Genomic DNA, 72,089 nt, shown 5'->3' on the forward strand with positions numbered 1-72,089 from the left:
ACATATCAGATAAAGGGCTAGTATCCAAAATCTATAAAGAATTTACCAAACTCAACACCCAAAGAACAAATAATCCAATCAAGAAATGGGCAGAAGACATGAACAGACATCTCTGCAAAGAAGACATCCAAATGGCCATGAAAAAGTGCTCAACATCACTCGCCATCAGTGAAATACAAATCAAAACCACAGTGAGATACCATCTCACACCAGTCAGAATGGCTAAAATTAGCCAGTCAGGAAATGACAGATGTTGGTGAAGATGTGGAGAAAGGGAAACTCTCTTACACTGCTAGTGGGAATGCAAGTTGGTGCAGCCACTCTGCAAAACAGTATGGATGTTCCTTAAAAAGTTGAAAATAGAGCTACCCTATGACCCAGCAATTGCACTACTGGGTATTTACCCTAAAGATAAAAATGTAGTAATCTGAAGGGGCACGTGCACCCGAATGTTTATAGCAGCAATGTCCACAATAGCCAAACTATGGAAAGAGACTAGATGTCCACCAACAGATGGATGGATAAAGGAGATGTGGGGTCTATAAATATAATGGAATACAATGTAGCCATCAAGAAAGATGAAATCTTGCCATTTGCAATGACGTGGATAGAACCAGAGGGTATTATGCTAAGCAAAATAAGTCAATCAGAGAAAGACAATTACCCTATGATCTCTCTGATATGAAGAATTTGAGAGGCGGGTGGGGGGTCATGGGGGGGCAGAGAGGGAAATAATGATACCAGGAGGGAGAAAAACCATAAGAGACTCTTAATCTCAGGAAACAAACTGAGGGTTGCTGGGAGGTGGGCAGGGGAGGGATAGGGTGGCTGGGTTATAGACATTGTGGAGAGTATGTTCTATGGTGAGTGCTGTGAATTGTGTAAGACTGATGATTCACAGATCTATACCCCTGAGGCAAATAATACAATATATATTAATAAACACAATACATGTTAATAAAAAAATTTTACTTCTGACACTAGGTACTCTTACAGGATTTCTTTATCCATTGGTGCCTGTGGTTCTTGGTCATGCCACTTTGAAGAATGAAGAGGTAGACCAAGCAGACTGGCGGGCAGCAAAGCACAGTTCACTGAGTGACAACAAAGTGATGGTACAAAGCTCCCCAGGAGGGAGGGGACCCTGGAGGGTTGCCGGTGGAGTTTCTAAGTCTAAGGGCTTTTATGGGCTTGTTGACAGGCTGTTTTCATCTGATGAACCCTCCTGGCACTGGTCATCCAATCAGGTTTTTGTCACCTATCTATCACAGGTGGAGGGCTCCTTCCAGGGTGGTGTAAAATCCTTTTAAGGGTGGTTTCCTCTTAGGGCGAGGGTTGAGGGGAGCCCTTGTCCCCACCTGCCTGCCTTCCAGTTATCCTTCATCGGTACCAGAAGTTAGCACCAGTGTCTACAGCTGAAGGGTTCAATTCTCCAACACCCATTCCCCCGGCCCCTTAGATGCAACTTGCAAGTCCACATTGTTACTTGTACTTCTGACAAAGTGACTCTAAGCCAGAGTTATCCCAACCCCCTCCTTGGGTTTGAGTAATATGCTAGACTGGCTTACAGAACTCAGAGAAACACTTTACTTACTATATCACCAGATTATTATAAGAGGGTATAACTCAGGAACAGCTTGATGGAAGAGATGGATAGGACAAGGTAGGGGGAAAGAGTGGAAAGCTTCCAGGTCCTCTCTGGGTGTGCCATGATCCACAAATCTCCACATTTTCACCAACCCAGAAGGTCTCCAAACCCCACCCTTTTGGGTTTCTAGGGAGGCCACATCACTCTGACGCAATCAATTAAATGTTTGGCTGTTGGTTGATTCAACCTCCAGCCCAACTCCCCTCACCTGAGGTCTGGGAGTAGGACTGAAAATTCTAACCCTTGATTCTGGGTTGGTTCCCTTGGCAACCAGCACCCATTTGAGGTGTTTTCCTACAGCCCACTAATTAACATAAACCCAGTTGTGGTGGAAAAGAGTTTGTTATGAATAACAAGACACATATTTCTCGCCTTTAAGGCTCTGCAGTGGTTTCTGGAACTGAGAACAGGAGACCAAATATAATGACAAAAGATACTCCCATTGCTCTGACCAGTCAGGAAATTCCAGGGTTTTGAGAGCTGTGAGCCAGGAATCAAAGTGAGGACAAAGACCAAATATATATTTCTTATAAGTTACAGTATGGCAATTGCAAAGTAGAGAATACAAAAATTTCCATTACTTGGGAAGTAAAATTTAATTTTATTAAATTATAAGTTTTACACAAGCCCCTAATTAGTCATCAAACTTTGTTATAAATATTCTGGGAATCTGGATAAAATATATTTATTCTTATAAATATATTTATTCCATCTTACCTCTTTAAGAGGTTTAGGAAACTAGGTATGATCTATCCAAAAAAGTTACATCCATTTTTAGGACCTGTATCTACATAACCAAGGACGGCAATATCTCAGGTATGCAGAACTTTCAAGATACTAGTAAATCTGAAATCAGGAACTTTGCAAAAGCTTTACTAAAGCACAACCGTCCAAAGCTTCACTAAAAGTAACCTAGTGTCATACATTAATTTGGATGATTTTACAGAATTATAGCCATAAAACTGATAAGGGAGCGGAAGGCTAGCTGAGAACAAAACACAAACGGACACCAGGCAAACCGCTCCCCCTCCCCCACTCTCAGGTGGGATCTGTGTGGTATTCCTCAGGCACTCCTGGAGGACTTACAGTCCCACAGGATCAGAGTCTTCCTCAGTTTACAAGTGTGTTAGTGATTTACAAGAAAAAAAGCATTCTTATGAATAACCTAACTTCCAGAAGGAAACTCCCAACTGTCTTTATGTTAATGCTTTACCTGAGAGAGAAAAAGAACCTTAACTTGAAAATGGGAAAGGCCTCTAGTATCTTGTTAGGTTCTCTTTAGCATAAGAAAAAGTTCTTTTGAAAAATCTCCCTTTCTCCTTACCGCAAACTCCCAAGTATATAATCAGCCACTCCTCACAACCCGAGGGTAGCAGCTCTTTCTGCCCAAGGTCCTATCCCTGTGACTTAATAAAACCACCATTTTAGACCAAAGACATCTCAAGAATTCTTTCTTGGCCATTGACTCTGGTTCCCACCAACCTCATCTATGTTGGGGTCCATTATCAAAGGAATGAGACTGAGACAAAGTGAAAGTTATGCAAAGCCTTATTCTATGCCAAGCATTAGAAGTCAGACTGACCGGCCAGGGCTGCCTCCGAAGAGAGCGACCCCCTCCCAATCTCACAGGCTGGTTTTATAGGGCATAACCGCAGACCCGAGGTACGTGGCTTCTATTGTTAAGGCGTTTACTCCTGGAAACGATAACCCGGAACCATACCAGGAACTACTGGGGTATATTCCCGGAATGAAGTCCGGGGATGTAAACAACAATATGGCTACCAAGGCAATATGGAGTTGCTCTGGCTAAGCAGGCCCTAATAGTTAAACAGGTTTTAACATTAAATTGGCCCTAACAATCTACATTCCAAAAACTACATCAAAACCATAGTAATAAATATACTGGTGGTGTAGTTGTGAATTAGTTATATGGATCTGGAGAACAACAACAAAAATAGAATAAATATTTATTATAGAAGCCTGAAAGTAAAAAAAGCAGAAAGCTAGATGGCCAGTTTCCAAAATGTCTCATGAAATGTCTTCAGCTTGGTGAATCAACCAAAATATGATCTATGCCTCTTGTTTTTACAGCATATAAATGTTTAGATTCATTATAGAAATACTTTAAATCATGAAGATTTTTTAAAAAGGAACAGGCCCAAAATAGTCACTAGCCTCCACAACAGCAAACTAAGACTTAATTGCGCTGCAGCCACTTCCAGGAATAGGACCTTTAACCAGCTGATCAGGACTAGCTTGATCAGCACTAGGGAGGTAAACTGCCAGATAGATCCCCGCCCCTCCCCCAAGGAAGGTTACCTTGCCTGAAATAATCCTTGCTTTGGTTTATGACTTTCTTGTCCTACCCCTTCTTTTTTTTTTTTTAAAGGAAGTTTTATTTTTTATTTAAGATTTCATTTGGGAGAGAGACGGAGAGAATGAGAGAGAGGACACAAGCTGGGTGAAGCACAGAGGGAGAAGCAGACTCCCTGCTGAACAAAGAGCCCAATTCGGGGCTCAATCTCAGGACTCCAGGATCGTGACCTGAGCAGAGGGCAGATGCTTAACCAACTGAGCCACCCAGGTGCCCCTCCTTTCTGTCTCTAAAAACCTGCCTTTTTTTTTTTAAGATTTTATTTGTTTATTTGACACAGAGATCACAAGTAGGCAGAGAGGTAGGCAGAGAGAAAGGGGGAAGCAGGCTCCCCGCTGAGCAGAGAGCCCGACGGGGGACTTGATTCCAGGACCCTGAGATCATGACCTGAGCTGAAGGCAGAGGCTCAACCCACTGAGCCACCCAGGTGACCCAAAACCTGCCGTTTTATGCAGCTCCTCAGGTCCTCCTCATATTTATTACATGGGCTGCTGCCCAATTCATGAATCATTGCAGTCAGATCTTTATGTTTACTCAGTTGAATTTTGTTTTTTAATGAAACTAAATTTGCTGAGAATACTCACAAGAGAGTAACATTATGAGAGAGAAAAAGTTATCTACTATAACAGACTTGCACGAAACGATCAAATCAGCACATCCCCTCTCTTTAGATGGAAGGCAGTTGTGATCAGGAAAGGGTCAAGTGCAAGAGAGGCCAGTGGCTTGACACAGATGTTTAATGACATCAGACTCCTAGACTAACACACACATCTTCAGTCGGACCACTGGATCCACTCGCTGGCGAGGGCACCATCTCCCTGTGCTTTGCTGAATGCTTAAACTAGGACCATCTGACTCTTGTCAGAGTTCTCGGCCTTTTGAAAGACATAGTCTTTTCTGTATGCACGTGAGCACTTTCTCTTACCTTGGTTTTCACCAGGAACACCTTTCCTTTTGCAGAACTTTTTCTATTGTTACGAAACCTGGACTGGATCCTCACGGAAGAACCAAGCGGCCCTCGGAGATTTTGAAGGATTAGAGGTTTATTTACCACCAGTGCACTCAGAGGAGGTTGTTCTCCAAAGGTCTGAGCCCAAGCACAAGCAGAGAGGGGAACTTATATCCTTCTACTTCCACATACTTGGTACTTTTGGCGCATGGAGTAGGAAAGAAGAACCCGGAATGGCTTCGAGACAGGGACTGGAATTCTCTTGCTGGTTTGTGTAAAGTTTTTCTGGCGAGATAAACACAACACCAGGCAAGGTGGGCGCAAGGCAAGATTTATTAAAGGCATCTCCGGCGAAGTTTCAGGGCTCAAGAGGAGGGGAGCCAGGAAAGTTGCGTCGGGAAGAGGTGGGCACCCTCGGGCGAGGTTCCGCGACTCTGGAAAGCAGAGTGGCGGAAGTCACACCTAAGGCAGGGAGGAGGGGGCTTTTAAGGGGTCTCGAGGGGAGCTCAGGGGTCTTTTGGCAAGTTTCCCTTATTCGGATATTTCGCCTGCTCGTCGGGGTCCCATTGGTCCCTAGGAGCCCGGGGCGGGGGTCTCAGATTCCTGGTTGGGCCTTTGTTCTCCTGTCCAAGCTCAGGTCTTGTGGCGGGAACTTTCACCATCTTGGGCCCTTGTTCTCCGGTCCGAGTTCAGGTCTTGTGGCGGGAACTTTTGCCATCTTAAGTAGCCCTTTCTGCCAGCCCAACAGTTTGGTCAGCCATCTTAGAGTACAGTTTTTCCCTATCACTATCTCTGATTTGCTTTCATTATAATTTGACTTGATGCTACTTCTCAGATAAACAAATGTGTAAGACCCCACTTGTGCTCTGCATACACATAAATCCAAATTCTACAAAGAAAATTATAATTAAAAAAATAAATGCTGCTCATAAGAGAGTTGTATTTATAGAATCAATATCAAATTATAAAATAGACACTTTCAAAAAATTTCCCTGAAATCTGGTATTTAAACTAAAACGAACAACCAGTATTTTTTTTTTCAACCAGTATTTTCTTAAGTTAAATATAAAACTACATTACTGATGCTTACTCCATCACCACTGATGAGGGAGCAGAAGGCTAGCTGAGGACAAAGCACAAGCTGATACCACCCCCACCCCCCCCACCCCCGTAACACCCCCCCCATCCTGGGTGGGATCTGTGTGACATTCCTCCAGGAAGCTCCCAACTGTCTTAATGCGACTGCCTTACTAGAGGGAAAAAACCTTAAGCTAACAATAGCAAGGTATTCAGTACCTTTTAGGTCCTCTTTAGCACATGAAAGTTCTTTTGAAAACCTTTCTTTTCCTTACCTCCCCCTACTCCCAAGTATATAATCAGCCACCTCTCACAACCAGGGGGCAGCAGCTCTTTCTGCCCGTGGGTCATATCCCCGTGCTTTAATAAACCACCATTTTGCACAAAAGACGTCTCAAGATTTCTTTCTTGGCAGTCAGCTCTGGACCTCACCCCACCAAACTTCACCTATATTCCAAACTACATCATCATCATGATTAACATTTGTGAATATTTTATTTAAGCATATATTTTTAAAACATAGTATTTCCTTTAACCAAGGAGCTTATGTTGGCAGAGAAACATGTCAAAATCAAGGAGAGAAGATGTTTATTGGACAGGGTACTGGATTGGAAGCAAGGAAAAACAGTAACTTAAGCTCTCAGGGTTTCTGTTTCATTAGATGTAAAGTGAGAAAGTTGGGCTTTATTATTTTTGTCACAGCTTCCAACACTATCATGTTATCCCCCTAATAAGAAAATGAGGCAACCACAAAACACAGGGTTAGAAAATCAAATCAAAGTCAAATCAATAAAATAAGTGTTACTGCACCATTAAATAATGGTGGAAAAAAATCTTGGGGATTTTAGTCTTTGTAGTATCTCCGAAATAAATCCCAATAAATAAATAATACTTCTCCCATACAAGCTAAGTGTTCTGTTTGGTATGTTAATCTTTGTTCAGAACTCTAGAGAATCATTTATTAAGGAAAATAATGTTCTAGGAGGATAAATGGTATTCTAGTGGCCTTAATTTGTACAAACAAATTTCTTTAATCTAGCCTAAATGTGGAGAAGTGTCATTGAGGCTTAGGAAAACAATTAGAGAAAGAATTTCTAAGGCGGAAAGCAATTTTTTTATTCTTAAAAGAATATATAGAAAAGCTGTTGACAGAACAATAAAATAGCTGGGTAGTTTATTTTAGAAAATCTAAATGCTTTGATTAGAATTTTGTGCAAATAAGAACACTGACATGTGAAGGGGAGCAGAATCCACCACCCCATAAAGTGTTACTTTTTGGCATACGGATTGTTTTGAGCTGAAGGCAGTTAAGACCCAGCACACTCGGGGAAAAGCTTTTTACCTCTCCCTAAGTGCCTGACAGAATTTAGATGGGGAGCCTGACCAGCAACAGAGCTACTACCAGAGAAAACTTTTTCTATCAGAAAGATTTGGCAGACCTGTCGTGGCATCGCAAACACTGGTTTACCAAACACCCGCTCTTCTCATCTTCCTGTAAATTGTCTTCCTCCCCTTTGAAACTCAGACCCCTACATAGGCCCCTTCTCTTTACCTCAGGATGGTATGTAAGCCTCAACTGCCTGACTGCCTGGGAGTCTTTTCAAGGCTCCTTATGTTCGGACTTAACATTTGATTTCTCTTCTGATAATCTGTCTTATGTCAATTTAATGATTAGCCAGCCAAAGAAACTTGAAGCATCGAAGGGAAATATTTTCCTCCTCAACATACGTTATAAAATCCTCAAATCATCTGGGGGCGAGGAAAGTTAATATGGAAAATAATTCCTTCTCACAGTTTGACCATTAGGCTGGCTCAGCACTAGAAACTAGAAAAATTCTTCCCTGACTGGCTGTACCAAATCCTAAGTCTGGTGGAGAATTTCACTAAACTATGAACTGGCCTAATATTTACACATTCTTTGGATGGACATTTTTGTTGTATCTCTCTGATTGGATGGAGCCCCCAAATGTGGAGCACCACTGGGTGGAAGCCGGCTGGGTGGGTAGTAAAAGAATTCATCTGAGACAGAACAAAGGAGATCAAAGTTTATTGAGTACACCAGAAATGTGCAGCAGGCAGGATGGCCTAGGAGAGGCTGTCTGCCAGGAAGCAGTGAGAGGGGGTTGTTCTTTTTTTTTTTAATATTTTATTTATTTATTCATTCAAAAAAGAGAAATCACAAGTAGGCAGAGAGGCAGGCAGAGAGAGAGAGAGAGAGAGGAGGAAGCAGGCTTCCTGCCAAGCAGAGAGCCTGATGCGGGACTTGATCCCAGGACCCTGCGATCATGACCTGAGCCGAAGGCAGAGGCTTAACCCACTGAGCCACCCAGGTGCCCAAGAGGGGGCTGTTCCTAAAGGGGGAAGGTGAGGAGGTAGTATGGGGAAGGATGGCATTTTTCCCTTTTTTGGTAACTGTGCCTGGTTGTAAGTAGCCCATTGGTTACTTGGGACCTATGGCTATTTCAGGGTGGGATGGACCTGTCTGTATTCAGCTAGGGTGTGGCTCTGTGCCCTTTCCACATTCCATTGCTCAAGCTGGCTGCCTAAAAGCCACCTCTGCAGTTATTATCTGCTGGCTTTCCTTTTCTTTGTGATTCAACTTTCCAATGAAGAGCAGTACTCCAAAACCTCTTAGCTCTCATTGGTTCTCTTTGTTGTTTACAAAAGCCCTTCTTGGTCACACTGTCTCCTCATTGAAAGGACTGTGACATGGACTTAAAAAGACTTAAAAGGTGCATGAATGCATCCAGAGGCAACTGGGACCTAAACACTTAAATAGTCATATAGAAACAGGGATGAAGAATAACCCTAAAAAGCATATTTTACAACCCTCATCTTCAGATTTATTCATTTTCTTAAAAAATATTTTATTTATTTGAGAGAGAGAGACAGAGAAGCAAACGCCCTGCTGAGCAGGGAGCCTGACGTGGGATTCAAACCCAGGGCCCTGAGATCATGACCTGAGCCAAAGGCAAATGTTTAACCAACTGAGCTACCCAGGCACCGGTTTAACCTTTATTTCTAATGACTTTCTTGATATATGGGTTGTATGGCTGAATGAGATTGGATTTGAAGGTTTTCAAGGCACTGTTAGTAGATAAGAAAGCTGACTTCTGACATCAGAGCCCAGTTTCCTAAGTTTGAATCCAGGCTTAGCCATTTCCCAGCTATGTGACACTGATCAAGTCACTCATCTCCCTGTACGTAGTTTTCTCATCTGTAAAATGAGGATAACAGTGTTACCTCAGAGGATTATTGTGAGAATTAAATGAAATACTCTTGGTGAAACATTTAGAATAGAGTTTGGCATACAGTTAACACTGTATACATGCATATTCAATAAAAATTTAAAAATGGAAAAAATACACGAACATTTCCTTCTTTGAATATAACTTGAAATGGGGTAGAGCTTGATTTCATGATGCCAAAAGGCATTGTGAGAACAATAAAGCATCCTAAAATTGAGCGTGCCTAATATTGATTGCCTTTTATTGGATACCATAGGCCATTAAAGGATGATGGCGGTAGAAAACCCAAGGTGGGTATTGAGGAAATGATTTGGTCTTATTAAAAATGTGTATTTTAGATTAGATAATATTTTTACAGAGAAAATAAATTTCACTCCAACATTTACAAGTTATCACAAAGCTCAAATTGAGTCCAAATTAATGAGGTTTAGTTGAAAGGTTTAAGCCAGCAAGATCTGCCACATTAAATTGAAATTATACATGGAATTAAAGCACACAGAACTCATTTGGGAAATGATTCATTCTTTTTTTATGTGTTGCCGAGGTTCTATTTAGCACATCAAAGAAGATTTTGCCACTTATTAGCTGTGTGACTTTGGGAGAATCACTCAGATTATCTAAAGACTCTTCCTCGTTAGTAAAATGGAGTTGACAACAACTCCAGAACCTGTCCCCCACCCGCCACCGCATCCCACTGCCCTCTGGGGCAACTGGAAGATGAAACGGTTTTGTATTCAGTAGAGCTATATGGATAACACTGAGTGTGTATCTTAGTTTGGGTTTCCCTGACAGCGGAACGCATGGCAAGTGTTTGGAAATGGGGTATTTATTTGACAGGTTATCCATGGAAGGATAAAGGAGCAACGGGGAGTGTCCGACTGCAAAACCAGTAAGAAGCCGGTTTCCCCTCTGGACAAATAGGCTCAGTCTCTAGGAACCCTATGAGGAACTGCACAGAATTCCCTGTGGAATTGGCTCCCCGCGTCCCCAAAGGGGAGGAGGCTGGAGCATGTCTCTAGACTGCCATTCTCCGTTGGTTGATGTTCTCTGAGTACATGAAAACCTTGATTAGACCTATCCGCAGACAGGAGAAAGCCTTGAGATGGAAAACTATAGTGCCCTTAGATTGGCACCACGGGAACGTGCAAGGTACTGTTCATGTTAGCTGTACTTGAGGTCGGAGGTGAACGGAGGAGGTGTGGCATAGACAGGAATGCTCTCTCCTGCAGTAAGGCATAGGGAGTAATAATTCACTCTGGTCCATCGGTGCCCTTTTCTTCGCTGGGCTGCGCTACAACAGAGTGCTTGCTTACTCTATTCTTCAGAGCAAGGCCTGACTTCTCTCATCAGCTCTCTGTAATCCTTTAATTCCCCTATCTTCCCAGCACAGGTTCTTCCAGCTTCACGGTGGGAGGCGGAATTTAACAAGTCTGCATCCGCCACCATCTGCCTTGCTCTGACCACCATTCTTAAAATTGGCATTCTGTATTACGTATGACCCTAGCTTTTCTCTGTTTTCATATTTATCATATTCTGTTGTAAAGGTATTTGAATTTCTACCTTTTCTCTCCTACCATGATTTATATCACACTGTGAACTACAAGTATGTAATATCAATTAATTTTCAATGCAAATGATTTAATTTTCTCCAACCTTCAGAATATTTTAAAAGTTTATATGGTGGTTAATTTTAACTATCAACTGGCAAGTGCCCAGATACTGAGTTAAACATTATTTCTGTGTGTGTGTGTGTAGATGGGTGGGGGGTTGTTCTGTATGGGATTAACATTTAAATCAGTAAGTCAAGCGGGGCGCCTGGGTGGCTCATTGGGTTAAGCCTCTGCCTTCAGCTCAGGTCATGATCTCAGGGTCCTGGCATCGAGCTCCGAGCTCCGCATTGGGCTCTCTGCTCAGCAGGGAGCCTGCTTCCCCCCCACCCCCGCCCGCTCTCTGCCTGTCTCTCTTCCTACTTATGATCTCTATGTGCCAAATAAATAAATAAAATCTTTAAAAAATAAAATAAAATAAAAAATAAATCAGTAGACCAAGCAAAGCGGAGTGCCTTCCCCAATGTGGATGAGCCGTATCCAATCAATTGAAGGCCTGAGTAGAAAAAAAAGTGGAGGAAAAAAGAATTCTCTCTCTGCCTGACTGTTCTTGAGCTGGGACATGGATCTTTTCCTGCACTGGGACTCATACTTGGACTCAGACTGAACTTACACTGTTAGCTCTCCAGGGGCTGGACTTCTGAGCCTCCATAATCAAGTTAGCCAATTCCTCAAAAAAGAAAAAAATACACACACACACACACACACACACACACACACACGGTTCTGTTTCTCTGGAGAACGTGACAAATACAGTCTATTTTAATTTCCAGTGAAATTTAATAAATTCCTCACTGGCTTATAATCTTTTATAGTTCTGCTTTCATTTCGTGGGGAAAACAACAACAACAACAACAACCCGAGGGGATTTTAAGTAACTCTGCTTGTATCAAAAGAAAAAAAGAGACTCCTTTGATTTTGTATTCTCTTTCCCCCTCAAAATAGCCCATCCAAAATAAATAGAGTGTTAGGGTTGCTCTTATACACTGCCTTAAACTCCCAGCTCACAGCTTTATTTCTTTAAATAAATAAATACCTGGGGGACCTCTAGCAGGAAGATGTAGGATGTGTTCCTTCTTTTAATATTTTCATAGCACAAAAATTTTTTTAAAGATTTTATTTATGTGAGAGAGAGGAGGAAAGAGAGACAGAGAGCTAGAGCATGAATGAGGGGTAGGGGAAGAGGGTAGGAGAGAAGCAGACAGCCCACTAAGCAGGGAGCCTGATCCCAGGACACTGGGATCATGACCTGAGCTGAAGGCAGAGGCTTAACTGACTGAGTGACCCAGGTGCCCCGCACAACAGTCTATTTAAAAGGCATGATAAAAAAAATTTTTTTTCAAACAAATAGTCTAAATTTTTAAAACTCATACTGTAAGTATGGATAGAATTAAAAGTTGGAAAATTACTCAATAAAATACAGTTATTGGTTGAAATTATTAACACACATCTAAATAAAAGTAGGGGTACTAATTCATGTATTCATAAAAATGAGATTCCTAGATGGCTATTAAAGTGAGCTGAAGGAGAATTATGGATCATCAATGTCTTTTTTGTCTAATTTCAATATTTGTATTATATATTTCAAAGTATTACAGAGAAGTAACATATGTTAGGACCAAAATTATAAATATATTCCTGGAAATGAAATATCCGTTTCTCTTAAACAACAAATGTCATATTTTAAAAGGATCTTCAAGACACATGTTAATGGTGAAGATCACAATATTAGCTGTACCCAGTCAATAATTTTTCCTTTGAAAAATTATCAGATATTTTAGAAAGTTTCATCATCAGAATAGTAAAAGAAATTCATCATCAAAATATAGCTAAAAGTAGAGCATGTTTTTAAGCTATCTTATCCTCCAACAGTTATGCAAAGTTTATAAACACTTTTATAAAGTCTAGATTATTTTTATCTTACTATAAACTATGATAATTTTAATAATTTTAAGCATATAAACATGAGTGAAAAGATGGATTAAAAACCACTAAAATACTATTATCATGGATGGTGAGGCAAGATGTAGAATAACATCTCCACAAAGATGTCTATGGCCTAATTCCCCAAACCTGTGAATATGCTCTTTTACACGGCAAATAGACTTTTCAGATATGATTAAGCAAAGGATCTTGAGATGGGAAAACTATTCTGATTATCTGACTGGCCCCAATGTGATCACAAGGGTCCTGAAAAGACAGAAGCAGAGGGTGCCTGGCTGGCTCAGTCAGTAGAATATGCCACTCTTTTGATGATCTCAGAATTGTGAGTTCAAGCCCCTTGTTGCACACGGAGCCTACTTAAAAAGAGAGAGAGAGAGAGAGAGAGAGAAGCAGAAGAGGAGTTGAAGAGGAGGGTGTGATGATGGGAGGAGAGACTGAAATGATATTGCCAAGACCTGGGAATAGAGGCAGGCTGGGAGAGGCAAGGGAGAGAGTCTCCCCTAGTATCTTTATAAGCAATAAATCCTGCTGCCACCCTAATCTTAGCCCCATGAGACCCATTTTGACTTCTGACCTCCTGAGTAAAAGAATCAATTTCTTTTTTTTTTTAATTAACATATATTATTTGTTTCAGAGGTACTAGTCTGTGATTCATCAGTCTCACACAATTCAGTGTTCACCATAGCACATACCCTCCCCAATGTCCATCCCCTAGCCACCCCATCCCTCCCACCCACTTCCACAAGTTCTATTGTTTTAAGTAACAAAATATGTGATCCTTTGTTACAGCAGCAACATGAAACTAACACAGATGGATAAATTAGACCTCCTCTGTTATAGTAGTACTTTTGCATACTTCTACAGATAACTTGCTTAGCTTGATTCAGATGCTGTGCAGATATGAAATATATAATTGGTATAATTCTAAGTAGCAATCACATGGTTATAAGAAACAGAAACTCACTCAAACTAGTTCAAGTAAGTAGAGAATTTATTTTACTCTCTAGTAGGAGGAGAATCTGACAGGGCCCAGTATTCAGAAGTGTAGCTGAATCTTACAGAAACTAGAAAACCATCAGGCATACGGTCTCTTGATTTCAATCTTTCACTCTCTGGCTCTTGTTCTTGCTCTTATGCTCTCCTCACCTTCCCTCTCTCATTCACAGGGTGCCCTACATTTGTTTTTATTCTGCCCTACATTTGTTTTTATTCAGCCTCCTTTCTGAATTTAATGTTCTCTGAAGATACTTAGGAGTTACTAACCCATAACTTTGATTTGTATAGAGCTTTAAACTTCTAGAGTGCCAAGTATAGCATTGATACATTAGGTATCAGGTCAGCTATCTGCAAATACAGCCTAACATGACCTTACTCCAAATTCTCAAGAGAGGTGTTCTGATTGTCGAGTATCCACTCTTGATCCAGTCAGCCATAGCACAGGGAATAAAATCATCTGCCCCCAGTATGGCCACCAGGCCCAAAGCAGAATCTCTTATAAAAGAGAATGAAAGTGGAGCAATGGCAGAAATTTGACCTATAGACATTTTATAAATATATTTACACAGCAACTATATTTTTATATGTCAATGTGTTCTGTGTTTTACTCAGTTACAGCTAATTCATTGAATCTTAATTATGTGAATTGATACTAAGTTCTTATGAAGAGCACCATGCACTGGACTGCCAAAAATAAAACAGCAGGGCTATAAATCTTTTACTACAGAAGCTAAACATGAAAACAATGGAGCAATTTTAATTGCTTATCACAGTACAAGCCATTCTAATTAGATGATCTTGTCAAAATGTCTTCAGTGGTAGTATGACATAAAGCTATTTTCTGGGACAGAGTTAAAAGAATTATTTGATAGCTTACAGAAAGCAAATCTTTGTTTCTACCTGGAAGTAGAGACATCCCAGCTCTACAGATAAAGAGAGTAATTATAAAATGACTCAGTAGTTTTCCTCAACGGAAAGGATCTCTGGTAATAATAACACCCAGAATTCACTACTTCACTGCCCATCAGGAGCCAAATATTGGAATCATCTATAAAATCTTTTAAGATTCTCAACTATTCATCAAGATAGCTATTTTTAATCCTCATTTTATAGAGAAGGAAACAAAGGCTCAGAGATAGAACAATTTGCTCGGAGTCAAATAAGGAAGAGGAAGCACCAGAGTTTGAACCAGATCTGTCTGATCCAATGCTAATATTCTATCCTCTATATTAAACTACACCACGTTTGTCACTGTAGTGATGACAGCACAATAGATTCTCTTTGTCAGTTATAAGCAATATACACAGCTTAAAATGTATACAGTGTCACCCAATGCTACTATAAACATATTATAAAATGGGTAAAAGAAAAGAGCAAGGTCAATATTTTTACAAGCTTTATTACAGTATATTTACATTCTTCACAAGTCACTTACTTGAATTGGAGACTTAACGACACCATCCCTCATTGCTTTCAGCCTAGGTCCATCTGTGTACCAGCAGTGTTGACAAAATAGCTATCTGATGAAAAAGCACAGTATGTATTGGATACATTGTCAGCTCTGTTTAAGAGGCTTCAGTATGCAGCAGATGTTACACCAAAGGCAAGACGGTTCTTCTACTTGTGATATGAAGCACTTGTTCTGGAGTATGGGGGTCTTGAAGGTTACCTGATTTATACAGCCTCATTAAGAGAAGAGAATATTAAATTCAAATTTAAAAATTAAAGGCGTGCCTGGGTGGCTCAACCAGTTGAGCATCTGACTCTTGATTTCAGCTCAGGTCATAATCTCAGGGTGTCCTGTGATCGAGCCCTGCTTCAGGATCCCTGCTGATGGGGGAGTCTGCTTGTCTTCCCTCTGCCCCTCCCTTTGCTTGTGAGCACACTCTCTCTCTCTCTCTCTCTCTCTCTCAAATAAATAAATAAATAAATAAATAAATCTTTAAAAATAAATAAATAATAAAATTTAAAAATTACGTTTGAAAAGGACTATTTATTGGGGGTTTTGGCTGGCTCAATCAGTGGGACATGTGACTTTTGATCTCAGCCTCACACTGGGCATAGAGCCTATTTTTAAGAAAAGATTAAATGAAAGAAAAGGACTACGTATCGAAAATGGGAAAAGAAATAACAACAAATTATAAATTTTGAAAGCTGATATATACTGTAAGCACCAAAAGCTGGCATATTGAAAGGTATTTTGAAAGCTGGTATATACTGAAAGATATATACTGTAAACTCAAAAAAATCCAGGAAAAATATATAACTTAATTAATTGCTTGAGACATCTGTGAAACATTTTTATCCCTGATATTTCTTGTCTGTATACTTTTCTATTCCCTTTACATATTGCAAGAATTTTATAGTACCATTTTCTATACATAATTCACTTTATGATGGTTAATTTTATGATGGACTAAGGGATGCCCAGATAGCTGGTAAAATATTATTTCTGGATGTGTCTGTAAAGGTATTTCCAGAAGATTAAAATTTGAATCGGTAGAATGAATGAAAGAAATGTCTTTCACCAGTCTGGGTGGGCATGATCCAATCCACTGAGGGCCTGCAGAAAACTAAAAAGTGGGAGAAAGAAATGGGCTCAGAAAGAAATGGGAGAAAGAAATGGTGGCTCCGTCGGTTAAGCATCTGACTTTTGATTTCAGCTCAGGTCATGATCTCAGGGTCATGATCTCAGGATTGTGAGCTGGAGCATGGTGTCAGGCTCTGTTCTGAGCATGAAGCCTGCTTAAGAATCACTCCCCCCCGCCCCGCCGAAAGATTCTCTCTCCCTCTCCTTCTGTGCCACCTTCCCCCATTCTGCTCTCTTTATTCTTTCTCTTTCTCTAAAAAAAAAAAAAAAAAGAAAAGAAAGAAAGAAAAAAAGAAAAGCAGAGGAAGAACGGATTTGCTCTGTGCTTGAGCTTGAGTTTTTCTTTCCTGTTCTGCAGTATCAGTGTGCCTGGTTCTCTGGCCTTCCTCCAACTAGGGCTTACACATTGGCTCCTCTGGTTCTCAGGCATTTGGGTTTGGACTGAAACTCATCACCAGCTTTCCTGGGTCTCCATCCTGCAAATGGCAGGCCGTAGGATTTCTCAGCCTCCATAACTGCATAAGCTAATTCTTCATAATAAATTTCTTTCTACGGGCACCTGGGTGGCTCAGTTAGTAAAGTGTCTGCCTTCGGCTCAGATCATAATCCCAGAGTCCTGGGACTGAGCTCCACATTGGATTCCCTGCTCAGCAGGGAGCCTGCTTTTCCCTCTCCTTCTGCTGCTCCCCCTGCTTGTGCTCCCTGTGTCTCTCTCTGTCAAATAAATAAATAAAATCTTTTTAAAAAATAAAAATACATAAATTTCTTTCTATAAATCTACATATATTCTATTGATTCTGTTTCTCTAGAGAACTGTGACTAACACATCAAGTATGTTTCACAAGTGTCAAATGCAATTGTACTCATCTATTTGGATCCACTGCACTGTGATAGTGGATTTCTAAGCTTCCATATAAAGCCTCTAGTTTCAAAGTTTCAGAATTGCTCAAGAATCTTCTCATCCTACTAATTCCAATAGGTTAGTTTAATTACTCACATATTAGGAAAGCAGTTGTGAAGGGTGCTTTGAACTTGAAATCGAGTTTCTAAAAAAATGCATGATATATAAATAGCTTATGATAAACTCCTATATCTGAGATTCTTACATAAATGCCTTATATGAGAAAAGCTTGTCAAATCACCTTTTCATTTGAATATAAATAACCACTGACAACATGCACAAATTCTTTCTGATTGGCCAAATAGGACACACAGACACACAGACACACAAACACACATGCACATGCACACATGCATGCACACACACAATGAATTTTATCTTCTCAATATAAATGCAAAATATATTCCAGTTGTTCAAAATTCAGATATAAAGACTTTAAACAAAATGTCAAGAGTGGTTTCATCAGCCACTAGAGCCTTCTTCCTAAAGCAACCTGAATTTATATTCAATAGAGCATCTACAGCCTGTCTTGCACTGCCAGGAAGAACTATGTCTCTAACACATAATCAAGAATGCAAATTAATGTTGTGCCAATTAAATGTGGACTTAATGATAAACGGTGGAGTTGCAAGAGCATCTTTTCCTCGGCCTGACAAGGTAGATACAGTTGTCAAATTTATGCTTTCCTTCAGTTGGTAGATCTTCCTTGATAGTGTTCATATTTAATTGCACTCCTATTATTATATCACTGAATACATCTTTTAATATTTAGAAACAATTTTGTTTTTGAAAGTTATTTCTTCCTCCACTCACTACTGACAGGATTCCTGCTGTTGTATGCCAGGTATTGGTCTGGAGGCCAATGCTGCCTGGGTAGGTAAAGGACAGATCATCTTATGCAAAAACAGAAAATACAGAATACATCATCACTCACTGATTCACTAACATGAATGAATTTATCTAGCCAATCATTTGGGGCTACAATTAGAACATATCTTGGTGTATTTGGGTGGCTCAGATGGTTAAACATTTACCTTCAGCTCAGGTCATGATGTCAGAGTCCTGGGCTCGAGCCCCACTTTGTGCTCCCTGCTCAGTGGATAATCTGCTTCTCCCTTTCCCTCTTCCTCTCCCCCTTCTTGTGCTCTCTCTGTCCCTCTCTCTCAAATGAATAAATAAAATCTTTAAAAAAAAATGAACTTCTCTTGATTTGAACGATGGGCGTAGGAAGAAAAGGTCAAGCAGTCACCAACCCTGGAGGGTAACACCATGAAGGTGGCTGGAGTTATCATGAAACATCAGAGCCACCTGGGGAAGTGGAGACGGAAGAAGCAAAAGCAAAGAGGAGAGTACAAAGGACCATGACAAGACCCAAGCAAAACTATTCTCCTTTCTCTAAGTATCTCAAAGCCCTGATTTTGTAATTAATTCCTCTCCTCTAAAAGAGCAATGAAATGGTTTGTAGCAACCATTTGAGAAACTGAAAAACCTGGGGCCAGGGCACATGGGTGGCTCAGTAAGTTAAGTGTCTGACTTTGGGTCAGGTGATCATGGCAGGGTCCAGTGTTCAAGCCCCATGTTGGGCCCTCTGCTTAGCGGGGACCTTGCTTCTGACTCTCCCTCTGCTGCTTTTTTGTGCTCTCTCACTCCCTCTCTCTCTGTCAAATAAATAAATAAAATCTTGAAAAAAAAGAGAAAGAAAAACCAGGGACACCTGATTGGTTTTTATGCTTCTACATCTATGCAGCAGACCACACTGGTCATTGGAACAGGACAACAAAATACAAATGCTATCTCAGACAAACTTTTACATTGTGCTTCCGGGCTTTCTCAGTGAGACAAACTAGGAGAAGGTGGAAGACAGACTCCAAAATCCATCATATACACATATCATGTTAGAGAGTTTTCAAAAAAGGGATGTATAACCATCTGGCTATAACTTTTAGGCATTTGCCTGCCAAACTAAGAAGAGAATAGTGAGAAGAAAGAGAAGACAGAAAAAGCAAAAGCTTACATTAGATAATACCTTAGCATTTTATGTGATGCTATGGTCACAAAGAAACCTAGTTTTATTTCTTTCTCTCTTCCTCCCTCCCTCCCTTCCTCTTTCTTTCTTTCTTTTTTTCTAATGGTAGCACTAGGATTTTTTTTTAAGATTTTATTTATTCATTTGAAAGAGAGACAGAGAGAGCACAAGCAGGGGGAGAGGCAGAGGGAGAGGGAGAAGCAGACTCCCCGCTGAGCGGGGAGCTCCACATGGTGCTGGATCCTAGGACCTGGAGATCATGACCTTGGTCAAAGGCAGATGCCCAGTCATCTGAGCCACCCAGGCACCTCAGCACTACGATTTATTAAGCTGTGTCTTAGTACAGGCACTGGGCCTTGCCCCTGGTGCTCTTAATGTATAAAGCCCAGCCATTTTTCCAATTCTTCTTGAGAAATGACACCAGAAAATTGATAGCTAAGTGGATGTACACAAGCTTATCACCTATCATCTTTATGTGGCCAATGGCCACTGCCAGACACAGCACTTTCTTCATCTGGAATTTGATCATGGACTTTACTTCATCCACTTTGGCCACTATGTTCTCATTGTGGGTCAGCAAGGAAGGGAAATTGCCAGCCTTATTCAGGCCTGGGCCCACGATTCATGGGATCTGCTTGATCGGAGATTCTGAAGCCAAAAAAGGCATCACAGCTTCTTGACTAATTTTTTATTCTTGGTGAGTTTCTTCAGTCTTTGATGTCCATGTGGGGACTATCCACAGCCTTGCCCTCATCACAGTGCTGCTGGTCCCCCAAAACACATATAGACAACTTGGGGCCAGGACTTAAGCCTGACAGTGCTTGAGAGGAGTTGGTCCTTCTGAGGGACCAACCTGCAGCTCCACTGTCTCCAAAAACTTCCGGCACTTGCACTGGTTCCAGTGTAGGACTCCCCAAACAGTCTAACACAGGGTGTCAGGGAAGACTCAGCTGTTCTGGTTGCCACGCCACAATACCCACAAAAGAGCATCACTGGGTTTCTTTCAACATTGAAGAGAGACAGTATGGCACAGAAATACAAAGTTTTTTCCAAAATGTGAGGGTCAGAGATAGGGTGGAGATGGAAGTTAGCATATTAAATAAGAGTGACAAATATTAATTGAGCCCCCTATAAATGATAAGCACATTTCATTTATTCTTATTTACTGCCCATACCTATCCCAAAAAGTTAAATATTATCTATCTTGCAAATAAGAAACCTGATATTTAGTGAGGTTAACTAAATAACTCAAGGTCACACAACTGGACAATACTATAATTGGGAACTGAGGTAACATTTATCCAATTGCATAGCATAATGGGGAGACCTAATATTTATTCAGTACCTCTGCATGTTCTATGTTAGGAGCTTCATGCACTATCAACCACTGATGGCCCAACAGCCAATTATGTAGGGACTATTTATATTATCATTCCATGGGTGAGGAAATTGAGGATGGGAGGGGTGGAGTAACCTGACCCAGATCTCAGAGACAAGAAGTGGTAGGTAGGAGATTCAGAGTCTGTTTCTCACATAACATGAGATTATAGGAATCAATCATATTTTGATGATGAGCTTTGATTTTTAAAAAATCATTTTTGAGAAAATATTACATATTCTTATGATACAGAAAATAAACTAAAACTAGCGCTTATGTAAAGTGATTCTTAGTTATTACAATATTGTTGGAAGCCCTGAAATAGCTGCACATCATTTAACTGACAAAAATTAAAGGATGGGTTGCTCAGTATGTAACATGTAGTTTGGCTTATATTCAAGAAGGAAGAGAAATCTCAAAGATGTCTCATTAAAAAGAAAGAGAAGGGGGTGCCTGGGGGCTCAGTCGGTTAAGCAGCAGACTCTTGATTTTGGCTCAGGTCATGACCTCAGGATTCTGGAATCAAGCCCCGCATCTGGGTTATGCTCAGCTGGGAGTCTGCTTCAGGATTCTCTCCCCCGACCGCCTGTCCCTCCCCCCCATCCCCACTTCTCTCTCTCTTTCTCTCCAAAATAAGTAAATAAATCTTTAAAAAGAAAGGAAAGGATTTCTTCATTTATTAATATGTTAGAAAATAATATTTAAAATATATTTTATAGAAGTAAAAAATGGAATAAGCTTGTTATAAAAGCTTTATGTTTAAAAAAAAGTTTTTAAAAAAAGAGAAAATGAAAAAAAAAATGTTTTTCCCAGGGGCACCTAGATAGCTCAGTCCCAATTGAGCTTCCAACTCTTGATTTTGGCTCAGGTCATGATCCCATGGTGGTGGGATTGAGCCCTGCCTCTGTTTCCCTGCTCAGTGGTGAGTCTGCTTGTCCCTCTCCCTGTGCTTCTCCTCCCTCTCATGCTCTCTCTCTAAAATAAATAAACAAATGAAATCTCTTTAAAAAAAATGTTTTTCTCAGGTCAACTATTATGATTATAGGATATTGTCTTAAAAACAAGGATAATGCTAAAAATCAAGTGAAATACATAAATTTGCTTTACCTTGAAATGTTTTCAAAGGGATACTTTAAGAAAGCATTGAAAACCAAATTGTTTGGCTTCTGAATATGTTCTTTTTGCAATAGTAGTTAAATAGGAAATTGCAAAGTATGAGGCATGCCATTTTGCCATTACGATGTGGTGGATAACATAAATATCCTTCCCAAAGTTAAATGAAAATACAAAATCAAATGGTAATACTTTTGTTTGGCATCACTTTTTAAAAATGTACAGGGCAAGTGGCGTTTCTCATTACACATAGTATTAGAAATCAAATTTTGAACTGAATTTGTCATTTTAAAGATGGCAACTGGTAATAAATATCTTTCTGGAAAGTGTATCATTTCAGAGAATGGCAGAATGTTGACTATAAAAACTATTTCTATCTTGCTTTAATGTAGGCCTAACATAAGAACAACTTTATTGTGCTCACATTAAACATTTTATTTAGACATTAAACAGAAGTTTTCTGATGTCAAGTCTACCAAAGCTGAATAAAAGCTTGTTTGCAATTGTTTGGATGAGGCTTTCTTGTGCCAATGTCATAATAGATCTCTTTCCAGTGTGCTAACTTCTGAATTGCAAATTTTTAGAAATGTGTTGTAGCTATAATTCACACTTGCGAGAACTAAATGAATACAATCACTTTTCAGCAAGTAAAAAACCACTTACAGCTCCTACTGAACAAAAATATATTTGTTGATTATGTTAAAATTGATCATTGTTACTTATTTTCTGGAGCTACAAGCTTAACTGACTGTTACTATCAAAGGTCATGAGTAATAGGATTGAATTTCAGACTACTGTTATTAAGGATGTTCAGGGTAGGGGCTCCTGGGTGGCTCAGTTGGTTAAGTGTCTCCGTTCAACTCAGGTCATGATCCCAGAACCCTGGGATGGAGCCCCGCATCGGGCTCCCTTCGGGGGTAGTCGGCTTCTGCCTCAGCCCTTCCCCTTCCTTCACCTCCTCTCAGCTGGTGCTCTCTCTCTGGCTCTCTCTCTCTCTCAAATAAATAAATAAAATCTTTAAAAAAATGTTCACGGTAGAGATTAAACTTACTAATATAACTGGAAATCACCTTAATTTGAGTTCTCAGGATCTAGATTTGTAATGTGGCATAAATAGAGTTAAAGCAGCTTGAATTGTGTCCATGTAGTGTGCTAGAACATTTAAAGAGTTACCACTGTAAGTAAATGCTGTATGAAAATATTCTTGTTGTTTAATGTTTGGAAATAATTTGGTCCATCAGCCAAGGTCAACATATTAAATTTTCAACAGCATAATTTTTCCAAATAATCTATAGATTCAGTACAATCCCAATCAAACTCAATCAAGTTATTTTGTGGATATCGACGAACTGATTCCACTTTACGCAGAGAAGCAAAAGAGGGATGCCTGGCTGGCTCAGTGGGTAGAACATGCAACTCTTGATCTTGGGGTCATGAGTTCAAGTTCAAGTTGGGCCTAGAGCTTACTTAAAAAAGAAAAAAAAAGTGAAAGATACAGAATAGCCAATATACTACTGAAGGAGTAGAACAAATTTAAAGACTGACAATATCCAACTTCAAGACTTACTATCAAGCTATAGTAATTCAGACAGTGTGGCTTTGGTGAAAGAAAAGATAAATAGGTGGATCAGACAGAATGTAGAGCTCGGAAATAGACCCACATGAGTATCAACTGATCTCTGACAAAGGAGCAAAGGAAATATAATGCAGCAAAGATAGTCTTTTCAAAAAAAAAAAAAAGTGCGGGAACAACTGGAAATCCACATGGGAAAAATGAATCTAGACACGGAACTTAACACTCTTCACAAACATGAACTCAAAATGGATCACAGACCAAAATGTAAAACTCAAAACAACAGTGAGAGATCACTACACACATATTAGAATGGCCCAAATTTGAAATACTGACAACACCAGAATACTGACAAGGATGTGGAGCAATGGGAGCTCTCATTCATAGCCGGTGGAACAGCGAAATGTTACAGTCACTTTGGAAGACACTTCAGCCAATTCTTTCTCTTTTTTTCCAGCTTTACTGAGACATCATTGACATATAACATCGTATAAGTTCGAGGTGCACAACGTGATGATTTGATAGATATGTATATTGCAGAACAATCACCACAACAAGGTTAGTTAATACATCAATCTCCTCCCATAATTATTATTATTTATTTTTGTGATAAGAATCTTTGAGATTGGGCCCCTGGGTGGCTGAGTCAGTTAAGCGTCCGCCTTGGGCCCAGGTCATGATCCCAGGGTCCTGGGATTGAGTTCCTCATTGGGGTCCCCGCTAAGTGGGAGTCTGCTTCTCTCTCTGCCCCTCTTCCTGCTTATGCTCTCTTTTTCTCTCTCAAATAAATAAAATCTTCAAAAGGAAAAATATCTTTGAGATTTACTCTCTAGTAACCTCTACATATGTCACACAGTATTGTTAACTATAGTCGCCATGCTGTACATTCTGCCCCAGAACTTGTTCCTCTTATAACTGCTTACCTTATGCAACACTATACTATTACTTTGTCCTCTGTGTTTGGGGGTCTTCTTTCACAAATTCTCTACTCCTCCTCCATGTAGCATTCCCCCAAAGGTTTGTTTTACCTCTCTGCTCTTCTCTGATACTGTACATCAGTATCTCACCACACTCATAACTCCATACAGCATCTTGTTACATATCATTCCCAGCCTAGATCCCCAGCTCAATCTCCCATCTTCAGTTCAAAATGAACAAGTGTCCATTGGACATTGCCTAACCACTAAATCAAAGAAATAACATGTCTTCCTCAGGCATATTTAAACTTCTCATTTCTTTGCTTTTGTTTGTATTGCAACAACTTTCCTATTTACCTCACCAGGAAATATTATCAGTGAGAGCTTTGACACTTTATCCAAATTCCACATTAATCAAGTCCTGGTAATTCATCACACTGTCTCTTAATTCATTCTTCATTCTTTTTTTTTTTTTTCTTATAAAAATCTTTTTTTTTTTTTAAAGATTTTATTTATTTACTTGAGAGAGAGAGAGAACAAGAGACAGCACAAGTAGGGGAAGAGGTAGAAGGGCAGAGAGAGAAGCAGACTCCCCACTGAGCAGAGAGCCCGATGTGGGACTCGATCCCAGGACCCTGGGATCATGACCTGAGTTGAAGGCAGAGGCTTAAACAACTGAGCCACCCAGGCGCCCAATTCATTCTTCATTCTTAAGATCAGGACAGAGCCAGTGATAACTCATATTTCCTCGTTGTGTTTACTCAACCCCGGCCTCTGTTGCAAGCCATCTTGTTTACCACTAAGGGAGTTTTAAGGATAAACCCCTGCTTGGATCACACTGGCATATTATAAGAAGAGTATTGGAGGCTGAAAAATGTCTATGGATTCAAGTTTAAACTTCTTGTTCTAAAATTTACATTCCTTCACCATCTAGCCTTATTTACATCAAAGGAATGCCCTCAAGGGGAGGATTTCATTGAAATAGATGGTGCAGAGGGACCACTAGACTGACTTGTCAACACCAAATCCACCATAAGATGTGGCCCTGGCAGAAGGCAATACAGCGGGGTCTGCCATTGCTTTCCAACCCAGCATTCACAGTCTGCAACCCTGAGATGCCCAGGTATAGGATTCAGAGGATTTGAAAGGAAAAAAATAACATTTATCTTTTCACTAACATCTCACTGAAATGTATCATTTTCTTCAAGTATGAATGTGGGCAACCTAAAAAGGAAGAAGTATCTACGACTAGGTCACCAGTAAACATTCTGGGTATTCTGAAATCACATAACAGTTATGTCACACATCTTGAAATGATAAAAATTATGGGACCACTCTCTATATCATGTTGTTCATTGTGTTAAGGTGGACATATACTACACCACAAATTCATTTCATTTTTATTTTGACAGCACTGTTTCCAAATTATTGCTTTCCTTTGCTATTTATACATTTGTGTTTATATACAAACAGTATTCTGAGTCTGTATTTTTTTATTTTTTTTAAAGATTTTTTTTTATTTGACAGACAGATCACAAGTAGGCAGAGAGGCAGGCAGAGAGAGAGGAGGAGGAGGCAGGCTCCCCGCTGAGCAGAGAGCCCGATGCAGGACTCGATCCCAGGACCCTGAGATCATGACGTGAGCCGAAGGCAGAGGATTTAACCACTGAGCCACCCAGGCACCCCTGAGTCTGCATTTTTTAGACTGCCAAAGGGATCTGTGTCCAAAAATAGGCTCAAAACAGCTACACTGTACACAGCAGGTTCCAGAAGTAGGGAACTGATAACACAGAAATGCAGTCCTGAAGGTGGCCCTATAAGTTTAAGCACTTACCTGCTTATTGTTATAAGAATTTTCCTTTCTAACATATATTATTGCCCTGATACTCACAAGCTGAGGGCATCGAGCTGATAGGAGTAACATCCTCGTAAGAAATTCAGAACTGTCATGCCAGAGACACACATCTCAGACTTATGATCTATATAGAATATTAAAGAATAACCAGAGAAAATTATCAGAAAAATGATGTACAGGTTATACCACATTGTACAACCTCTAACTGGTTAATTTTCATAATACAGCACTAGGAGTGAGCTCTATCTTATGAACATGCATCTTTTATAACCATCTTTAAATTACGTTTATGAATCATATTATGTCATTGCAATCAAAATAAATTTAAGGATTGCTGTTACTAAAGCACAAGTTAACCACTTAGGCCCAATCATATTCACTTAAATTTCTGTCTTGTGCAAACAAACTTCTTCCTGACAAAAATGGAAATCTACTTGCATATTTCACTACTTCAAGTGAGTAACGGGCCATAGTACCTCATTTCTACAGTTTGTTCTGTATCGATTATGTAATAATGGACAGGAACATAATCTTTTCAAATTATAATTTATATCCATACCAGTGAGATCACTTTATTGTTATTCAAAAGAGAATCTTAACTTTTATCCTGTCTTAAAGTGTGATATCATTAACATCATATCTGCCATGGCCTTAAGAAAAATGAACTTCACACACTGTGTTTGCTTGCTTGCTTTGTTTTGCTTCTTTTTCTCTCATTGAGATAATGTGGTATTTGTGAAATTAGCTTTCATATTTTCATGTTGAGGACAACTTATTTAATATATTTTCATTTCCTGAAATGTGTTGGCAAAGAAAAAGTAATTTTGACCTCTGAATTTTATCCTCTGACTATTTTATTCAGAGGGGATTTAATCCTCTAAATTTTTTTTTCCCTCTTTAAGTTAATGGTTTCACCTTCCTTGGGGTCTCTCAGCACCATTACCATATTTGCCTCTTTTTTCTCCCTCATCTTTCCCTATCCAATCATCACCAAATGTACCTGTGGTAGAAATTGTCAAGTAGCAACCAGGAATTATTCCCCCAGCTGCTGGGGTCTTATGGGGTCCTTTTGGCTATAAACCTTCTCTCGGGTTTTCCTCAGCTGAAGAAAATGGCTTCTTCCAATATCATGCCTCCTTCCAAAGCAAACCAACTTCCAGTGACTGACCAACACAGGGCTATAAAGACCTGACCCATTTGTCCTGACTGGGAGCAGTTCTGGAGGGTGACCTCGGCTTTAGTGTTCCCCATGAGGCTGAGTGAGGCCTTTGTTGGGATTGTATCACAGCTCAACATGTAACTTTCCCACTTTTATTTCATACCCTTTTTGCACCCCCCCCCCACACACACTTGATACCAACAGCAGTTCCAAAAAGCATCTTGCATGATAAACCCCATCTTCAAAACTGCTTTTTCTGGAACCCAACCTGTGACAGACCATTTTACCTTTTATTTCTTTTAAAACTGTCTTCCTGTTCCTCACAGACCTAGTTCTATCTACCATTAACTTTCATTTTGAGTGGCCATTCTACTTTTATTCTATACCAAGTCAGCTTTAAAATAAATGTTCCTCCCACAGACATGTGGATCTTGATTGGAGGTCAGTGAAGGAATACATTTCACCTTCACCTTCTCTTAAAAAATTTTCCTTACTCACCTGTACGCTGTGATACTCACTGAAGCACATAGTGTTCCTAGCCCACCTGCTCTCCACAACGGTTCCCATACATACTGTTTTCCTGCATCTCTCTGTTTGAAGACATTCTTTGTCATGGGAGCATACGTAGCCTGTTTATGGTAGAAATATCTAGGGGATAATATCTCAAGAGTGTCCCTCAAATAATGAAGCATGAGATATAGTGAATACATATCCAGCTTCTTGACTCTACAGGGTGACAATTCTGAGGGGTATTCTACATAGTCTCTGATAAGGCCCCTAGTTAGTCCAGATTTCAGGAGTAATCTGTTTCTACCTTTCTACCTTTTATTGGCTTTCACTCTTCAGGGTCCTACTTGCCCACTTCAGAGTGTTTCCTAAGACCAGCTTCCAAATAAATTATATGCATTCAAATCCCTATCTCAGAGTTTGCTTTATGGGAAACTGAAAATAAGGTACTTACATTAATAACTAATGATCTAGAACAGGAGTCAACAGGCCTGTGTGCCAAAACTGGCTTGCCAACTGTTTTTGTAAATAAAGTTTTAGTGGAACACAATCACTCACATTCATTTAGGTATTGTCTCTGGCTGCTTTCATGCTATATAATAGGGGAGTTCAGCAGCTATAACAGAGACCAGATGACCTGCAGGCATAAAACATTCACTCTCTGAACCTTTACAGGAAAGATTTTTGTTCCATGATCTAAATTGGCACAAAAAGTCTTTAGATGATCTCCCAGATTTAACTGCTCTATCTCTCCCTGACCATTTGTTTTACATATTACCTCCAGATTTCTAAATGTATTGACTCATGCCTCTTGACTCCTGAATCTTCAATGGCTCCCACTGCAATAAGAAGCTAAACAAAAACTCTGCCTTACAAATTCTGCCTGTATGTTATCCTACATTCCTTCCACACACCCTCCAAACATTCCTCTCTATTCATTATTTACAGAAATTGTCTCTTCTGTGTTTAAATTAAGGTTGTTTCACCTGCTGGAATGCCCTCCTGCACCCATATTGGCTGATAAATCCCAGATCATCCTTCAAGGTTTGAATAAAACCCTGTATCTCCTAAGACCTCTCAGATCCACACTGCTGTGATTAATCTCTTTCTACCATGCTCCCCAGCACTTTGTTTAAATTTTCCATATATCAGAGTGTACCTTGTGCTGAGATGATTTATGGATATCTATTTCTACCACCAGATATGAATTTCTGGGAGGCAGGAGCCATATCATATCCATCTTTCTACCCAGTAATAATATTAAATATAATTAAGAAGCATAGATAAGAATTTTTTTTTACAAGATCTTATTTATCTATTTGAGAGAGAGCGCAAGAGAGAGCATGAGAGACAGAAAGCACAAACAGGGGGAGGGGTAGAGGAGAGAAGCAGACTCCCTACCCAGCAGGAAGCGTGACACAGAGCTCGATCCCAGGACCCCAGGATCATGACCTGAGCTGAAAGCAGACACGTAACCAATTGAACCACCCAGGCCCATAGATAAACATTCTTATCAATCTGAAAGGATGCCTGAGCAAGGTTCTGAGGCCCCCTAATGCACTAGGTATTAACTCCTTAGTTGTTACCAGATTGCTGGGGGATCCAGAGGGTTCTGTGGGAGGGCCTGTGGTGCGTAGAGTGGGAAGGGTTATGCTATAGTAAAAGCAACGATTACAATAATTTAACAAGCAGAGCTTAGTTGTTTGAAGGTCAGCCTTATTCGGAACTACTGTGCTTATCAAGGTTTTCATAATTATAGAACCTCAGTAAATAACTGTTTTATACTTACGAACAATTGAAAATGACCACAACATTTTTTTTAAAGACTGTTGGTACGTGCAGACACATACACACACTCGTTGATGCACATCTTTGAGGAGAATAGGGAGATTTTCGTGTATTTGTCAAAAATTTATTGTCTAGTTTTCTTATGTCATATTAGCTAACAGCTGTTCAAAAAACAATTATACTTAGTGTTTAAAAATGTGTACAAGTCTTCCAATGGTAATATCAATAAAAATGGAATTAGTCTTTCCCTGACTAGCTGAATTTTTCCAGAGCATAATGACAACATTAATTTAACTGTAAAGGAAAACTCTGGGCAAAGCTATCATAATCATGTTTTGCAAATATTTTTCAAAATAATGAGACAGGCAAAGCCTCTTATGTAACCAGCAACATTTACGGTATTCTGCCCTCACTCTGCACTACACCCTGACTTGCCTTTACTCCCCTAAATTCCTTCTGAAAATTTTCTACACAAATATGTCAAAAGAGCTTTTATTTGATTATTAGCATGTCTTGAAATGTACAGCCTTACAAATGCTAATGAGATGAACACAAAAAAGGCTATACAAAGGAAAAGCATATCAAGTGTAATTATTTAATTATTCTGTTCATTTCAACAGCTACTGGCCCAGGAGCTTCTTTCAAGGTTGTCATAAACATTCTTAATCAACAATGCACAGTTCACGGTGCCTCTCATATTCCTTCTCATAAGTAGCAGGCTTTGCTGCCTTGTATACAGCAGGACACTGAGGTTCATTCCGTTTTGTCTAAAAATAGTCATGCTAATTCTGAGGGAGTTGGTGCTCTTCACAAAAAGAATAGTTCAATTGTAGAGCTGTCATTTGGTGATTAAAATTGAAATCCAGGGACTCCTGGGTAGTTCAGTCGTTAAGCATCTGCCTTCAGCCTGGGTCATGTTCCCAGGGTCCTGGAATCGAGCCCTGCATTGGGTTCCCTGCTCAGCAGGAAGCCTGCTTCTCCCTCTCCCACGACCCCCCCGCTTGTGTTCCCTTTCTTGCTGTGTCTTTCTCTGTTAAATAAATAAATAATATCTTAAAAAAAATAAAATTGAAATTCATTTAATCAAATTACATCCCCAGATTACATGCAAAAATGGTGACTGAAAGCTTTAGACTAGATTTATTATACTCTCTTGTGAATCCTCCCCCCTTAATGTTATAAAGTAAAAGAAAAGGAAAGCAATAGGTTACAAGTAGAACAAATAAGCCAGAATTCCAGATGAGCACACATTAAAGTGAGACTCAGGTAGTGTTCATAAAACATTCCTGCCAGGGTGCCTGGGTGGCTCAGTGGGTTAAGGCGCTGCCTTCAGCTCAGGTCATGATCTCAGGGTCCTGGGATTGAGTTCCGCATCGGGCTCTCTGCTCAGCAGGGAGCCTGCTTCCCTTCCTCTCTCTCTGCCTGCCTCTCTCCCTAGTTGTGATCTCTGTCTGTCAAATAAATAAATAAAATCTTAAAAAAAAATTCTTGCCAGCCGCTGTTGTTACTTTACCTCATAGAAGCCATACACGAATTTTTGAGATGAATATTTCTATTCTCTTTTAGAATATGGAAACTGGAGATGAAAATTTAAACATCTTGTCCCTAGAATGTGTATGAAAACTTAACTCAGGTTTTCCAAGACAAATATTCTATCATAACTGGGTTTTGGTGGAGGCGGGGGAGAGGATTGTGGGAGATTTTTTTCATGTAATTTTTTAAAAAGACTTTTTTATTTATTTGAGAGAGACAGCATAAGCAGGAGGGACAGAGGTAGAGGGAGAGAGAATCCAAGCAGACTCCGTGCCAAGAGCAGAGTGGCTCGATCCTACAACCCTAAGATCATGACCCGAGCTGAAATCAAGAATTAGACGCTTCACCGATTATGCCACCAAGCACCCTTTTTTTTTTTCATAAATTCTTAATGGACTGTGTAAAACAAAATTCTTAACAGTTATGGTAAGTTCAGAAGATGTTAATGACTACTGTGGTGGTGACATTTGATGGGAAGCACACCAGAAGCTAAAGAGTGAGCCAGTGGACATTATAGTGTGTTCTGTTAGAGTGGCAACGGATGATGGAGTGAAGCAGAACTCCAACTTTATACCATGTTTAGGCCTTTTTAAAATTTCCCTCCCGCTCACTGATAATATTTGAATTAAGTCTACTATCTTTGCATTTCCTTCTTTGCTCTAGTTTTTTACACCTTCTGTGTTAGGTATGGACCTCCCCATTGAACAATCTTTTGTTCTACCATTCTTACCCAGTCTAGTTCTTAATTCTCTGATGTCTTCCTGCCCATCCTACCCACTCTACCCCCTCACTGGTTTCAAACTCACCCATATCATCCTACCTAAGCTTGAACTGCTATTTCCTTTAACATTTTTTCAGTCATCTCCAAAAAAATGATCTGTTGTTTATTCCTCCAGACTCAAAAGAAGGCAAACAGGACATGGATAGAACATCAGAGATAATTTCAGACCAGTATTCTTCTACTGTCATTCATCATAACTTCATAACCTGAACTTGTCTCTCTGTATCATCTAGTTACTTCTCGATCATCATTTTTTAAATACAATATCCAATCCCAGAATCAAGGTTTTCTTTTACTTGTCTCTTGCCTTTATCCTTGGAAATTTAAGGTGATGTCTTAAAAATGTCTGACAGTCACTTTGGTAATTAGGATAGAGCTTATGGACAGTTATTCCCTTGACTCTCTTACTTATTTGACTTCCCAACTTTCGGAAGTTATCTATCCTAGGTTACCCTTGTCCCTATTATGTATTTTTCATAATTCCTGCAAAAAGGTAAGAAAAGCACAAATATGGGTTAGCCCTAAAATTTTGTGTGCTCTCACTGTCTTTTTTACCCTTGCTTTGCTGTACTTTCATTAATTTCATGTTTTCCTAACATGGCAGTTTCCAAAGGACTCCTCAGATCTTTCCCTAAGTACTTTAATTCCCAAGCCTCCTCTCTTCTCCTTATGCTGAGTAGATGGCCTCCTTTCCTAGTCTCTGTGGTAATCAAAGATATGCAAGATTTTGTATGTGAATGTTTACCTGGCCCCAGCTCTGGATGATTAATTTAAAGAACAGAACATACATACATACATACATACACATTTCCACAGGATACACCTGATCTCACGCAGAATGGGTTGCATTGACCTCTAAGCTGATGGAGCCCTGAGAAACTGGAAACCTTGAGGAACTTTTTGCCTTCATATTTATATCCTCAATCCAGTCAATGCCATTTGAACTATTTAACTTATGTAAAAGCAAAATGAACTGGGTTTGAGTAATCATTTTGAGAGTCTTCGTAATTGGAGTAGTAGTGTTTGTAGGCTGGCCTGGCATACAAGTCTTACCAAATATACTTTGATTTTTCTTTTGTCTCTGCCCCTATCTGTCCATATCCATTCTTATCACTCTAGTTCATAACTTTGTCATTTAATGGCTAGACTACTGCAAATATCTACCAAATTGATTTCATAAACCTAAAATATTTTCTTTCATCTTAGACTGCCATAGTATTTTTCCAAACCTATCTTTATGTCATTCTTTCACATGAAAATTTCCCACGACTCCCCACTATTCAGTGAATGATGCAAGATATTACTGACATGAATATACCTTTACAGCCTCAAGTCCCCAGATTTCCCAAAGGCTCAGTGTCCGAGTCAATTTGGAAAATTCCCTATTCCAAGAATTTGCTCTTGTCATCCACTTTCCCTGGATTTATAACCAACTCCAAGTTTACTTATAAATGTACTAGTCATTCTCCAAGCCTCAATTATAATGCTAGCTCCTATAGATTGTCTTTCCTTAATACCCTAGCTTAAAGGAATCCATTACTTTACGGATTCTTTTTTTTTTTTTAATTTCTTTTCAACGTAACAGTATTCATTGTTTTTGCACCACATCCAGTGCTCCATGCAATCCGTGCCCTCTCTAATACCCACCACCTGGTTCCCCCAACCTCCCACCCCCCGCCCCTTCAAAACCCTCAGATTGTTTTCCAGAGTCCATAGTCTCTCATCGTTCACCTCCCCTTCCAATTTCCCTTAACTCCCTTCTCCTCTCCATCTCCCCTTGTCCTCCATGCTATTTGTTATGCTCCACAAATAAGTGAAACCATATGATAATGGACTCTCTCTGCTTGACTTATTCTTAACATTCATCAGTCCTATGACATTTGCTTCCCTCTAGGGAGCAGCTTCCTGAGCTTGGAGAGAACAATGCTCCGAAGGACTTTGGCCATTTATACTGGTGCATAAAAACAGTATTTGGACTTTAACAGACGTTCAGGCAAGTGGGGATGAAGAAAAAGCACTCACTAGGATCCTGGAATTGCTGCTAGTTGTATGCTTCTCACATGGCAAGTTTGACTCTATTAACTTTTACCAGCCTTCGATCCCTAAGGCTCTTTCTAGATTATATGTTTGTTTATTGCAACTCAGATCAGCTAACCAACATGCTTTCCTCTGAAGCCATCACTGGTTTAAATCCAAAGGAAAGATGGACATTTTAAAATCTATATAAGCATGGTGGAAAAAATGGTTTTGTACAAAGACATTTTGGCACCACTGATGTCACACCATATAAGCAGATACCTACTTAAAACCAGCTGTACTGAGGTTGATGGGCAGGAAAAAAACTCAGTCAATTTTGGCACTTGAACTTTCTGTTTAGAAATTTAGTGATATCTATTTACTGGAGCATTAACATCCCTGAGAGACTTGTTATATAGTTCTTCATTTAACATAGATAAAAATTTGCACCTACTATTGAAATATTCTGAGTCAACTCAACTACTGAAGCCTGGGAGGAAAGCCAGCTGTGAAACTGAGGCTAAGAGCGGTTAAGTAGATTGTTTCAAATTATATAATTAGTATTCAACTCCAAAGTCAGTGCTTTGTAGTTTTTGTGATGAATCAAATACAGCACAGCATGTAGGTCTTTCCTTTCTTTCCTTCCTTCCTTCCTTCCCTTTCCTTCCTTCCTTCCCTTTTCTTCCTTCCTTCCTTCCTTTCCTTCTTTCTTTCTTTTAAAGATTTTTATTTTGGGGTGCCTGGATGGCCCAGTCGTTTAAGCATCCAACTCTTGTTTTCTGCTCAGATCATGATCTCATGGTTCCTGAGATCCAGCCCTTGTGGGCTCCATGCTCAGTGCAGAGTCGGCTTGAGTTTCTCTCTTCCTCTGCCTCTGCTCCTGCCCTTCATGTTCTCTAAATAAATAAAGCCTTAAGAAAATTTTATTTTATTTTTATTTTTAAGTAATCTCTACACTCAATGTGGAGCTCCCAACTCAGAAACCCGAGATCACAAGTTGTATGCTCCACTGACTGAGACAGCCATGTGCTGCTAGGTCATTTCTTTTTACTCTGATGAATTAGTAATACAGCAAAAACAGTAATAACATTTAATTAGCATCTATCATGTTCCAGACACTGGTTTAAGTGCATTAAATATATCATCATACATTCTTCATTGAACAATCTCTGTCCCAAAATGAGAAAACTGAGTTATAGAGCATTTTGGTGACTTGTCCCAGGGATAATAAGAGTGGGTCCTAGGGTCTGAAACTTTGCCTAGTTACACTGTACTATCTGTCAAGTAAAAGGACACTTCCTGCTGTTTGTTTTTATGAAGTTAATGTTCTCCTTGTTTGCTCTCTCATTACATTATAAGCTTGACCCAAATTTTAAATGAGAACAATTACATTACTAATATTGCAACTTTATTAGGTTTCACATATTAGGTTCAATTATCTTTGAAATAAATTACTTTGTTCTTTCATAAGGTCAAGATTAATGACCTGTGAATTTGAGAATTATTATTTTCTCTGTTTTTTTTTTTTTTTTTGTCGAGCAAAATGTTACATCTACTGGGGTATATTATTTTAAGTATGTCTTTTTTTGCATATAATTAATCTTAATTAAACAATTTACCTTTAACCAAAATTCATGAGTATATTTTCAGTATACTTGCCTGTATTCAATTTCATCCAACTAGAGAAATACAGGAAACACTGAACATGGGCACTATGCTCAAATTCTGCCTTAATATGTGCATTTTATTTTAAAGAATATATTTATGACATTATGAAATTCACCATGCTATGATATTGCCCTGTGTTTAAAAATAAGCATAAAGTTAAATGTAGTCAAATAAGATTTTTAAAAAAATGTTTCGGTAGAAGAGGAAAAAATAGAAAATATCATTCAGTAGGTACGATGCAAGGGGTTTTTGAAAAGTCCAAATGACATTTCCTTCCTCTCCAAATATGAGCTTTCTTCTTCATAGTCACACTCTGAGTTTCTCGGTATTCTTCTACCTAAATGCAGGAGGCCCATCTCTCACCTGGCCATCCTCAGTCTTTAGTTCCTCCTTTCCCTCAAGAGAATATCTCTTCTCAAACTACCAAGAATGATTTCCTATCCTTTACCGCTCCTGGATTAAGCTCAAAGTTACATAATTTAGTTTCTTGAAAATGCCTGAATTTTAATGTTTATTTTTTTTCAAGATTTATTTATTTATTTATTTATTTATTTATTTATTTATTTATTTATGGGGGGTGGGGCAGAAAGAAAGGAAGAGAGAGGATCTCCAGCAGGGTCCCTGCTGAGCACAGAGCTGCATTTCACAACCCTGAGATCATGACCTTAGCCAAAATCAACTTAACTTAATTAACTGATTCATCCAGGTGCCCCATCTAATTTATTTTTTTTTATCTCCCATGTACTGAAAATAAGTTATTTCCCTAACACAATTTCTGACTCCCATTATTAGTCTTCATTGTTCATTTTGTCACATTTACTGCCAAACACAGACTCTGGCACATATAAGGGCTCTCCAACATTAATTGAATGAATGAATAAATACTTGATTTTCAGTATTTTAGCATGAAATTCGAAGATTTCTACCCTCTGGTCTGATCTTCATGAAATAATTTTCTTTCTTTTCTTTTTTTTTTTTTTTCATTATACAAGTTTCTAATTTGGACTTTGGTCCCAGGGGATCCTTTAGCACCTACGAGGTAAAAGCTTCCTATTATGTCCTAGTAACTTCAGCACTGATTTCCCCTTTACTGTCCTGTTTTATCCTCACCGTAATATCTTAGGAGATTTTACTTTTTTTGCCTCCAGACCCCTTTTCTCCCTCTTAAATCTGTGCAAATTATTTTTTTGAGGCTGGCACATAAATAATTTAAAATGCTGGTTTATCCAACTGAGAGGAGGAGACAAGAACAATTTAATGTTTTTTTTTAATTATTAAAATGTGCTATTAATTGGTGGGCCCAGGTGGCTCAGTTGGTTAAGATTTCAACTCTTGATTTCAACTCAGGTCATGATATGAGGGTTGTGAAGTCAAACCCCATGTCAGGCTTCATGCTGGGCATGCAACCTGTTTAAAATTCTCTTTCTCGCTCTTTTTCCGCCCCTCCCCCAGCTCTCTATCTCTAAAATAAATAAATAAAAATATGAAGCGTGCTCTTAATTTTTTTAAGGAGAAACTGTATCTTTAAATTCATTTCTAGACCACTCACAAGATATCCACTCTTTGCAAGAAATGAGTATATGTGTTCTCTCCTGCAAATATATTTAAACAAATGCATAACTTATATCCAGTATATATCCAGAGATACCAATATAAACTTATTTCTTCCTCAATAGTTTTTGTATTTTGTATTATCTAATTCCAAAATAAGTAAAGAAACTTCCCAAAAGTTTATGGCAAGAAGCCAATTAGCTTCCTCCATCAGAGTAACTGTTATTTACCATCCTGAAGCACTGAGTAACATGCCTATTTGTTAAACTCAGCTAAGCTCCTGAGCTGAAATATGTAAAATGTTGGACAAAAGAGAATGAAGCCTATAAATTTTGTCATAAAAAGTATCTTGTTCACTTTCCAGTTTTCTTGAAGTCTAGAATCTCTATTGTGGACTATCTGTCCGTCAGAGATTATTGAATAACAATCCCATTCCTTTAAACATGGGAGTTACTACAGGGAGCAGGGCATGTTGCTCAAGAGGGTAGAAGGCACTGGGTGCCTGGGTGGCTCAGTCTGCTAAGCGTCCAACTCTAGATTTCACCTCAGGTCAGGATCTCAGAGTCAGAGTCGTGAGATCAAGCCCCTCATTGGGCTCACAAAGAGCCTGGAGCCCTCTTGGGATTCTCTCACTCTCTCTGCCTCTCCCCCAGCTTGTGTGGGCATGCACACACTCTCTCTCTCTCTCTCAAAAAAAAAAAAAAAAAAGGGTAAAAGGCGCAACAGCCAGATAACATAACCATAAAGAATTACCCTTGCTTTATTGAATATTTTTGTTATCGCTGTTTAGTCAGGGAAAGCTTTGCTATTTCTTCAAGGCCTCCCACTGGCTGGGCAGGCTATCCTTTGTTTCACTGTTCTATACTGGTCTTCCTTTTGAGCAATGTCACTTTTTCTCAAAGGTAATCATTTTCATAATCCTAATGAGATCAGAGCATTGTTTTTTTTTTGAAGATTTTATTTATTTATTTGATAGAGAGAGAGATCACAAGTAGGCAGAGAGGCAGGCAGAGACGGGGGAAGCAGGCTCCCTGCCGAGCAGAGACACCAATGAGGTGCTCAATCCCAGGACCCTGAGATCATGACCTGAGCCAAAGGCAGAGGCCCAACCCACTGAGTCACCCAGGTGCCCCAGAGCATTGTTTTTTAAATATCTTTTCAACCCTAAGGTAGGATACAGTATAAAAAACAGTACAAATGTCTTAAATTGTTGAATCACTGGGATGCCTGGGTGGCTTAATCAGTTGAGTGTCTGCCTTTGGCTCAGGTCATGATCTCAGGTTCCTGGGATCAAGTTCCACTTGATCCTCTCCCTCTGCCTGCTTCTCCCTCTGCATGTGCTCTCTCTCTGACAAATAAATAAATCTTTAAAAAAAAATGAAATTGTCGGATCACTACATTGTACACCTGAAACTTTGGATGTCAACTGTACTTAAATAATAAATTAAAAATAATAATACAAATTTAACCATTTTACTCTTCTTTCCATTTATTGCCAATATATGAAAATAATCAATAAACAACAAATGATAAAGTGTCCTAAGCCCCAACTCCATATAAGGAAAATCTCTGGAAAACTAGAAAAAAAGTCAAGCACATTGATCAGACAAGTATCCATGACAATGAAACTGACTGGCTAGAATGTTAATTCACTCAGAGAAACATTTAACACATAAAATATTAAAGATGGTAATTTCGTTCTCAAATACACTGAAATCTAATCTATGAAAATCAGTTCCTCCTGCAGGAGTATTAGCTACTTCAAGTCCTTTGTAAAATAAATTAAGATTTTGTATATGTTTATATTATGTGCATGTGCTATATTTAAAAAAAATTATATTATACATATTAATTATATATTATATAGCATATATTATGTTATATGCTGATATATGCATATACCATATTATAATTTAATATTACACATTAACACAAACTGGCAATGAACCACTGTTGGAATCCTTACTATGTCTAACCAAAGCTCCAGCATTCTCAGCTGGTCCATGGGGGAAACAAATAGTTACTCTCAAAGGCTGTCAAAATATTGTTATTTTTATTCCATCCTACTCAAGTACGGATATAATTTTAGAATATAATTTTCTCTTGGCAAAAAAGGACTCCAGGCACATTTTATCATCTTTGTTCATTGATTACTTTCATTCTGAGAGAAGTATCTGGGTTATGGCAATCTCATTAGAGCAAATCAGGAGAAAGAATTATTTGATCAAAGTGTGTTGTTTTATTAACAGATATCCAGAAAAAACATGCCTGCTTTTGCTTGCACATAAACAGACTGAAGTGAAAATCTTTAGAATAGGAAATTTATGTAAAATGAAATGTTTAGAATAGAAAATTTAAAATCTCAATAGTAATTATTAATGTTATCGAAGATAAAGAATCTCTAGCTATTTTATAGTCAACAAAAGCGGAAAGACACAAGTTAAAGTATAAAGCTTCTGTCCAAAGCTTTATGCTATACACCATTCCCTTTTCCCTAAAACTATTTACCTCCTAATGATACTGAGTCTGAAAGTGAAAGCCAACGACATTCTTAAGTGTCTATTTTCCAACTCATGAACTGTTCATGAGTAAAGACCCTAAGGAATGCCCGGTGCCAGCCTTTCTCCTTTACCAGTCCCAAAAGGAATCCATCATAACAGTGGAATTCATGGTAAGATAGTTTTATTTTTGAAGATGTACTGACAAAATAACATATATCCTTTCTTAAACATCTCAAATCATTCCATCTGAGTTACAAACATAAATACTCCTATTATCATATATTATAGATAAGAAGCCACTTCTGGATTAAGAGATTCATCCATCTGTATCCACATCCCTTCAGATGTAAAATAGCAGAGGCAGAAACCATTTTTATTTTTAGGAACTGGGAAATTTTACTGGCCACATTATGCCATCATACCATCATTCTCTTTTAGGGACATGTTTTCTCAAAGTCCTTTTCTATTCTACATAGGCGCAGATGCCATCCATGCCCTGCCAGTTCTCCTGGGCATTTAGATACTCCCTGTAGGTCAGTGGCTTTGTTGGAAAACGTGTTTCTCCTTGAGGGCTTTCTCATAGGAGAGTGCTCAGCCCTTGCACGGATCAGGCCAGAAGTGGCAGTTAAAGCCTGCAGGAGCAGTTCTCAACTGATGATGGATGGGAATTAGTAAAGAAATCACCCAGCTTCCTTGCCCTTTGGTTAGAATAATTCTTGAGCTGAATTCTTCCAGAGGTCCTCAGCAGGATTAAGCCCCAATTGCCCACAGTGATACCCTGCTCTTTTAAAAAAATGTTTCTTTAAAAATTTTAAATTTTTTTTTTAATTTTTTTTTAAAGATTTTATTTATTTATTTGACAGAGAGAGATCACAAGTAGATGGAGAGGCAGGCAGAGAGAGAGAGAGAGAGGGAAACAGGCTCCCTGCTGAGCAGAGAGCCCGATGTGGGACTCGATCCCAGGACCCTGAGATCATGACCCGAGCCGAAGGCAGCGGCTTAACCCACTGAGCCACCCAGGCGCCCCAAAAATTTTAAATTTTTTATTGAAGTATAGTTGACATATAATATTAGTTTCAGGTATATAATATAGTGATTCAACAATAATACACTACACAATGCTTACCACAATAAGGGTATTACAGTATTTTTGACTGTATTCTCTATGCTGTACTTTTTAAACCTGATAACACACTTATTTCATAACTGGACTTTTGCACTTCTTAATCCCCTTCATTGAAATCCCCCGAATTGGTCTCCTCTCTTCACTGTCTCCCACTCCCCTATCTATACTTTGTGAGATCACTTACTAAATAAACTATTTGTGGGGGCACCGAAGTGGCTCAGTCAGTTAAGCAACTGACTTCAGCTCAAGTCATGATCTGGGGGTCCTGGGATCTAGCCCTGTAGCGGGTTCCCTACTCAACGGGGAGTCTGTTTGTCCTTCTGCCTCACCCTCTGCCCTCTCTCTCTCAAATAAATAAATAAAATCTTACTAAATAAATAAATAAACTATTTGTTCTCAATGCATAGTCTCACTATCTGCTTCTGGGGGTATACAACCTAAGACATCCTTTCAAAACAATCAGGTGAGATCCTTGTCCTAGGTCTCATGCTTGCCAGGGCCTCTGTCTACCCTTTTGTCTTTGCCACTCCCCACAGGGCAAGAAGTCCAAGGATCCAATGGAACATGTCCATCCCCACCCACATTTCAGGCACCTGTAATACAAAGATTCCTTACTAAATGGCCTGACCCTGCTTCCAGCACTTGCACAGGACTCTTCCTGATGGTAGACTCTTAGGCCCAAGAGCAAACGAAGGGAGGCCTATTAGAGGGAACATGTGAACTGAGTTAGATCATGCTGACTAAGATACCCATATAATTCAACATCAGGTCCCCCACAAAATGGGTTAGACTCCATAGTATCCCTCAGGTCTCTGAATGTCTCTTTTGTAGTTTTCACTTATGTCTTCTTATGCTGAATTCTGGATACTTTACTCAAAACTTTGTTACAATTCTCCATTTCTGTCACCATCTGCAAATATTTGCAACTTATTACATTCATTGAATACTTTAAAAAAATCAGTGCCTATATTTTTCACTCAGAAATTTCCAATTCTTCCTGTTATCTTTTTTTTAAGACTTTATTTATTTACTTGAGAGAGAGAGAGAGAGTGAGAGAGCATGAGAGGGGAGAGGGTCAGGAGCAGAAGCAGACTCCCTGCTGAGCAGGGAGCCCGATGCGGGACTCGATCCAGGGACTCCAGGATCATGACCTGAACTGAAGGCAGTGGCTTAACCAACTGAGCCACACAGGCGCCCTTCCTGTTATTTTTTTTAAAGTCTTATTGTTCTAAAGATTTTGTTTATTTTATTTTGAGAGAGAGAGAGAGAGAGAGAAAGCATGCATGCACATGCATGTGAGCAGGGGGATGAGCAGAAGGGGAGGGGATGAGGAGGAGAGAGATCACCAAGCATGGAGCCCTACACGGAGCTCCATCTTATGACCCTGAGATCATGATCTAAGCTGAAACCAAGAGTCAGACACTCAACCAACTGAACCACCTAGGTGCCCATTTCCTGTTATTTTTAATAGGGTCATTTTTCATTACTATTTTTTTAAATTATATTTCATTTTTTCATCTTTTCACCATTTAAAAAATGCTTATATTTTATCTAACATTTGTGTAATATTTGCTCATGTTATTTGGGCTCTACTCCTTCTGACAATTGGATCCATGATTCTTTCTTTTGATAGACTGTTTCTTTATGTGCTTTTGTGTTCATTTTTTCCCCCTCTGTACAGCCTGGAATGTATGAGTGCCTCTCTTGAATTATTTTATGTTTGTTTTTACCAGTAATCCTAGAGGATATAGTAGTCCCTAGACTAATTTCTATGTAAAGTCCTTGGCTTGGGGTTCCTGATGCATTCAAGTGGAATAATACAAACCAAGAGTGCATTGGAGAACAGACTGCCCATGTTACCTCTTGGGAAATGCTTTTTCTCATCTCGTGGTCAGATAAAGATGCACAAAACAGAGTGTTGATAAACTATTGTTGGATTTTATCTAATCACTTATTTCACAAAGGTACACCTATTTTAAAGTTCCAATTTTATGCAGAGTTTTCAGTTACAACTTTCATTTTCCCATGAAACCCAAGACCTTATCTCATGTTCTCTCTAGTCATGATGTAAGCCATTTGACTGCCAAAACAAACACCACTTTTCCTGAATCTCTGCCCTGCCTTAGACATGCTTCTTTTGTTTCTATCATCTCTATTTTATAAATTTTGTTTCAAATCCAATCAAATATCCACGATGACAATTTTATTTCATGTGAATAATGCAGTATCATTATAGCAATACATGTTCTATTTATCCAGGGCTACAATAGTGCCTCAAATATTGTAAGAATGTTAGCAACTTGTTGTCATTATTGTGGAGTGATTTTCAAGTATTGCTTTCCTCACCATTGCCTGTAATATAGCCAACATAATTATTTTCTCCATTTTATAGATAGTGAATATAAAGTCTATATATATTTTGTTTCAATTTTCAGATCAATAAAGCACATTAGGATTGTTAAAGATGATGTGAGGAAGGTTTCTATTAACCTTATAATATTGTAACCACACTAATGTGAGTTTGTTCCTTGGTGACTTACAGATAGAAACTACACTTGGTGTGCACTTGGTGGTGGAGTTATAGTACAAAGAAAGCTTTATTTGCAGCAAATAAGGAGAACATGGGGAATAAATTCCAAAGCCTGACTCCCCAAGCAAGGATGAATTGGTTCCTTTTATTTAAGGTTAGGATGAATATTTAGAAAGGGAAGACTTGTCATCATATGTAGACACAGGCAGAAGGTCACTCATGTGCTTTAAGGAAACATGCCTAGACATACATTGTATGTTATATAAATGAGGCTGAGGCTCCTCCTTGCATGGAGATTTTAATATTATAGTCAGGTAAAGGTAATGGTAGGTCATTGCACAGGTCACTCTATGATCTGTCTGAGCATGAATGAGCTGGGTGTTAAGTTCAACTTGCCCTGGGTGGTCTGGACCCAAAGGAGCTCCTCCTCTGGGCACTTACTGCCTGAGGGTCAGTTTTAGTTTCATCAAGGGATGCTATGCCCAGGAGACCTTTTGCCGGAGTTAAGAGATAAGCTGGACAGAAAAGTTTAAGGAAAAATGTGGGACAAAGATTGGTGAGTACAAGCAGGTGAGCAGTAAAGTCAGGTCTTGGGGTCTAATGACAATATTTTAAAATCTGGTGTGGCATCTATCCACTCCTTCTTAATGCTTCCCGTGTGTGTGTGTGTGTGTGTGTGTGTGTGTGTGTGTGTGTGAGAGAGAGAGAGAGAGAGAGAGAGAGATTATTCTCGGACTTGCTTTCATATGAACTTTAAAACTTCTAAAAGAAAACAAAAGTAATATTTTTAGGAAAATCTATAGACTTTTTTATATGTAATGCTGAAAATAGATAAGAAGTATTCCACTCAAAAAGCTAGAAAAGGACTAATGTCACCAAGACAGTGAAGTAAGACACCCACCCCTGTCCCCCAACAAAGATCCACAATTGGGCAGCTAACCCCAAACAAAAACAGCTCAGCTCTGGGAGAGCTCAGGAGTCAACTTAAGAATCTTCAGCACATAGTAGAACAAAAGACCTGAGAATAACTGCATGAAAAAGGAAACAAGGAAAGTGCTTCCTTTTGTTTGCCTAACCCCATCTCCCTCCCCCCACTCAGTCCCTAGAGGGAACTTCCTAGCTAGAAAGGGAGAGCTGGGTGAGTGACCAGCTTCCCCAGCTTTCCCAATGCTACACAAAAGACCCCACTGAGCTTACCTGCAGCTAGCTTCTCCAACTGTGTACCCATACCTCACCAGCCTGATTCCCATCACCAGCCTCCTCTGCTGCGCATGTGCCCAAGGCTAGAGCTTACAGTCACAAGTCAGAAGGAGAAAGACAAATAGTGTATGTTCTCACTTTTATGTGAAATCTAAAAAAGCTGAACTTAAAGAAACAGAGTAGAATAGTGATTGCCAGGGGCTGGGGGTGGTGGGGAAAATGAGGAAATGTTAATTTCTAACAGTAGTGAAGTATACAAATCCCAGCTATAAGATGAATAAGATCTGGGGAGCTAATGTACAGCATGGTGACTGTAGTATATACTTGAACATTGTTAAGAGAGTATATCTTACTGGCTTTTATTTTTTTTTAAGATTTTTATTTATTTATTTATTTGACAGAAAGAGAGAGGGAGTAAGCACAAACAGGGGGGCACGGCAGACAGAAGGAAAGGGAGAAACAGGTTCCCCACTGTGCAGGGAGCCCGATGTGGGATGTGGGGCTTGATCCCATCCTGGGATCGTGATGTGAGCCGAAGACAGATGCTTAACTGACGGAGTCAGCCAGGTGCCCCAAGACAGTAGATGTTAAATGTTATCAACACACACACACACACACACACACACACACACACGCACACACATTGCTAATTACATGAGGGGATGGAGGTAGCCAAACTTCTTGTGGTAATAAGATTTTATAATATCTACAGGTATCTAATCATCACACTGTACACCTTAAACTTACATATATAAAGTCGGTAACATCTCAATAAAGCTGAAAAAACATTAAAAAATGAAAAGGAGGGTATCAGTAAGAAAGAGAAGTTGGGATAAGGCATGGGGAAGACTGAGGTTTTCAGTCAGTGATGTCTCAGTGTCACTCTCATGTCTGTTGTTAGCTCATTTAAACATAACTGAGCCACGTAGGGACAATCAAGGCTAGACTACTAACTTTTTGACTCTTGTGACTCCTGGAAATGGAAATGTCTACATATTGTTTGGATTTCAGCTTTCATCTGTGGACTTCTAGAGCGGCTTCTAGAAAGGGATGCTCTTGGTCACAGGGTATAATCCATTACTTTCCAGGACCTCCCGCTGCCTTTAAGTCACCTGTACGGGTTATTCCAGTTAAGATTGCAGTCCATGCTGAACGTAGAGACCAAAAATCTGTTCTCACCTCTTTCCTTTCACCACAGGAGCACATGTCATGTGAGAGGGAGGAAAGTAGAGATCTGGGCTTGAGGTCCCTTCTACTCCCAGGTAAAGAGTATATACAGAACAAATGAGCTCTCTGATCAAATTGGACTTAACTTCTGCCAAAACATGAAGCAGAGCTTGTTTGCATATCATTTCCTAAGTGCTGTTTAAATAAAGCATCTGTTTCAATTAGTGATGAACATTTTGGGATCAATAAAACTGCTCAAAGCATTAGCACACAAGATAAGAAGATGATACATTTGTTAATGAAAGTATGGGTGACCCCAGCTCAACCTCGATATTAAAAAATACATAAATGCTACCCTCTATTAAAGAATTTCATTACAAAGGGAACTTCACTACTGTTAGAAATTAACCTGTATATACACAGCAAAGGAGTCACCCATGAATCTTCAATTTGTTTTTTATGGACTATGTAACAGTTCACACTACCAGGTGTAATGGAAAATTTGAACTGGGAAATAAAGGACTGTTTTATGTACTCATAAACTCCTCTTTCTGGTGGTTTGAAAACATGGCCACAAATCTTTTGACATTGCCTGGAATGTGGTGACATGGTGGGCCGGGTTTAGTGATTTCATCCTAATATAGTATGTTAACATGCAGCAGAAGGGAAGTGATGTAATTTCTGACACTAGATCAAGAAGTTTTACAAAATTTCTTGCTTCTTTCTCTGTCTTTTTGACTCATTTTCCTTTAGAACCAAACTGCCATCCTGTGAAACAGGCTGGGCCACATGCAGAGGTCATCTGTAGGTGTCTAGGTCAACAATCTCATTGTCCTGTCCATCATTCTACCCATCTTTTCTAAATCTTCAGTGATTTCATAAAACAAAATAAAGCTGTGTTCTCCTTATAATTTTAAACATGGTGATACTTGTCTCCTACATAGGTTTAAACAGTTCAGAATAGGCCAAAAGTAATATAAAAGTCATTTATCTAAATATATTCATTGTACAGGTAAGGAAACTAGGACTCGCAGTGAGAAGAAAGATGTGGGCAGAGTCCTCCAAAGTTTCATGAACAGGACAGGCTGAGGACCAGCCTTTGGGCCTCCCACTCTACCACTAATCCCCAGGGCTTGGCATTCTGTCTACTGTCATAACCATCCTTTGTTGAGTATTTCATTTACTAGTAAACTATACACAAAAGTCAGAGATGAAGGGGTGCCTGAGTGGCTCAGTCAGTTAAGCATCTGACCCTTGATTTTGGCACAGGTCATGATTTCAGGGTTGTGAGATGGAGCACTGCATTGGGTACCCTCTGCCCCTTTCCCTGCTCTCTTCTTTCTCTCTCTAAATAAATAAATATATTAATTAATTAAAATAAAATAAAATAAAATCTTTAAAATACATCTAGCATGAAGACAAATAAAAGCTTTTGCTTGAGGTACTAACAGGGTCTTAAGGCATTTGGGGAATGGCAACAACCCTCAGCATTATCACACTCAGGGCTACTCCCAGCATCACTGTCATAAGTAAAAAGGTAAATAACTGACGACACAAAACTCAAAACACTTCTTTGTCTTCACTAAATCTTACAGATTCTTAAAAATTATGGCTACCTACTTGATATGCAAAGACCACAGATGTATTTCATACATCATTTGATCTTTTATATTGTTTTAAAGATTTAAAACATGAGAAAAATCCAAAAAGGAAATTCACAATCATTCATATTTCAACCACTCACTTTTTCAGTAAAATGATACATTTTCACTTTCAAACAATGATGAGAAGAATAAATTTGATAATGTAATAATGACGATGGTAATAATAATAATAAACCCAATAGAAAGACTCAAAAGTAGGTGGTCAAAAGTTAGGACTGAATAGATACTCTCTCCAAAAATGATGCTTTCTTTTCTTTTAATTAATTAATTAATTTCCTATTAACATATAATGTATTATTTGTTTCAGGGTTACAGGTCTGTGATTCATCAATCTTCACAGCACTCACCATAGCACATACCCTCCCCAGTGTCCATAGCCCATCCACCCCATCTCTCCCACCCTTCTTCCCTCTAGCAACCCTCAGTTTATTTCCTGAGATTAAGAGTCTCTTATGGTTTGTCGCCCTCTCTGGGTTCATCCCGTTTCATTTTTTCCCTCCCTTCCTCTACGATCCTCTGTCTTATTTCTCAAATTCCTCATTATCAGTGAGATCATACGATAATTGTCTTTCTCTGATTGACTTAAAGTAATCTCTAAGCCCAATGTGGGGCTTGAACTCACAACCCCAGGACTGAGAGTGATATGCTCCTCTGACTGAGCCAGCTAGGTGCCCCCCAAAATGATACTTTCTTGAAAAAATTCTCTTCTATTAGCTTATGTTTTCCACATTTTTTTCTCATAAAATTATAAGGAGTATTCTGCAGCTGTAAACTCTGGTTGCATTTCTGAAAATTAATTAACAGATAACAACCTTAATAGAAGCAGCTATGTCCCTTAAGAGATTCTTTGGTTTTAGAATCCATCAACTCTAGCCAAATCACTCTTCTCTTAGTATTTGTGATTGCTTTGCTCAACAAGTTGTCAATTAATATTTGGCTGCTGAGGCACTGTTTACCTGATCTATTTTATGAAAAAAGAAAAATAAAGAGAAAAAGTCTGCTTACTCAGACATCTACTTTTGCCTGAATTTGGTTTTGTATAAATATATTGGCTATTTCTAAGAAAAATTCTTTCCACATCTTCTTGTTTTCTCCATTTGATTTTTATGAATAACACCATCTTTTTGTACAACCTTCTTAATGAGATTATATACCCCAACTCATATATTATTCAGTGCTTTACTTCTACTTGCTGAGATTTAGGTTGTCAGTTTAAATAATACCTTTAAAAAAAAAAGTAAAGAATAACACCTGCTTTATGTCACTGCCCCACACATACTTAAATGTATTTTGAGGGTTTGATGTACACTTTACTTCAAGGCTTTCATAAACATAACAGTAGGATGTTTTTGCATTTGTAAGAAAGATCATACACAAAGCAGACAGAACAAAAAAAGAATAAAGATATTTTCATATACACACCCAAGTGGCTATCTAGAGGGTAATAAAAATGGGATATTTGCTACATTTTGTGCCACTTTGCCTCTGGGAAATTGAGTTATCTTAAGCAAGGGGCTCTAACCTGGGGTCCAAGTACAGAGTGTGTATGTGAAATCCCATCTTCATTTTCACTGACTCTTAACTGCAATATAGCATTCCCAAACCACAGTGATATTCGTTGTGCCTATAACTTGGTCACCCAGAACTATAGACATGTTTATACCACATTTCAGTTGTTAAAGATATCTTGAAATATTGTCTATATTTATCACTACTTTTAAAGTATGACAGTTATATTAGCCCCACCATAAGATCTTATTATGCATTGTGTTAATGAAGAAGTACACATTTTAATGTATCATAACATTTTTACTTTTTGATAACCTACTGGAATATTATTATTTTTTCTATAATCCTTGCATCTTCCCCCCCCTTTATTTTAATTAAGTAGACTCCACTCCCAGCATGAAGCCCAGTGCTGGGCTTGAGCTCATGACCCCGAGTTCAGGACCTGAGCTGAGATTGAAATGGACACTTAACTGACTGAACCACCCAGGTGCCCCTATAATTCTTAATCTTACCTTATTTATGTATGAACAATTTATTCTGTGAAGAGGCATAGGCTTCACCAAACTGCCAAAGAGGCTGATGGCATTAAAAAAAGTTAAGAAACTCCGAACCAGAGGAAGAGGATCAAAGCAAATTATTACAACTCCCGCTTTAAGAAAGAAAGAAAGAAAGAAAGAAAGAAAGAAAGAAAGAAAGAAAGAAAGAAAAAAGTTGACTTATTTGAGAGAGAGAGAGAAAGCGCACAAGGGTGAGGGCCCGTAGCAAGTGGCGGTGTGGGGGAGGAGTAAGCAGAGGAAGAGGGACAAGGAGACTTCCTGCTAAGCACAGGGCTCAACCCCCACAACCCTGAGATCACGGGCCTGAGATCAGGATCCTGAACTCGCCAGAGCAACTGAAACCAAGAGGCAGAGGCTCAACCCTTTGAGGCACCCAGATGCTACTACCATCCCCCTTTATCTGCAGTTTTGTTTTACTCAGTTTTGCTTCCCCGGTTTGGGTTTCCTGCAGTCTACTGGGAAGCAGATGATCCTCTTTCTGACGAATCATCAGAAGTCAATAGTAGCCTACTGCTACGTCACGATGTGTGCGCCGTTTTCCTCAAGTCGCCTCATCGCGTATGCATGTTATCATCTCACACCATCACAAGAAGGGTGAGTACGTATAATAAGGTATTTTGAGAGAGAAAGACCACATTCACGTTACTGTTATTATAGCATTTTAAGGTGGTTTGATTTTATTACTAGTTTTTGTTGTTAACCTCTTACTGCGCCTAATTTATAAATGAAACTTTATCCCGGGCAGGTATGTATAGGAAAAACATAGTAACGGGGGTGGCGGGATACGTGAAAGAGATGAAGGGGATCAGAAGAGGTACAAACTTCCAGCTATAAAATAATGAAGTCACAGGAATGAAAAGCATACGGAATATAGTCAATATTGTAATAACCTTGTATAGAGACAGATGTTAACTACCCTTACTCTGGTGAGCATTTTGTAGTGTACATAATTGTCAAACTATGTGTTACACCTGAAACTGATATAATATGTCAACCATTCTTCAATAAAAACGAAGCAAAGCATAGTATATACGGGTTTCAGTACTATCCGTGGTCCCAGGCATCCACTGGGAAGTCTTGGAACTTATCCCTGGAGGATAAGAGGAGACTCATGTGCTTAGTATGTGCCCTTGGCCTGTGATCTGCTCTAGTTTCCTAAGAGACTTGCCTAATTCTAATTGCTAATTCAGTGCAGCCAATGAAATATTTTAAAATCATGGCTCTCCAGAATCCAGCTTTTAGTGAGCGTTTAGTAAGGGTCAGGACCCACATAAAAATTTTCACTGTAGCATTCTTTCACTTGGCTGACTATTCTGGGCCAAGCTACTCTGGGACATAGGATGAATGATGAAGCCCCTAAGCTCATGTACCATTTCTTCCATAAAATTCAGGCCTGCAAGAAATAATTACAGTGCAAAATGATAAACACTTCAACACCTTTTCAGCCTTTATTCATAATATCCTCTGCCAACCCTGTGGTCCATATGCACAAACATATGGTTTGTGCTATGGCTTTGTTGTGTCCCCATTGCTTCTGTTATTCTGTGTTCCCTTTCCTTGAAGGGAACATCTTTCCCTTCTTCTCCCTGGCCATTGAGATCTTACTCATTTTTCAAAGCCCCATTTGTATATGATAAATAAAAGCAAGAGAGTAGAGAATATGCATGAAAAAGGGGTTTAGTACCTCATAACTCTCCTTAAATATATTTTCCTCTCCCATGAAGTTCTCTATAATATCTAGTGATATTCTTCTTTTATCAACTCATAGATCACTTCTTTTTCAACTAACGTATAATACTGAAAGCATCCTGCCTTGTGCAACTACAAACATTTGTGTATTTTTTTTTTCTGCTTGATGGTGGGCTCCTTGAGGACCAGATATAACTGACTCATCACAGTATTCGTCAGTACGAAAAAATGCTTGAGATACCACCTAATATGGATTTGTTGAATGAGTACGTAAGTTAATATTGCTGGAAAGAAGAGCAAATCATATTAGTGTAGAAAATTATTTTCAAAAGAGTCATTTCTGAGCATAGCTGATCCATTGATCAGTTTTAAATTGTGTCTAAAACTAGTCCTTGCCAGCCAATTCTTTTGGGATTAATTAGAATAAGAACTTGTTAACTGTTCTTGCTTATGTGAATGCTTCATATTCTCATAAAGTAAAATATGTCTACTTCCAACACTATTTAAATTTTTTAAAGTTTATTTATTTTTTAGTAATCTCTACACCCAACATGGGGCTCAAACCCACAACCAGAGACTAAGAGTTGTTTGCTCTTCTGACTGCATCAGCCAAGTGCTCTTAAATTTTTAAAATATTTATCTATCACTTATAAAGAACAGTTTATAGAGATGTTTTAATTTTTTTAATAATATTTTCTATTATATTTTTAACAACACCTAAAAGATAATATCAGTACCATAAAGCTCATTTGAGAAGAGAAAATATATCCTTTGGGACACATCATGTTTCAGCAACAAATTACATAGAAAATTAGTGGGTTCACTTAATAGTTTAATTCTTGCTCATAGTACATATTCATAATAGATGGAGAATGTACACTCAGAAGGTACATCCATGCTAAACAAGGATCACTTGTATATGTGGCAGGGAAGGAAAATCTGAAAAAGCACCCAATGATACTTAATTTGGAAATAATGTACAGCACGTTTTCTCACACATTTTTGGCCAAAGAAGTTATAGAGTCACATATAACCTCAACATTGGTAAGAAAATACAGTATTACCATGTGCCTCAAAAGAGAAGAATGTGAATTTTTAAAAAAAGTTCTAATAGCAATCCAGTCATTTTATGAGGATTTTTTTAACCTTTTCTTATTTCTCAGTGTTACCTTGTCAGTTAAACCTAGAAACCAGAACAGGGGTTTTTGTTGAGACAATGTAATGTTATTACATTTTAGATTACATATAAAAGTTAAGCATAGAGATACCATACAGAACTTCCATTCTAGTTTTGATTTTAAATATGCATTCTTAACTCTATTTGTGCCTGGAATTTTCTTCAAAGGCAAATAATAATAAGAGCTTTAAGAAAACTGTGATCTTGTAACATTACTATTATTTTATTAAGAAATATTTAAAGATTGGGGCGCCTGAGTGGCTCAGTGGGTTAAGCCTCTGCCTTCGGCTTGGGTCATGATCTCAGGGTCCTGGGATCGAGCCCCGCATCGGGCTTTCTGCTCGGCAGGGAGCCTGCTTCCTCCTCTCTCTGCCTTCCTCTCTGCCTACTTCTGATCTCTCTCTCTGTCAAATAAATAAAAAAATAAATCTTTAAAAAAAAAAAAAAAAAGAAATATTTAAAGATTGAAAGACCTCATTATGCCAATGAAAGTGGATTGATGAAATATTAGATAACTTTGTGCTGTTTGTGATAAAAACTCTTTTTGTGTGCCCTTGTGAAGGAGACTGTTGATTGCTTACCCCAATAACCATTTGTCCTTTCCTCCTCCCTGACAAAACTTTGATTTTGTTTAGTCATGTGGGGAGGAGAGAGAGGTTTCCCAGTCTTCGTTCTAGCTAGATTTGTCATCTGATTAAGATTTGGGCCCTGAAAAAAAGAAAAAAAGATTTGGGCCCTGGACTGTAAGCAGAAGTGCTATGTTGAATCTTTGGGAAGCTTTTCAAAATGGAGAGGGCACACTCTTTCCACTGTCCTTTCTCTTTTTCTTCTGCTGTCTGGAGTGTGGTTATGATGGTTGGAGTTGTGGAAATTTTCAGTAAGTGAGTAGGGATTTTCCTGCTGCCATGACTCAGAGCCTGGAGGTGTCATAAAGCAAATAGTCAGGATCCCAGAAAATGAAGAAACTCGACCATTTCAGAGAAATCAACCTTTTAGTGAACTTGTGATTATTCTTTCTTAATTCATCATAGGATTTGGGGCTCAGCCATCTATCTCAGTCATAAGATGACACACCAAGGAATTTTATGAACTAATCAGTCCCTTTCCCTTGAGAAATTTTGTGGCTTTGCCTTTGTAAGTCCCACCTTTGCATTTGATCTGGGTGATAGTCTTCACAGAGGTATATGGAGTAAATTCTTAGTCCTTTAAACGAATGGCTCGGAGTTATTCTTTGGGGGTCAGTCAGCAGGAGATTGACTCCACTGTGTTGGATCATGTTCTTCCTGACTTAATGCTGGATCATGACTCCCTACTCGATGTTTCACCAACTTTATGTTTCTTTTATCCCAAGGAGGGTTGAGAGAACTGAGAAAGTTCAGTAATATAGATATAAATGGAAGAGACTATATGAGAAAAAATAATGCATCTTGAGACCATGGTAGACACACTTCTTAAGCTTTACTTCATGCTGACTTGGCAGTTATTTTAGATGAGTACATCTAAGGTTTCCTTTCCTGCCCAAATAAAATTATAATATTTTTAAACTCGTGAATTCCATTTTATTTTGGGGTTGGCAAATGTAACTTAACAAGAAAAATACCTTTATTGTAACTTTAGTATCTATGGCTTCAGTAACTTTGGATCTAGTCAAATACATTCCAGAACATTACATAAAGAAGTAAACATGATAAAGTCTGGGAGACAGAATTCTTTTTTTTTTTTTTTTAACTACTCTGCTACAGCTTTATTAAGGATATACCACTTTCAGGGGTGCCTGGGTGGCCCAGTGGGTTAAGCCTCTGCCTTCAGCTCAGGTCAAGATTCCAGGGTCCCCGGATCAAGCCCCCCATTGCATGGGGCTCTCTGCTCAGCAGGGAGCCCACTCCACGCCCCCCCATCTCCTTGTGATCGCTCTCTGTCAAATAAATAAAATCCCTAAAAAAAAAAAAAGGATATGCCACTTTCAGTGTTGAGACAGAATTCTTATATTGCGTCCCAAATTGTGAAAGTAGACTTAATTTTGCTGTTCATTAAACTGAGTCAATATTTTGTTACTTATGCTTAAAGATACCTACAGCACTGCTTTGGAGTTTGATTCTAGTTTAATATGTGATACTATAAATTGTTCAAAATTACAAGTGAAGAAAATCTTTTTAAATGATTCAGGTGAAACTACATCACAAACCAACCATTTAGTCAAGAAGATGCAGGACTGAAAAGTTAAGAATTTTAGACAAACTGTGTACTAGACTGGCAATAATAATATTTGATATCTACAAATAAATTAGCATAAGCTATCTAAAATCTCCTGGTATAATATGTTAGAGTGTGATATATACTGTGGTATGGTATCATATAGTATTAAAGCTAAACATTAATTCATGTTTTACTATTTACTAAAGCCAAATGAGAAAGCAAGGCTTTGAATACCCTAGTTAAACATAACGTGAGCATTCAATAAAGCAAATGCACTGAGAGCAAATGGTATCCTCTTTAACAACTTTTCTCACAGAACAACCGATAGAGAAATCAAACATTTATACAATCAATCTTTAGAATTTCTTTAAAAATTTGCTTAAGTACAATTTACTTTTGCAAATTAAAATACACTAATTTTAATCTTAGCAAGATTGGCCCAGGCATTGTAATGATTTCAGATGACTTTAACATTGGGAAGTCCCATGTAATCAAATTACCCCAACTTTTACTTATTGAGCCATTTTTACATCCAAAAGCATCACACAGACAGAAACAAAGGATGTAAAATATACTAGCTGCATAGCGATAAAGGCTAATTATCAGTCCATTTCATTAATATAAATCTACATTATTTTCTTTTGCCTTGCCATTCCGTAATAGTCATACCAACGCTTCTTAATCTATTTCACCCTTGATAGTTTTCTGTAGTTTAAAAGATACTAGAATTATGGAGCACCTGAGTGGCTCAGCTGGTTAAGCATCTGCCTTGGGCTCAGGTCATGAACCCAGGGTCCTGGGATCAAGCCCCACTTTGGGCTCTCTGATCAGGGGGGGCGTCTGCTCCCTCTGCCCCCCTTCACCCCTGCTCATGCTCACTCACACTTTCTTTCTCTCAAACAAATAAAATCTTTAAAAAAAAAGATAATAGAATTATAAAGTAATTTAAGTTTTTAAAACTCTACTTCCATATTCAGAATTCAGTGACTCTTTCTAAACTATGAACACTGACTTTACAAATCAGAAGAAGTTTAAATATTAATGTTATCCAGTGCATAGTTATTCAGTTACCATGAACATGAACCTAATAACACATAAACAGATATATTTGAATAAAAGTGTGAATAATATAAATTATTTGAATAAATTAAATTTGTACATTTAGAGTAAATTTATTTGATGCAAATTATACTGAATTCCCTCTGATAATTAACAGTTTATAAAATAAAAATATTTACCAGTGGTTCCTGTGGTTAATTGTCCAGATTCAGTTCATTGTTATGGTAAAGATACAAATGTTCAGGGGCACCTGGGTGGCTCAGTGGGTTAAGCCTCTGACTTTTGCTCAGGTCATGATCTCAGGTTCCTGGGATGGAGCCCTGCATGGGGCTCTCTGCTCAGTGGGGAGCCTGCTTCCCTCTCTCTCTCTTCCTGCCTCTCTGCTTACTTGTGATATCTCTCTGTCAAATAAATAAATAAAATCTTAAAAAAAAAGATACAAATGTTCAGGATTCCACCAAAATGACACTGAAATAAATGAAACAAGAATTACTTAGAATTCTGCTGCACCAAAATCAACATGACCACAAAAAATTCTTCCTCTTTTCCCACTATTCATGAAAAATCATTATAATCAGAATTATACAATTTAAAAAGTCTAAGTCGTCTCCTTCTGCCATTCAGAATATTTATGTTCGAAGAGAAAGCACAGACTCCCAGGCCCCTCCTTGTGGAGAGTGTGATTCAGTTGTTGCTAAATGGGTCCCAGAAATCCATGTATTAAAATAAATATCCCAAGATAGCCTGATCAGAGAAGTTGAGAAGAAATAAGCTAGCCTAAGGAGGAGATTTGGGGAAAGCCCATAATCTACCAAAGGCCACTTCTGTGCCTCTGTCAATCATTCCTCATATTGCCTTGCCCACTCATACCAGAAAAAGATCTTAGGGTAAGTGGAGAGATTTCTTCTTCCAGCCAACTTTTTCATAATCATTTTGGTGTTCCTCAAACCAATATTCAAAGAAAAAGAAAAAAAAAGGAGGGGGGGAACCATAACATGTATATTCATGATGCTGTGTTATATATATCTTCTCTTTTAGCATCTTTATGCCAAAGCTTAATTTAAATACTTTATTCCTTATATCAACATTTTGATTGGGCATTCTTTAATAGTTGTACTAGAAAAAATTTAAAATAAGCAATATAGGACAACTTCTGAATGTAGAAAAATTTAATCAATAAAAAGCAGGTCAGCAATAAGATTAAAGTTTTTTTTTAACTTTTTAAAAAGATTTTATTTATTTATTTGTCAAGAGAGAGAGAGCATAAGCAGTGGGAGTAGCAGGCAGAGAAGGCAGAGGGAGAAGCAGGCTTCCTGCTGAACAGGGAGCCTGATGTGGAACTCGATCCCAGGGCCCTGGGATCGTGACCTGAGCTGAAGGCAGATGCTAAACCGGCTGAGCCACCCAAGCATACCAATTGAAGGTTGTTTTTGTTTTTGTTTTTTTACACTTTTTTCACAAATAGGTGCACACCTACCCATACACACCCACATTCACACACCTGTAATATTTTGATACTTGAAAACTAGCATCAGATTTTCTCCTCTTTTTAAAAACTTTTTATATATTTATTTTATTATAATAATAATTATTTTTTTTTAAGAGAGGCAGACTGGTGGGGAGAGTCAGAAGGAGAGAGAGAGAGAATCTTAAGCAGGCTCCAAGCCCTGTGCGGAACCCAATGTGGGGCTTGATCTCACAATCCTGAGATCATGATCTGAGCTGAAATCAAGATTCAGATGCTTAGCTAATTCATCCAGATGCCCCTTCAGTTTTTATTTAAATCACCCAGTGCTTGTAATGAAAAGTGTCCTCCTTAATCCCCATCACCTATTTCACCCATCCCCTCCCCTCCCCTCTAAGAACCATCAGTTTGTTCTCTAATGTTAAGGGTCTGGGGTTTTTTGGCTTCTCTCTCTCTTTCTCTCTTTTTCTCCCTTTGCTTATTTGTTTTATTTCTTAAATTCCACATATGAATGAAATGGTACTTACCTTTCTCTGACTGACTTATTTTGCTTAGTATTATATTCTCTAGCTGCACCCATGTCATTGCGAATGGCAAAATTTCATTCTTTTATATGGCTAATTAATATTCCACTGTATACTTACACCACTTCTTCTTTATCCATTCATCAGTCAGTGGACACTTGGGCTATTTCCATATCTTGGCTATTGTAAATAATGTTGCCCTAAACATAGGGGTGCGTGTATTTCGTTGAATTAGTGTTTTTGTAGTCTTTGGGTAAATACATAGTAAATAGCCATTGCTGGATCCCAAGGTAGTTCTATTTTTAACTTTTTGAGGAACCTCCCTACTGATTTCCACAGTGGCTGCACCAGTTTGAATTCCCACCAGTAGTGTAAGAGGGTTCCTCTTTCTCCACATCCTCACCCACACATATTGTTTCTTGTGTTGTTGATTTTAGCTATTCTGAAAGGTGTGAGGTGATATCTCATTGTGGTTTTGATTTGCATCTCTCTGGATAGTGAACATCTTTTCATGTGTGTCTTGGCCATCTGGATGTTTTCTTTGGAGAAATGTCTGTTCATGTGTTCTATGCATTGTTTTATTTTAATTTTTTTCTTCTGCCCATTTTATAATTGGATTATTTGTTTTTTGGGTGTTGAGTTGTAGAGTGCTTTATATATTTTAGATACTAACATTTTATTGGATATGTCATTTGCAAATATCTTCTCCCATTCCAAAGGTTGCCTCTTAGTTCTATTGATTGTTTCCTTCACTGTGTAGAAGAGTTCTATTTTGATGTACTCTCAGTAGTTTATTTGCTTTTGTTCTCCTTGGCTCAGGGGACCTATGTAGAAAAAAGTTGCTGTAACTGATGTCAGAAAAGTTACTGTTTGTGTTCTCTTCTAGGATTTTTATGGTTTCAGATCTCACATTTAGGTTAGACAAGTATTTGGGTTTTTCCCAATTTATAACTGAATCTTTATCAAGCATCGCTCACACTCTTCTGCAGTTTGCACAGTTATTTTTTTCAAGGAGATTACAGTTATAAATTAAAGATCACTGGAACACACTTTTGAAGATCAGTATGGACACGTTTTCAACATAAGAATGAATTTTTTTATCCTAATAAAAGTATGAATAAGAATACATAGAACGGTTCAAAGAAAAGGAGTGAACATGAATCCGAGCAAAGTTGTAAAATACTTATACAAAATAAAGTTATATCAGCTCATAGTGTGCTGAGAAAAAAAGCATGGAGAGACAGATCTGGTTAATGACTTTATGAAAATTAGTAGAAGGGATAATCTTAGATAAATATAAACAATTTAAAATTGTATGCTAGAAAATATTTCCTAGGTGCTAATAAAGAGCAAATAATTTGAAGAAAAATGAGTTTAATGTAGTCTGACAAGATCTAGATAAGAATAGAGACAGTATTTCCCCACCAAAGGTGACAGTTGCAAACATTGATGTAATTCTATATAAGTGTTATCAGCAGCACACTCAAATTTCATTTTCAATTTCTTCTGCAAATTGATAAATATGCAATTATACTTTCAGCAATTCAACTGTATATAAAAACATTTACTGGGAATTAGGTGATCCCGGTCAGGAGAATTTTCAATTTTACTCCCATTTCTGTATTCTCATTTGAAAAAAGTCTAATTGTGTAAATGACTAAAGAAAAGCTGAACATATTCAGATCACTAGATTCTCTTAAAGTGTCAGTCCTTTCATGCATGAAATGAGTCTCAAGTAGCCTGAAGGGGTAGGATTTTCAAAAGTACTTAACTCTCATTTTCTACCTCCTCAAACTCAATTAATTTCATAAATAAGAAAGGACTATGACTCATTGAAAGTGGTTATTATTATTAAGTATAAAATGTTTCTTTTGTGCATAAATTTTGGGCCTAAAAGGGACACATTTGCTAAGTCACTCAATTTTAATAAAATTATACAGATAATTGCTGTTATTTTGGGCTTATAAAGGAAGTATGAAAAACTTAAGATAAGTGATTAACTCACATTTATTTTGGTCCCAAAGGTATTCATGGCTGTCTTAGCACAGTGTCATATTCAGTACAATGAAAAGACATCACTGTCTTGGAGATATACTTTAGGAATAATTCATACACGCAGTCAGAAAGCATGAGCATTGGGATTGGATTTGGGTCACAAATGTCAGTGACCCACTTTCAAGGAAGAGAAATATATATTAGAATATATACAGATTATTAAAATATATAAAATGAGTTAAAACAGTACATTTTTTAAAGAAGTTATTGTCGATAGCACTGACATGTAAAAAGAGAAAATAGGAAAATAAAAGCGAAAAAAAAGAGTGTGCCCTTTGTGCTAAGAGATTACTTAGAATTACTTAAAGATAAATCAGTTGTGTTCTAAGTAAAACATAGAACTCATAGCTTCAAAACTCTATAACAACCAGTCAGAGGCCAGAAGAATACTAGAGGCTGGAAATGACTAAAGTGATTAAGACATTATCCCTCTGTTACAGAATCATAAAATGCAGGAGAATTTAAATGACAAGTAGACAAATGAAAAAACGATAGCTAGAGCTTTGAATGAAAAACCCTTTGGGGGAGGTTGCATTTGAGATGGGCCTTTTAAGAGTGCTATGATTTAAAAAAAAAAAGTGCTATGATATTGAATAGATTGTGTTTGTGACAAGGAAGATGGTGTATTCTATCAGAAAGGAAGAGCTGTATTAGATACTATATAAAGATGTATGAAACTGTACAAGCTATATAAAGCACTTTATGGAAGGTGATAAGTAACAAAATGACATTCAAGAAAGAAGAAGTACAACTTGGCTCATGCCTGAGATAAGAGGGGACAAGTAGTGCGTGAAAAGACTGAGTCGTGTCAGGGCCACATTGTGGAGATATTGGATATCAGAGTAAAGGACTTGGTGTGCAAGCAAGAAATGACACAACAGTCAGGTAGATCAAACAGAAGTGGTTGAGAAAAGTACTTTTTTCAGGAAAGACATAGTGTATTAAGGTAAGAAAGAATTATATTGATTAACAAGATAACTTAAAGATGGGCGGTAAGAATAAATTTGGGATAAAATCCAGAACTGTAGAGGAATAACAAACAGCATGGTCAATAAATGTCGCCAAAATATAAGTTGCAGTCAGAAGTAGGCTGCAACCTATGGGAGGACCATGTTCAGAAAAAGGAGGGGTTCTTTCTGTCAGTTTATTTATTTATTTATTTGATGGGGAGAGAGAGCAAGAGATCACAAATAGGCAGAGAGGCAGGCAGAGAGAGAGGGAAGCAGGCTCCCTGCTGAGCAGAGAGCTGGACACGGGGCTCGATCCCAGGACCCTGAGATCATGACCTGAGCTGAAGGCAGAGGCTTAACCCACTGAGCCACCCAGGCGCCCAGACACCCCTTCTTTCTGTCAGTTTATATAGTGACTAAGATCTCCTAGAAAAGGGTGGAGGTAGTTGGGGAGAAATATTCATAGCAAAGGAGTATTGAGGTTAGTATGAGGCAGAGATTAAAAGACACACTGACACCAAGTAAGCCATCATTTTTCTGCACTTCCAGGAGATGAAAATTTGCTGTGTCTTAATGGCACATACTCAAGTTAGCAACTGAAAATGACCTGGGCCTGGCCTAGAAATGCAGCTGGTAAAATATTAGAAGAAACTTAAGGTGTCATGTGGAAGTAGGTGATGATATTTGGTAGCATTTATTGGAGAATAACACTATCCCCTCTGGTAGTCCAAAGTCCACACTTCCTTATAAACTCCTCTCCTTCTTGGGAAGAAGGAAAGGGTTTTTTGTTGTTGTGGTTGTTTTGGATTTTTGTCAATAAGCAGTAAGGTTTACCAATAAAAGTGCCTTGGAAGAGGATTGTTAGTAAAAAATAGGATAGCTGGTTTGCCTCTGCAGGAAAATTGCCTATGATTATTATTTGAGGAAAATTAAGAAATATATCACGACCCCAAAGTTTCTCATCAATATCTGTGATCTCACATTTTTTCAATAGAGAAAACATTAGACAGTAGACACAGGGAAATGATTTCAGAGATAAACAGAATAAAAACAAAATTAAAGAATTTGATTCTCAGGTTCACTTTTGTAGCCTAAGGAGATAAATTTCAAAATGAAAAATACATCCCTATTTGACCCTGTGTGTGATGGACCAGCTTATGGTTGTGATCCAAAAAGTGCTAGCTAGGGTACAGGAAATGTGGTTGTTGTTGTGGTTTGGGTTTTTTGTTTTGTTTTGTTTTGACAATGGGGAAAACTAGTAGCAGAATGCTCTAGGCTCAAGTCTGGGGTTAATACAATTTTTTGAACCCTTTCCTAGCAGACATGATTTAAAATAGGAAACAGTGTAAAAATTATTTCAAAAACTAGTCTTTGAAAACATATATAAGAGTAAAAGTATTAATAATCTGTTTGGCAAATGAAAAAATGTCTATCTCAAAGGAAAAATATACTTCATAATTAAGACATACAGTGGGAAACCAGATAAAAATAAAGAATTTTCATGACTTTCCTTATGATACAGTTAAATGAAAAAAGCAAAACAAATTATGCTTTGCCACTCTTACATTAGAAAAGTGTTCAGATAAATCAGATTTATTTAAAACAAGATTCATATGTTAAATATATTTCAAAACATAACGATTCCTCTGTCTCTATCTAACCAAAAGAACTTCAGTTGTTTAGAACTTTGATTTCTTTCTTCTGAGATCATTTTGGACTACTGGACTAGGAAAAGAGAATTAAACCAACAAATGGGGGGAACCTTTTAATAGAAAGGATGCTGGAGCAAAAATCAGATAAACTAGCTGCAAGTCCTGCTGCTACCCAGTACTCTGACCTTGGATTGGATGGTATTGAATTAGATTACCTGGGTCTCATTTTCCTCATTATTAACTAGAAGAGGGGAGATGATCATGAATTTAATGGTGGATTTAATATGCTATGATTTCACGATTTCCCCAGCTTTCACACTAGAGTAGCAGTACCATTGATATACTGTAACCCTAGAGAGCACTTAGTTGATTGCCTTCCTAACAGTCATTTTTCCTTTCATCTTCACTACTTATCCCACTTTTTGTGAATGTACCATTCCCTTTACCAAAGACTGGTTTATCCACAAGCATGGTATACCGTTCTCTGTTATCCAAAATATAGAAAGAATTCTTAAAGCTCAACAAGTAAATAAAAAACTCCACTAAAAATGGGCTAAAGTCCTAAATAGATACCTTACCAAAAATGATAGGCAGACAGGAGATATGGATATGAAAAAATGCTCCATATCCTGTCATTAGAGAAATAAAAATTAAAACAACAGTAAGATTCCACAACACACCTGTCAGAATGGCCAAAATCCTAAGCACTGCCAACATCAAATGCTGATGAGGATGTGGAATGACAGTAACTTTGATACATCGCTGATGGCAATGCAAAATGTTATAACCACTTTGGAAGACAGTTTGTCAATTTCTTACAAAACTAAACATGCTCGTATATACTGTATGATACCACAGTCATGCATTTTAGTATCGACTTAAGTGAGTTGAAAATTTATTTTTTTTAAAGCCTTTTTGTTTGTTTTTTTAAGTAGGCTCTACACCCAAGATGGAGCTTGAACTCACAAACCTGACATCAAGAGTCAATTGCTCCGGGTGCCTGGGTAGCTCACAGGGTTAAGCATCTGCCTTCTCTTCAGGTCATGATCTCAGGGTCCTGGGACTGAGCTTCATGTTGAGCTACCTGCTCAGTGAGGAGCCTGCTTCTCCCAGTCCCTCTGCTCCTCCTCCCTACTCGTGCTCTCTCTCTCTCAAATAAATAAATAAATAAAATCTTAAAAAAATAAGAAATAAAGTATATTTTACTGGGGAAAAATGACATGAAAAGGAGAATATATAATAACTATATATTCCTGCAGAACATTGGCAGAGCAACTCATCCAGCTGCCCTTCCATTTACCAAAGAGAACATAAGAAAAAAATTAAATATTAATAAATAAGCACAGTGCTATATTGCACAGTATATTACTGTGGTACAGTGCTAAACATTAGTAATAATTACCAGGGGAGACATCAATTTAGTGTTTACATTTGAAAATTTAACTCTCTTTACCATGTAATGCGGTCTATAAATTCAGCTGATAAAATATTAGGGTATTGGGACTGACTGGCAGAAGCCTGATTATTATCCACTAAGGTAACTATTTCTCCATTCACCAAATCTTAGACATCTGTATGTTTCTACCAAAAATATGCTCAAACTTTCAAATTTAAATTTCTGGCTATGCAATAAAATAAATGTATCTTGAGTCAACATGTCTGTGGAAATTTTATAAAAAAGAGGAAAAGTGAATCACATTATATGATACTTGCGATGAGTTTTATATTCCTCTAAGGGACAGCTTATTATATCACCGCATTAAACCAAAGTTTAAAAAAGGTTTAAAATACAGTTAGTATACAGAATATTTTAGATGATTGCAGTTGTGGACTGGATGTGAAAGCCCAAATGGAATTGTAACTCAGAGGTCCAAATTAAATGAAATATAGTATTGCTATAGAGATCTTCACATATTTAACTTACTTAAAAGTAAGAAAAATGATATTTTAATTTTTGCTAATAAATTAGAAAATGATAAAGGAAAAAAAACCTGTATGCGTATAATTCTGCTCCTTAAATTCATTCATAGTGTTCTGGTAATGAGTTGTTGCTGTTGTTATTGTTTTAACAAGATGTGCTCTGAGGACTAAGATGAAACTGAGATACAAAGAATGACCAAGGCAAGAAGCTTTTGTACATTTCAGACAAAGAGCACAAATCTGTAAAGAGTGTGCAGGACAATTATGTTCTTATATTCAGGAGCTATAATTAGTAAGGGGTTCTAAACAGGATTTGTATATGTGCTGCTGAAGCGAGCACTGAATAGGATTTGAACTGGGTAGTAAATTAGTGAAAGTAGCAAGGTTTGTTTATACAGAATTCTTGGCCCTGAATTCCCTATCACTGACAATGAGATGGTCTCTCTACCTTCTGGAGTGTGAGCGGGTAATATTCATGTGTGGAATTTATTTCCTCCTTTCTGGAGACAAAGGAAAGTCTTAGTGTTCTTGCACTGGCCATTTCTTAAGTAACTTTAATTCAAAATAATCAGTATGCCACTGTGGAGCATTTTGTGGTAGACCGTCCTAAGCCCCTTCAGTTCCCTCCTCTGAAACTTCCGTGGAAGCTTCACATACTAAGAGCCGATTATTTGTTTTATCTCATAGAAGGAATCATGGTCCTGACGATGGATTAGTTCTGTTAAGCTAATTTCAGGAGATGGTGATGCAGGTGTATTTCCAAAGGTAGGCCTCTGGTTCACAATTATCACGTATTAAACAAGAGGCATTTCTATGGAAATAAAAGAAAAGCAATGGTTAATGAGTGGAGAAATGATAAACCATTGCAGTGGCAATTGGAGATATTTTCTGGTTTGCATTTGGAATCTCTGGTGATCTTTTTGAGTGACCCACACAGCAACAGGCTCAGACATTGTATATAAGCTTTGTGGTGATTTCCCTGAAGCTTATGTCACATCATTCACATTTGGTTTACAAGTCCTCAAGAAAAAGTAGTTTCAGCAGTTCTGCTAACATTAATAATGCACTCAAACTTTATTCATGTGTTTTATGACACTTGGACCTTTCAACAGAATGACTTCCTTATTATTTACAGTTGGGTTACATATGTATATATATAATGTAGTAGATTTCTATGGAATCATATTTTAATATGTACACCATAGCAACATCCAATGAAGTCTGTTTCGATTCAGACTTTTACAATTGATGTGCAGTGTATTACCACAAAGAAATAAAGTAGCAGAGGATACTCATAAAATTTTATAGAGTGCTTGATATAAAGACATACACCTATGTATCTATGTCAAAGTAAAGTTCACACTGGGCATTCACAGGGATCAGACAATTGCACAGATACTGTTTAGGACAGTTCAAGCTTGTGCATATATCTATAAAATGAAAGTTGGGGAAATATAATACTGAATCCTTTCATAATAGAAGGAAATCGTTGCCCCATTAGCTTTATTTGTAGTTTAACAAAAAAATATTTAAATGTTAACACTTAGGTCATGTTAGTATATTAAGTGCAAAATGCAACATAAATAAAGCATTGATAGCAAATCAAATTCTGACGTTTGATTAAAATTAATAAATTGAGAATTAGTTTATAGAAATATTATTTCAAATTTCAACAATAAAGTGATTTGAAATAGAAATTCTGTATAAAAATGGCTCTTACCAAACATGTGAACTGTGCTATAAAAGTTAGGCCATTAAAAAGGACTTTGCCAAAATTTGTTATCCACATGTCATATAAAATACACATATTCTGAAAAGAAGTGAGATAAAACAAGAATCAGTTTTATTTTCTAAACATCAATCTTTCAGAAACTTAAAAAATAATTACAGAGAAAATTTGCTTCCTATTAAGAAAGTATATACACATATGCATGTCCATATATGAAAATAATAAATTGTGAATAGAACAAATGCAGTGTAATTTCTGCAACTGTAAAATCACAGAAGTTTAATATCATGAAAGATATCTGTAAGATTTTATAAGTAACTCTGAGCAATAACCTTTATTTTTATCTGAACCACTTTAAGCAGTACACTATCATATGGCAGTGGAAGGGAAATGCAACATTTCAAAATTACTTTCTGGTGAGTACTATAGAGTACAAATGATTCATCAATAATCATCAAAATGAGTAAGAACTCTCAGAAAGGACAAATTACTTGTAAATTTAAAGTTTCAGTATTGACTTCCCTCTCTTGAGCAAATTTTCACATATGTAGAGCCTATATATGGAAGACTTCAAATAAATAAGATAATTTTTTAAGATTTATTTATTTATTTTAGAGAGAGAAAGAGAGAGAGAGATCATGCACGTGAGCGAGTATGGAGGTGGGTGGAGGGCAGAGGGAGAGAGAATCCTGAAGCAGACTCCCCACTGAACCAGACACCAGATTCAACATGGGGCTGATCCCAGGACCCTGAGATTATGACCTGAGCCAAAATCAAGAGACAGCCGCTTAACCCACTGACCCACTCAGGTTCCCCTAAATAAGAAAAATTTTGTGGCTTAAGGAAGATAGAAATTTAACTTATAAAATATAAGGCGAGGTGAAGTAATCATAAAAGGAATTCTCAATTACTACATGTATCACTACATAGATTGGAATTAAAAAATGAAACCACTGAATACTAAATAAATATCTGAAAGATTATCATATTTTGGAGGAAGTGGCAGTGATTTAAATAGTGGAAATTACTGCTGAGTTGAATGGATGCATCTCAGTAATTAGAGTTTCCAAATTAGCCTAGATTCTCAATGGGATGAGATGATTTCTTTTATGAATGTGATGGAGACAAATAGGTGATCTTAATAAATCCACACAAATCCTGTGAATCCCATTTGCTTTGAGGAAAAACAATGACCGAATATACCCATCCCATGTTGTGACATTTTGATTTATAATAAGAAATATATATTTGGACTTTGTCCACAGTTATATTCCCGGCTCACAGCTTGGAACTTCCTGAGCAATAAGAGCAATGGGAGCATTTTTGTTATACTATTTGACCACTTGTCTTCGGTTTCTGAAAATGTTTCAGAGCCATGAAGATGAAATGAGAGTCTTATTCATACAAAGCCCCTTTCCGGGGCATGTGGGTGCCTCAGTTCATTGAGTGTCTGCCTTCAGCTCAGGTCATGATCCCGGTGTCTTAGGATCAAGCCCCACATTGGGCTCTCTGCTCAGCGTGGAGTCTGCTTCTCCCCTCTCCCTCTGCAGCTTGCTCTCTCTCTTTCTGTCAATTATATAAATAAAATCTTAAACAAAACAAAAAAAAAAAAAAAAAGAAGAAGCCCTTTCCCCCACAACTGGGTTTATGTTAATGAGGTGACTTTTAGAAAGCACCTAAGAATGGGGCCTAGTGTCTAGGGGAACCAACCAAGAATAGAGGGTGGGAACACTCAGTTCCACCTCCCTAACCTCAGGGGAAGGGGAGATGGGCTGGAGGTTGAATCAATCACCAATGAATGGCCAATGATTTAATCAATCACACCAATGTAATGAAGCCTCCATTAAAACCCAAAAGGACAGGGTTTAGAGAACTTTCAGACTGGGGAACCAGAATGCTTCCATGTGCAACTGTGCTGGGTCCCCAGCGCCACAAGAACAGAAGTCCTTCAACCAGGACCTCACCCAGCTCTTTTTCTGGTTGTTGATTCGTACCTTTTAATACCTTTTGTAACAAATTGAAAATCTGTTGTGTAAATGGGTTTCTTTGAGTTCTCTGAGCCCCTCTAACAAATTAGTCAAACCTGAGTAGAGGATCATGAGAAATTCCAATTTATAGCCATTGAGTCAGAAGCATAGGTAACAGCGTGGGCTTGCTGTGTCATCTGAAGTGGAAGGCAGTCTTGTGGGACTGAACCCATAGGATCTGACAGTATCTTCAGGGAGGTAGTGTCAATTGAGTAGAATTGTAGGACACCCAGCTGGTGTCTGAGAATTGTTGGTATGAGGAGACATCCCCCACACATTGGAAATTGGATGATCAGAGCCCTTACATGTATATTCACTTCACAAACCAGGATTGTTTTACACCTGAAATTCAAAGACTTAGATTTCTCTGGAGCCACAACTGTCTCAGATGCTTCACAGAAATAGTGCCTGGTACTTTTTCATCTGAGGTACCACACCCTTGAGTATATTCATAACATGTCATTATAGAATCAGTCTATCAAAATATCACTAGAAGTTTGTAGCTAATATAAAATTAGCTGAAACTCTACAGGTTCTGTATTTTTTTTTTTTTTTAGCAACAAAACCCACGGTCTGTATTGGCTACTGTTCTGTGCGGTGAAGCCCGTAGCAGGATAATGGGAAGAGAAGAGGTGGGCTGAGGTGGGCTCCAGAGCAGAGGGGCTCTGGTGAGAGGGGGATGGGTGCTTGCCTGTGTTTGTCCTGCGATTTGGGCTCATTCTCAGGAGTGACCTTGGGTACTTCAGAAGATGGAGCTTTGGCTTCATGCTTTTTTGGTTTTGGGGTGTTGTTTGTTTGTTGCTTTGTCTTGCTTTTTCCCACATGGCCTTTATGTTTGCAAAATGTGGCTAGAACTGCTGGTAGAAGACGGTCCATTACTAACTGTGGAAGGTAATGTGGAGGCATTTTCAGGGGTCAGCCCCAACCGTGCATGTTTATTTTTTTTTATATTTTTTTTAATTTTATTTTTTATAAACATATATATTTTTTTCCCCCAGGGGTACAGGTCTGTGAATCTCCAGGTTTACACACTTCACAGCACTCACCATAGCACATACCCTACCCAATGTCCATAACCCCACCCCCCCAACCCCCCTCCCCCCAGCAACCCTCAGTTTGTGAGATAAAGAGTCACTTATGGTTTATCTCCCTCCCAATCCCATCTTGCTTCATTTACTCTTCTCCTACCCCCTTAACCCCCCATGTTGCATCTCCTCTCCCTCATATCAGGGAGATCATATGATAGTTGTCTTTCTCTGATTGACTTATTTCGCTAAGCATGATACCCTCTAGTTCCATCCACGTTGTCGCAAATGGCAAAATTTCATTTCTTTTGATGGCTGCATAGTATTCCATTGTGTATATATACCACATCTTCTTTATCCATTCGTCTGTTGATGGACATCTAGGTTCTTTCCATAGTTTGGCTATTGTAGACATTGCTGCTATAAACATTCGGGTGCACGTGCCCCTTCTGATCACTACGTTTGTATTTTTAGGGTAAATACCCAGCAGTGCAATTGCTGGGTCATAGGGTAGTTCTATTTTCAACATTTTGAGGAACCTCCATGCTGTTTTCCAGAGTGGTTGCACCAGCTTGCATTCCCACCAACAGTGTAGGAGGGTTCCCCTTTCTCCCCATCCTCGCCAGCATCTGTCATTTCCTGACTTGTTAATTTTAGCCATTCTGACTGGTGTGAGGTGGTATCTCATTGTGGTTTTGATTTGTATTTCCCTGATGCCGAGTGATATGGAGCACTTTTACATGTGTCTGTTGGCCATCTGGATGTCTTCTTTGCAGAAATGTCTGTTCATGTCTTCTGCCCATTTCTTGATTGGATTATTTGTTCTTTGGGTGTTGAGTTTGCTAAGTTCTTTATAGATTCTGGACCCTAGCCCTTTATCTGATATGTCGTTTGCAAATATCTTCTCCCATTCTGTCAGTTGTCTTTTGGTTTTGTGAACTGTTTCCTTTGCTGTGCAAAAGCTTTTGATCTTGATAAAATCCCAATAGTTCATTTTTGCCCTTGCTTCCCTTGCCTTTGGCGATGTTCCTAGGAAGATGTTGCTGCGGCTGAGGTCGAAGAGGTTGCTGCCTGTGTTCTCCTCAAGGATTTTGATGGATTCCTTTCTCACATTGAGGTCCTTCATCCATTTTGAGTCTATTTTCGTGTGTGGTGTAAGGAAATGATCCAATTTCATTTTGCTGCATGTGGCTATCCAATTTTCCCAACACCATTTATTGAAGAGGCTGTCTTTTTTCCATTGGACATTCTTTCCTGCTTTGTCGAAGATTAGTTGACCATAGAGTTAAGGGTCTATTTCTGGGCTCTCTATTCTGTTCCATTGATCTATGTGTCTGTTTTTGTGCCAGTACCATGCTGTCTTGATGATGACAGCTTTGTAATAGAGCTTGAAGTCCGGAATTGTGATGCCACCAACTTTGGCTTTCTTTTTCAATATTCCTTTGGCTATTTGCGGTCTTTTCTGGTTCCATATAAATTTTAGGATTATTTGTTCCATTTCCTTGAAAAAAATGGATGGTACTTTGATAGGAATTGCATTAAAGGTGTAGATTGCTTTAGGTAGCATAGACATTTTCACAATATTTATTCTTCTAATCCAGGAGCATGGAACATTTTTCCATTTCTTTGTGTCTTCCTCAATTTCTTTCATGAGTACTTTATAGTTTTCTGTGTATAGATTCTTAGTCTCTTTGGTTAGGTTTATTCCTAGGTATCTTATAGTTTTGGGTGCAATTGTAAATGGGATGGACTCCTTAATTTCTCTTTCTTCTGTCTTATTGTTGGTGTAGAGAAATGCGACTGATTTCTGTGCATTGATTTTATATCCTGACACATTACTGAATTCCTGTACAAGTTCTAGCAGTTTTGGAGTGGAGTCTTTTGGGTTTTCCACATATAGTATCATATCATCTGCGAAGAGTGATAGTTTGACTTCTTCTTTGCCGATTTGGATGCCTTTAATTTCTTTTTGTTGTCTGATTGCTGAGGCTAGGACTTCTAGTACTATGTTGAATAGCAGTGGTGATAACGGACATCCCTGCCGTGTTCCTGACCTTAGCGGAAAAGCTTTCAGTTTTTCTCCATTGAGAATGATATTTGCGATGGGTTTTTCATAGATGGCTTTGATAATATTGAGGTATGTGCCCTCTATCCCTACACTTTGAAGAGTTTTGATCAGGAAGGGATGCTGTACTTTGTCAAATGCTTTTTCAGCATCTATGGAGAGTATCATATGGTTCCTGTTTTTTCTTTTATTAATGTGTTGTATCACATTGATTGATTTGCGGATGTTGAACCAACCTTGCAGCCCTGGAATAAATCCCACTTGGTCGTGGTGAATAATCCTTTTAATGTACTGTTGAATCCTATTGGCTAGTATTTTGGTGAGAATTTTTGCATCTGTGTTCATCAAGGATATTGGTCTGTAGTTCTCTTTTTTGATGGGATCCTTGTCTGGTTTGGGGATCAAGGTGAGGCTGGCCTCATAAAATGAGTTTGGAAGTTTTCCTTCCATTTCTATTTTTTGGAACAGTCTCAGGAGAATAGGAATTAGTTCTTCTTTAAATGTTTGGTAGAATTCCCCCGGGAAGCCGTCTGGCCCTGGGCTTTTGTTTGTTTGGAGATTTTTGATGACTGTTTCAATCTCCTTACTGGTTATGGGTCTGTTCAGGCTTTCTAGTTCTTCCAGGTTCAGTTGTGGTAGTTTATATGTCTCTAGGAATGCATCCATTTCTTCCAGATTGTCAAATTTGTTGGCATAGAGTTGCTCATAGTATGTTCTTATAATTGTCTGTATTTCTTTGGTGTTAGTTGTGATCTCCCCTCTTTCATTCATGATTTTATTTATTTGGGTCCTTTCTCTTTTCTTTTTGATAAGTCTGGCCAGGGGTTTATCAATCTTATTAATTCTTTCAAAAAACCAGCTCCTAGTTTCGTTGATTTGTTCTATTGTTTTTTTGGTTTCTATTTCATTGATTTCTGCTCTGATCTTTATGATTTCTCTTCTCCTGCTGGGTTTAGGGTTTCTTTCTTGTTCTTTCTCCAGCTCCTTTAGGTGTAGGGTTAGGTTGTGTACCTGAGACCTTTCTTGTTTCTTGAGAAAGGCTTGTACCGCTATATATTTTCCTCTCAGGACTGCCTTTGTTGTGTCCCACAGATTTTGAACTG

General features: G+C 38.3%; 1 pseudogene; it reads right to left on the reverse strand.

Moving 5' to 3' along the window:
• Positions 1-19,697: 19,697 nt before the first annotated feature.
• LOC116882656 lies at positions 19,698-44,584 on the reverse strand (annotated as a pseudogene).
• Positions 44,585-72,089: the final 27,505 nt, after the last annotated feature.

Source organism: Lontra canadensis, unplaced genomic scaffold (assembly GCF_010015895.1).
Source record: "Lontra canadensis isolate GAN:19392208 unplaced genomic scaffold, GSC_riverotter_1.0 scaffold86, whole genome shotgun sequence".
Taxonomy (NCBI): domain Eukaryota; kingdom Metazoa; phylum Chordata; class Mammalia; order Carnivora; family Mustelidae; genus Lontra; species Lontra canadensis.